We start from the raw sequence: 72,089 nt of genomic DNA, 5'->3' as shown, positions 1-72,089 counted from the left end.
ACTGCTTCAACATTATTGTATGGAATGACAGGAAATCAGGCTTTAATCTGGTTACCTGGAGCAGGAAGACATTGAATCCATACAGAACTGTTGGCCTCCAGCATGAAGAGCCCTAGCTCAATGCAGTTTACTATTATAAACGTGTGTCTTCACATTCCCCCAAGAATATTTTTTTTATTCATCTGGCCAGGAGAACCACATTGAGATTAATAATCTCTTTTACAAGTGTGTCCGAGAGAGCTGGGGTGGGGGGTGGGGTCTTGCTCAGGGACCCCCAATGCATGTTTTTTTTTAATAAACTATCAGTGAAGCAAATGCTCAGCTGCAGCTATTCAGTTGTTCTCAGAGCTCAGTGGATGTTTTAATCACCCTGCAGGCACAGATTCAATTACTCCTCGGTCCCATCCTGCCTTGACTTCATGCACTCTGAAAGCAAAGGCCGACACGTTATGACGGAGGAAAGCATGGGAAGGGCACTTGTTTTGTAATGTACTTGATTACAAACAGAAAAGCCACGGTTACTTAAGCACACTTGCGATTAAGTTGTTTGCCACAGGCAATGCAACCCTTCAGTTTAGTCAATAATGTTCAACCGTATCATGATCAGATCCTCAAACCTGTTCATTTCCCTACTGAAGCCCCTGAAGCTTCGAGCTCATAGACTCCCGTAACGATGCAGACTGCTGGTGTCATCCAGACACTGCCTCATACCTGACAAGGTTATGTAACAAGTGAAAAAAAACAGATATCTCAGGGGAAAGGAAAAAAAGAATGTGTTTAATTTGGTCCATAACTCATGTGACTGTTTCACTAATATCTTTGGTCTTATCATAAGTGAAAAAGTCAGATCTCAGTCTTTGCAAAAAAAGAATAATGCAACAGCTTTTTTTTTTTTGTAGATGTAAGAATAGATATAATGATTAAAAAAAAAAGAAAGTGTTTCCTGTCCTAAATGTCAGCTTTACTAATTATATCACAACTTACAAAAGCAATACTGTTCATTTTCCTCCCATTTGTGTTCAAAGTAGTGAGCGGTGTAACGCCGAGCAGGACACTTTACTGCAACAAGCCGCCGGGACAGAGTGGGGTAAAAAAAGAAGAAAAGATCATTAGCACAGAGGAAAGCAATATGGCTTAGTTGTAATAATAATTTGAAAAAAAAAAGGTGCTGTCTGACTCCTGGACAACCATGCAAAGGTTGCACTGTGACATTGTCTCTTCTTGCAAGAATCATGTAATAAAATTGTCTCAAACTTTTTCCCCCTTGCTTGCTTGAACGTTTGCTGTGGTTTTGGTTTTTCTTTATTGGATGTTGCCGATCTGTCTGACAACTGAAAAAAAACAAAAAACAAACAAATGTGTAATACATATACTGTACAAATGCCAAGAATTATGAATAAAGATTAAGTAAAAAAAAAAAAAAAGGCTTTCATGCACTGTAGCAAATGCAAATATAGCAGAAACCACAGTTCTCCTACTGTCACGTACTGTAATCCAAATACGGTAATATACTGTTAAATGATTTACAGTGGATGTGCTGTAAAATTACCATAGCCTGATTATCCTTTCAGCCAAAAAATGGAATTATTCTGTTAAATAAATTACGTAGATGTTATTTTGTGGTCATATACCCTAATTTATTTAATATACTGTTAAAAGAACAGTAGTTGTATTGTAAAATAACAGTAAAATACTGGCATTCCTGCTGCCAGTATTTTACTGTTATTTCACACTTGTACAGTTGTTACAGTGTGTAGTTCCCAAGAGCAAATTACAGGAACTTGTAAGCTCGAAAACGGTGATGTCATTTTGTCTAGATCAAAGTTCACAAGATCTAAGAAATGGTGTTCCTTTTCAACTCTTTGACGACAACCACTACTGTGTGTTTTTATTGGTGCCACTAACCAACCCCTTACATTTTAAGTCCACAATTATATATACACATACATTTATAGTAAAAGAGTTGTCCTCATTCAAGATGATGTCGGTTTTTGAAGAATTACGCAGGGAAGGAAGTTTGTGTGACGCAGTCCTTAAAGTCCAAGATGCAGTATTTCAAGTGCACAAGGTCATCATGTGCAGCTGTAGTGACTACTTCAGGTAAACTGAAACAGAGAATATAAGGTTTTTCCTTAAAGTTCTACTTTTCAACTGGTATAATGAATAGAATATATTAAACTACTGAGCATTCAATGATAAAACAGTGATAAAAAAGAAGATAAACTTTAACCTTTTCACAAATGTTTTCTTTCTCTATGTCTCTGTCCTCAGAGCTCTTTTCAGTCGGTGGACTAACCCGAATCAGAGAGTTTATGAAGTACGTTACATAACTCCTGAGATTATGGGACTCATCATTCAGTTTGCATACACAGGCTCTTTTCCTTTGACAGTGGACAATATGATGGTCGTCATGCGCACAGCGGATGAGCACAACATAGCGGGCATGGTACAAACCTGCACTCTCTTCATGGAGAAGCAGTTCCGCCCAGACAATTGCATCCGCATCTGGCAGTTCACAAGTTCCTGTCGTTCCCCCGACCTGCATTCTAAAGCCTTCCTCTACATCCTGGTTCACTTTGACGAAGTTTGTCTCAGTGACGAGTTTCTTATGCTCAATGTCTGGGAGCTCAGTAATTTCTTTGGTAGAGATGACCTCTGTGTGAGGACAGAAACCACTGTGTATGAGAGCATGATGAGATGGATCAACCACATGCCAGAAGAACGACGAGTGCACCTACCTGAACTGATGTCCAAGGTACAATAATCTGTGTAACTCATACTCATTCTGAGCACTGGGGTGATGGTGTTTTCCTTGATAACACTGTGATGAAGTGTATAAGTCAAGGTTTAGTTGGCACATGATTATGAATTGAGTTTGTAAAGGCTCTTAAACTATTTCTATTATTTAACATTTCCTTTTTTTTTTTAAAGTCTGGAAGGCTTGATCCCAAATAATGTTTGGCTAAAACATCAAAATAATAGACAAATAGAGCTAACTGACAACAAGTGCCATGGACCATAAGGTAATATTGTGCCCATTTCATTTCTGTTTAGATACGAATTGGTCTGATCAGTGTGGAGTACCTCACAAATAATGTGCTGTCCAATGATCTGGTGAAGACCAACGCTTCGTGCCAGGCCATCGTCGAAGAAGCCTGCATAATCCTGAATCACTGGCCCAATGTAGATGACAGCATTAGCTTGAACAACTATTTTTATCGCCCACGCCTGCCCAGTGCCATTCTGTTGGCCACTGGAGGCTGGAGTAGAGGCGACCCCATCCATGCCATCGAGGCGTACGATGCCAGGATCAACTGTTGGGTCGGCGTGGGACCCAGTGAAGAACAGCCTCGTGCTTACCATGGGACCGCCTTCCTGGATGGCTTTATCTATTTCATTGGTGGCTTTGACAGAGTGGAATATTTCAACAGCGTGCGCAGGTTTGACCCCAGCAGGAACATCTGGGAAGGGAGGGCATCGATGAAGTCCCCCCGCTGCTACGTCAGTGTGACTATACTGGATGGAGTCATCTATGCCCTGGGAGGCTTTAATGGGTACAAACGTCTCCGCACTGCAGAGTGCTACCAGCCCCAGACCGACCGGTGGGACCTTATAGCGCCTATGAATGAACCGAGGAGTGACGCCAGTTGCGCAACCCTCCAGGGGAAGGTGAGTTTTCCCAAAAAGCAGCTGGATATCATGAAGAGTAAGAGTAGAGTGAATGTAAAATCAGGTTGCTGATTAAAAGGGTTGGCGTCAGTTGTTATTAGGGAAATTACATAGTATGGAGGAGCAGAGTATATCTGCATCTGACAGAAGCCGATGGTGAGATTTATAGTGTCCTCTAGTGGCTGAATAACTATCGACGAGGCAATGTAGAAGGAAATCTTAGCAGATATCTTCAGTTGTTGAAATTATAAGTTTGAAATCTTATTCCGACAAGCTTTAAACTTTTTAATGCAGTGTTTCAGTTGGGTTTTTGCTGAAGTTCACTTCTCCGTGGACTGATAAAGGCACATCACTTGATAGGAAACATTGACAACATTCAAGACCTAAAAAGTAAATTGACTTCCTGCCCTTACTTGTATCTTCAGGTTTACATCTGTGGAGGATTCAATGGGTCGATGAGCCTTCAGTCAGCTGAGTACTACGACCCACAGACCGATCAATGGACATGGATTTCTCACATGAGCAGTCCCCGCAGTGGACTTGGAGTCGTTGCTTATAGAGATTGCATCTATGCGGTAAGTATACCAAACTTTTCAAAGTCTTTTCAAATAGTTGAATATTTCTTATCTTCAAAGGAGATTCCTGCCAGAAATTACTGCGCAAGTAAATGACAATCTGATTGATTAGCCAAGTTGTGAACATTCAGAAGATGAACACATGAGGGCATGTGACCTAAAAAAATCACATAATATTCCCTTAAAAAGACACCTTGTTTAGGTAATTTGTAGTTATTTCTTAGTAAATAGTTTTATTTCCTTCCAAAGGTCGGTGGCAACAATGGCTCCCAAGGCGACAATCGTCTCCGCAGTGCTGAGATCTTCGATCCAGAGTCTGACACCTGGACCGACTTGGCGCCCATGATAACCACACGCAGCAACTTCGGCATCGAAGTAGTTGATGACCGCATCGTTGTGGTTGGCGGCTACGACGGCAGTGGCACCTCCACTGAAGTGGAGAGCTATGATGCTACGCTGGATGAGTGGACCCGGGCCAGTGGCATGACGATCACACGCAGTGCGCTGAGCTGCTGTGTGATGTACGGACTCCCCAACATGAGCGACTACACCATGACTCGAGATAACTTGACGATCTTTGAATTAGAAGGGGAGGATGAGGAGGATGAAAGTGGCACAGACCCGGAGGACATGAACGAGGACCAGGCTCAGGAGTAAGAGGCTACTGCAGTTAGAGGAGCAACAGAAGAAGCAGGAGAAATTGGAGGAGAGGGAGGAGCAGGATGGCCAGTCTGCCCTACCCAGTGAGCAGGGCTGGAGGGTGAGACTCTGTGCTCTACCACCTACTGCTCCTCCCCCTGCTGCTCTATTAAAAGGGTTAGGGTAGCAGGAGGAGGACCCAAGCGCAGACTCACGGCCGAGAACCAGGAAACTCGGTGCTCGGAGCGCTCTGGGAAGCCGAAACTCGGGGTAACACAGGATACTACAGACTCGAGGAATACGGGAAACTTTTGACTCGGGGAAACACCGGAAACTATAGACTTCGGGAACATGGGAAACTTTAGACTTGGGGGAACACGGGAAACTATAGACTCAGACAACACGGGAAACTATAGACTTCGGGAACAAGGGCGACTATAGACTCGGGGAACACAGGAAACTATAGACCCCAGCTATTGCTGGCCTAGACAAGTAGCTTCAACATTTAGGGTGGCTTGAGCAACCTTTAGTTATTTGTTTGTGACGGCAGCTCTGGCTTGGGCTGCTTGTGCTTTAGCTCTAGCTTGTTTGACCACCATGCTGGAACTGGAAACTGAAGACCTTTTAGATCTACTTGACTGACTTGACTTAGATGAAGTAGACTGTCTCGTATGCTGTGATGCGTCATCGCGATGGCTTGAAGACATGATGCTGTGGGATGCGGGAGAGGATACTTAGCTTGCGTTGATGAGCTGAGACAGCAATGGGCTATGGCTGCTGACTGACAGCGCAGTGTGTGGGGAATACTGACAGGCTCCTCCTTTCTTCACAGCATATTGTATGGCAGTCTTTTCACTGTACAGGTCTCACCAGCGGATAGGTTAAGCCAGGGGTGGCCAACCCTGGTCCTTGAGAGCCCCTGTCCTGCATGTTTTTGCTCTTTCCCAGTTGCAACACACCTGATTGCAATGAAGGGCTCATTATTGGGCTTATTCCACAACCTTGGTGATGACATCATCATTAGATTCAGGTATGCTGAAGCAGGGAGAGAGCTAAAACATGCAGGACAGGGTTGGGCACCCATGAGTTAACCAGTAAGTTGAGTCAGAGTTTAATAAATCCAGTGGAAGCTAGGACTTGTATGCTTTACTGAACCACAGCGTGAAACTGTAACGAAACATAACAAAATATACATGTCACAGGTATAGCATACTGTACTGCAGGGTTCCACCAATTCTGGGCCTTGTGCAGGACACCGGGCCGGTAGCTTCAACAGTAGCTTCAACATTTAATGCAAGCACCCTGGTGTCCTGCACGTTATAGCTTTCTCCCAGCTGTTTTTTTGCCTAGCTGAGCACATATATAAATGCAAAGGAAGCTGGATAGAGCACGATTGTACTGTATATCAGTGCATACTGGAACAATTTCATTAGAGAAGTAGAACATTATGGTTCCCAGTTGTGCTGCTGGAGTTGTACCAGGAAAGATTAGGGCACCTCAGCTCCCTTGCATTGAATGGGAGGTATAACAGAGAAAAGGGAATCTGGGGTTTTTACTTGTTCCATAAAACTATTGTAATAAGTGACGTGATTTTTGTGAATATTCCTTCAGGTGGCGCCAATGGGATATTTTGAAACAAGTAAATAAATTTAGCAACACATTCATTTTTAAAATATATTTAAAATATATTCTTCCTATAAGGGAAGTGGGTAAAGACATCCATCTTTCTATAGAATTATATGATATGTTGAGTCTACTATAAGTTTGTAATTTATGGATGATATATTTTCCAATTGAGGTGTTCTAATGCCTAAGTAAGTGAAATAGTTTGAGATCTTAGAATGTAGATAAGTGGTGACCAGGGTTTCGACTTTCCCATTCATTAAGTAGCAATTCAATTTATCCATCCATCCATTTTTGTCCCACTTATCCGTTTCTGGGTCACGGGGGTGGCCGTCTGATACGGTCATACAGGTCACATTGCACCGATTAAGAACCTTTCCTGCAGGTGGTGAGCCCACGGGAAGGTGGCCCCCGGCATGGGACATGAACCCTCTACTATGAGATTGTGAGTCTCATGCGCTACCAACTGAGCTAGCCGGGGGTGCTTGCATTAAATTTCTATCAAGAAATTTTGTCAAACAAGTTTATTAAATCTAACAATGCAGGTATAGAGGTATCTAGTTGTTTCAGAAACAAGATTACGTCATCTGCCAAAAGAGCTATTTTGTGTTCTTTGTGGCCTATTTTAATCTCCTATATTTGACATTGAGCTCTTATTGCAATTGAGATTGGCTCTATAGCTAAAGTAAACAAAAGTGGGGACAGAGGTGAACCTTGAGGGCATCCTCTTGTTATACCAAAGGGTTTGGACACTACGTCATTTGTCATTTCAGCGACAGGGTTGAGATGTAGTAGTTTTATCCAGTTAATAAATGTAATCCCAAATCAAAACCGGGTTATAATGTCAAATGTCAAATGTCAAAGTCCATTCGACCCTATAGAAGGCTTTCTCCGCATCAAGTGAGAAGAGAGCCGTATCCTTTTCTCCTTTTTGATTATGTAGAATGTTAAGGACACATCTTACACTGTGAATCCCTTTCTGTTTGTTGTTGCTTAATACGCCATGCCATTGGCAGCAAAGGTTTCTTCCTGTTAGAGGGAGTTTTTCCTTTCCACGGTCGCAAATAAATCTGCTTGCTCGTGTGGATTCGTTGGGTTGGGGTGCTGTAGTTGATGCTAAATAAATAAAGTTGAATTGAAAAGTTGAATTGAATTGAAAACCTCCTATTGAATTTTAGTTGAGGTCAGGGTTGAGTTGATTTAAAAAAGATATGGATTTGTTCTTGTAAAAACTGTATCCAATTTTGTGTCCTTCATCCACTTCATTGAAAATCTCCATTTAAAAGATTGGCGTACTAGCTTTGACTCCACAAAGTCCATGGATACAGCGGCACAATCCAAGATGACTATGCTCTTGAAATGAGATTTTCTAATGTTAGACAGACGTTCTGCTGATACCGGGAAGAAATCTATTCTTGGGTAACTTTTGTGAGTACTACATTAACAATGTGGTTCAAATGCCTCCATATATCCAACAAGTTCAATTTTTCTATGAAGTAGTGTGCCTTCAGGAGGGGGTGTGGCCTTATGTAAGGAAGACTCTCCTGCACAGTTTCATTGCATTACTGCTTCAACATTATTGTATGGAATGACAGGAAATCAGGCTTTAATCTGGTTACCTGGAGCAGGAAGACATTGAATCCATACAGAACTGTTGGCCTCCAGCATGAAGAGCCCTAGCTCAATGCAGTTTACTATTATAAACGTGTGTCTTCACATTCCCCCAAGAATATTTTTTTTATTCATCTGGCCAGGAGAACCACATTGAGATTAATAATCTCTTTTACAAGTGTGTCCGAGAGAGCTGGGGTGGGGGGTGGGGTCTTGCTCAGGGACCCCCAATGCATGTTTTTTTTTAATAAACTATCAGTGAAGCAAATGCTCAGCTGCAGCTATTCAGTTGTTCTCAGAGCTCAGTGGATGTTTTAATCACCCTGCAGGCACAGATTCAATTACTCCTCGGTCCCATCCTGCCTTGACTTCATGCACTCTGAAAGCAAAGGCCGACACGTTATGACGGAGGAAAGCATGGGAAGGGCACTTGTTTTGTAATGTACTTGATTACAAACAGAAAAGCCACGGTTACTTAAGCACACTTGCGATTAAGTTGTTTGCCACAGGCAATGCAACCCTTCAGTTTAGTCAATAATGTTCAACCGTATCATGATCAGATCCTCAAACCTGTTCATTTCCCTACTGAAGCCCCTCAAGCTTCGAGCTCATAGACTCCCGTAACGATGCAGACTGCTGGTGTCATCCAGACACTGCCTCATACCTGACAAGGTTATGTAACAAGTGAAAAAAAACAGATATCTCAGGGGAAAGGAAAAAAAGAATGTGTTTAATTTGGTCCATAACTCATGTGACTGTTTCACTAATATCTTTGGTCTTATCATAAGTGAAAAAGTCAGATCTCAGTCTTTGCAAAAAAAGAATAATGCAACAGCTTTTTTTTTTTTGTAGATGTAAGAATAGATATAATGATTAAAAAAAAAAAAAAGTGTTTCCTGTCCTAAATGTCAGCTTTACTAATTATATCACAACTTACAAAAGCAATACTGTTCATTTTCCTCCCATTTGTGTTCAAAGTAGTGAGCGGTGTAACGCCGAGCAGGACACTTTACTGCAACAAGCCGCCGGGACAGAGTGGGGTAAAAAAAGAAGAAAAGATCATTAGCACAGAGGAAAGCAATATGGCTTAGTTGTAATAATAATTTGAAAAAAAAAAGGTGCTGTCTGACTCCTGGACAACCATGCAAAGGTTGCACTGTGACATTGTCTCTTCTTGCAAGAATCATGTAATAAAATTGTCTCAAACTTTTTCCCCCTTGCTTGCTTGAACGTTTGCTGTGGTTTTGGTTTTTCTTTATTGGATGTTGCCGATCTGTCTGACAACTGAAAAAAAACAAAAAACAAACAAATGTGTAATACATATACTGTACAAATGCCAAGAATTATGAATAAAGATTAAGTAAAAAAAAAAAAAAAGGCTTTCATGCACTGTAGCAAATGCAAATATAGCAGAAACCACAGTTCTCCTACTGTCACGTACTGTAATCCAAATACGGTAATATACTGTTAAATGATTTACAGTGGATGTGCTGTAAAATTACCATAGCCTGATTATCCTTTCAGCCAAAAAATGGAATTATACTGTTAAATAAATTACGTAGATGTTATTTTGTGGTCATATACCCTAATTTATTTAATATACTGTTAAAAGAACAGTAGTTGTATTGTAAAATAACAGTAAAATACTGGCATTCCTGCTGCCAGTATTTTACTGTTATTTCACACTTGTACAGTTGTTACAGTGTGTAGTTCCCAAGAGCAAATTACAGGAACTTGTAAGCTCGAAAACGGTGATGTCATTTTGTCTAGATCAAAGTTCACAAGATCTAAGAAATGGTGTTCCTTTTCAACTCTTTGACGACAACCACTACTGTGTGTTTTTATTGGTGCCACTAACCAACCCCTTACATTTTAAGTCCACAATTATATATACACATACATTTATAGTAAAAGAGTTGTCCTCATTCAAGATGATGTCGGTTTTTGAAGAATTACGCAGGGAAGGAAGTTTGTGTGACGCAGTCCTTAAAGTCCAAGATGCAGTATTTCAAGTGCACAAGGTCATCATGTGCAGCTGTAGTGACTACTTCAGGTAAACTGAAACAGAGAATATAAGGTTTTTCCTTAAAGTTCTACTTTTCAACTGGTATAATGAATAGAATATATTAAACTACTGAGCATTCAATGATAAAACAGTGATAAAAAAGAAGATAAACTTTAACCTTTTCACAAATGTTTTCTTTCTCTATGTCTCTGTCCTCAGAGCTCTTTTCAGTCGGTGGACTAACCCGAATCAGAGAGTTTATGAAGTACGTTACATAACTCCTGAGATTATGGGACTCATCATTCAGTTTGCATACACAGGCTCTTTTCCTTTGACAGTGGACAATATGATGGTCGTCATGCGCACAGCGGATGAGCACAACATAGCGGGCATGGTACAAACCTGCACTCTCTTCATGGAGAAGCAGTTCCGCCCAGACAATTGCATCCGCATCTGGCAGTTCACAAGTTCCTGTCGTTCCCCCGACCTGCATTCTAAAGCCTTCCTCTACATCCTGGTTCACTTTGACGAAGTTTGTCTCAGTGACGAGTTTCTTATGCTCAATGTCTGGGAGCTCAGTAATTTCTTTGGTAGAGATGACCTCTGTGTGAGGACAGAAACCACTGTGTATGAGAGCATGATGAGATGGATCAACCACATGCCAGAAGAACGACGAGTGCACCTACCTGAACTGATGTCCAAGGTACAATAATCTGTGTAACTCATACTCATTCTGAGCACTGGGGTGATGGTGTTTTCCTTGATAACACTGTGATGAAGTGTATAAGTCAAGTTTTTGTTGGCACATGATTATGAATTGAGTTTGTAAAGGCTCTTAAACTATTTCTATTATTTAACTTTTCTTTTTTTTTTTTTAAAGTCTGGAAGGCTTGATCCCAAATAATGTTTGGCTAAAACATCAAAATAATAGACAAATAGAGCTAACTGACAACAAGTGCCATGGACCATAAGGTAATATTGTGCCCATTTCATTTCTGTTTAGATACGAATTGGTCTGATCAGTGTGGAGTACCTCACAAATAATGTGCTGTCCAATGATCTGGTGAAGACCAACGCTTCGTGCCAGGCCATCGTCGAAGAAGCCTGCATAATCCTGAATCACTGGCCCAATGTAGATGACAGCATTAGCTTGAACAACTATTTTTATCGCCCACGCCTGCCCAGTGCCATTCTGTTGGCCACTGGAGGCTGGAGTAGAGGCGACCCCATCCATGCCATCGAGGCGTACGATGCCAGGATCAACTGTTGGGTCGGCGTGGGACCCAGTGAAGAACAGCCTCGTGCTTACCATGGGACCGCCTTCCTGGATGGCTTTATCTATTTCATTGGTGGCTTTGACAGAGTGGAATATTTCAACAGCGTGCGCAGGTTTGACCCCAGCAGGAACATCTGGGAAGGGAGGGCATCGATGAAGTCCCCCCGCTGCTACGTCAGTGTGACTATACTGGATGGAGTCATCTATGCCCTGGGAGGCTTTAATGGGTACAAACGTCTCGGCACTGCAGAGTGCTACCAGCCCCAGACCGACCGGTGGGACCTTATAGCGCCTATGAATGAACCGAGGAGTGACGCCAGTTGCGCAACCCTCCAGGGGAAGGTGAGTTTTCCCAAAAAGCAGCTGGATATCATGAAGAGTAAGAGTAGAGTGAATGTAAAATCAGGTTGCTGTTGATTAAAAGGGTTGGCGTCAGTTGTTATTAGGGAAATTACATAGTATGGAGGAGCAGAGTATATCTGCATCTGACAGAAGCCGATGGTGAGATTTATAGTGTCCTCTAGTGGCTGAATAACTATTGACGAGGCAATGTAGAAGGAAATCTTAGCAGATATCTTCAGTTGTTGAAATTATAAGTTTGAAATCTTATTCCGACAAGCTTTAAACTTTTTATTGCAGTGTTTCAGTTGGGTTTTTGCTGAAGTTCACTTCTCCGTGGACTGATAAAGGCACATCACTTGATAGGAAACATTGACAACATTCAAGACCTAAAAAGTAAATTGACTTCCTGCCCTTACTTGTATCTTCAGGTTTACATCTGTGGAGGATTCAATGGGTCGATGAGCCTTCAGTCAGCTGAGTACTACGACCCACAGACCGATCAATGGACATGGATTTCTCACATGAGCAGTCCCCGCAGTGGACTTGGAGTCGTTGCTTATAGAGATTGCATCTATGCGGTAAGTATACCAAACTTTTCAAAGTCTTTTCAAATAGTTGAATATTTCTTATCTTCAAAGGAGATTCCTGCCAGAAATTACTGCGCAAGTAAATGACAATCTGATTGATTAGCCAAGTTGTGAACATTCAGAAGATGAACACATGAGGGCATGTGACCTAATAAAATCACATAATATTCCCTTAAAAAGACACCTTGTTTAGGTAATTTGTAGTTATTTCTTAGTAAATAGTTTTATTTCCTTCCAAAGGTCGGTGGCAACAATGGCTCCCAAGGCGACAATCGTCTCCGCAGTGCTGAGATCTTCGATCCAGAGTCTGACACCTGGACCGACTTGGCGCCCATGATAACCACACGCAGCAACTTCGGCATCGAAGTAGTTGATGACCGCATCGTTGTGGTTGGCGGCTACGACGGCAGTGGCACCTCCACTGAAGTGGAGAGCTATGATGCTACGCTGGATGAGTGGACCCGGGCCAGTGGCATGACGATCACACGCAGTGCGCTGAGCTGCTGTGTGATGTACGGACTCCCCAACATGAGCGACTACACCATGACTCGAGATAACTTGACGATCTTTGAATTAGAAGGGGAGGATGAGGAGGATGAAAGTGGCACAGACCCGGAGGACATGAACGAGGACCAGGCTCAGGAGTAAGAGGCTACTGCAGTTAGAGGAGCAACAGAAGAAGCAGGAGAAATTGGAGGAGAGGGAGGAGCAGGATGGCCAGTCTGCCCTACCCAGTGAGCAGGGCTGGAGGGTGAGACTCTGTGCTCTACCACCTACTGCTCCTCCCCCTGCTGCTCTATTAAAAGGGTTAGGGTAGCAGGAGGAGGACCCAAGCGCAGACTCATGGCCGAGAACCAGGAAACTCGGTGCTCGGAGCGCTCTGGGAAGCCGAAACTCGGGGTAACACAGGATACTACAGACTCGAGGAATACGGGAAACTTTTGACTCGGGGAAACACCGGAAACTATAGACTTCGGGAACATGGGAAACTTTAGACTTGGGGGAACACGGGAAACTATAGACTCAGACAACACGGGAAACTATAGACTTCGGGAACAAGGGCGACTATAGACTCGGGGAACACAGGAAACTATAGACCCCAGCTATTGCTGGCCTAGACAAGTAGCTTCAACATTTAGGGTGGCTTGAGCAACCTTTAGTTATTTGTTTGTGACGGCAGCTCTGGCTTGGGCTGCTTGTGCTTCAGCTCTAGCTTGTTTGACCACCATGCTGGAACTGGAAACTGAAGACCTTTTAGATCTACTTGACTGACTTGACTTAGATGAAGTAGACTGTCTCGTATGCTGTGATGCGTCATCGCGATGGCTTGAAGACATGATGCTGTGGGATGCGGGAGAGGATACTTAGCTTGCGTTGATGAGCTGAGACAGCAATGGGCTATGGCTGCTGACTGACTGCGCAGTGTGTGGGGAATCCTGACAGGCTCCTCCTTTCTTCACAGCATATTGTATGGCAGTCTTTTCACTGTACAGGTCTCACCAGCGGATAGGTTAACCCAGGGGTGGCCAACCCTGGTCCTTGAGAGCCCCTGTCCTGCATGTTTTTGCTCTTTCCCAGTTGCAACACACCTGATTGCAATGAAGGGCTCATTATTGGGCTTATTCCACAACCTTGGTGATGACATCATCATTAGATTCAGGTATGCTGAAGCAGGGAGAGAGCTAAAACATGCAGGACAGGGTTGGGCACCCCTGAGTTAACCAGTAAGTTGAGTCAGAGTTTAATAAATCCAGTGGAAGCTAGGACTTGTATGCTTTACTGAACCACAGCGTGAAACTGTAACGAAACATAACAAAATATACATGTCACAGGTATAGCATACTGTACTGCAGGGTTCCACCAATTCTGGGCCTTGTGCAGGACACCGGGCCGGTAGCTTCAACAGTAGCTTCAACATTTAATGCAAGCACCCTGGTGTCCTGCACGTTATAGCTTTCTCCCAGCTGTTTTTTTGCCTAGCTGAGCACATATATAAATGCAAAGGAAGCTGGATAGAGCACGATTGTACTGTATATCAGTGCATACTGGAACAATTTCATTAGAGAAGTAGAACATTATGGTTCCCAGTTGTGCTGCTGGAGTTGTACCAGGAAAGATTAGGGCACCTCAGCTCCCTTGCATTGAATGGGAGGTATAACAGAGAAAAGGGAATCTGGGGTTTTTACTTGTTCCATAAAACTATTGTAATAAGTGACGTGATTTTTGTGAATATTCCTTCAGGTGGCGCCAATGGGATATTTTGAAACAAGTAAATAAATTTAGCAACACATTCATTTTTAAAATATATTTAAAATATATTCTTCCTATAAGGGAAGTGGGTAAAGACATCCATCTTTCTATAGAATTATATGATATGTTGAGTCTACTATAAGTTTGTAATTTATGGATGATATATTTTCCAATTGAGGTGTTCTAATGCCTAAGTAAGTGAAATAGTTTGAGATCTTAGAATGTAGATAAGTGGTGACCAGGGTTTCGACTTTCCCATTCATTAAGTAGCAATTCAATTTATCCATCCATCCATTTTTGTCCCACTTATCCGTTTCTGGGTCACGGGGGTGGCCGTCTGATACGGTCATACAGGTCACATTGCACCGATTAAGAACCTTTCCTGCAGGTGGTGAGCCCACGGGAAGGTGGCCCCCGGCGTGGGACATGAACCCTCTACTATGAGATTGTGAGTCTCATGCGCTACCAACTGAGCTAGCCGGGGGTGCTTGCATTAAATTTCTATCAAGACATTTTGTCAAACAAGTTTATTAAATCTAACAATGCAGGTATAGAGGTATCTAGTTGTTTCAGAAACAAGATTACGTCATCTGCCAAAAGAGCTATTTTGTGTTCTTTGTGGCCTATTTTAATCTCCTATATTTGACATTGAGCTCTTATTGCAATTGAGATTGGCTCTATAGCTAAAGTAAACAAAAGTGGGGACAGAGGTGAACCTTGAGGGCATCCTCTTGTTATACCAAAGGGTTTGGACACTACGTCATTTGTCATTTCAGCGACAGGGTTGAGATGTAGTAGTTTTATCCAGTTAATAAATGTAATCCCAAATCAAAACCGGGTTATAATGTCAAATGTCAAATGTCAAAGTCCATTCGACCCTATAGAAGGCTTTCTCCGCATCAAGTGAGAAGAGAGCCGTATCCTTTTCTCCTTTTTGATTATGTAGAATGTTAAGGACACATCTTACACTGTGAATCCCTTTCTGTTTGTTGTTGCTTAATACGCCATGCCATTGGCAGCAAAGGTTTCTTCCTGTTAGAGGGAGTTTTTCCTTTCCACGGTCGCAAATAAATCTGCTTGCTCGTGTGGATTCGTTGGGTTGGGGTGCTGTAGTTGATGCTAAATAAATAAAGTTGAATTGAAAAGTTGAATTGAATTGAAAACCTCCTATTGAATTTTAGTTGAGGTCAGGGTTGAGTTGATTTAAAAAAGATATGGATTTGTTCTTGTAAAAACTGTATCCAATTTTGTGTCCTTCATCCACTTCATTGAAAATCTCCATTTAAAAGATTGGCGTACTAGCTTTGACTCCACAAAGTCCATGGATACAGCGGCACAATCCAAGATGACTATGCTCTTGAAATGAGATTTTCTAATGTTAGACAGACGTTCTGCTGATACCGGGAAGAAATCTATTCTTGGGTAACTTTTGTGAGTACTACATTAACAATGTGGTTCAAATGCCTCCATATATCCAACAAGTTCAATTTTTCTATGAAGTAGTGTGCCTTCAGGAGGGGGTGTGGCCTTATGTAAGGAAGACTCTCCTGCACAGTTTCATTGCATTACTGCTTCAACATTATTGTATGGAATGACAGGAAATCAGGCTTTAATCTGGTTACCTGGAGCAGGAAGACATTGAATCCATACAGAACTGTTGGCCTCCAGCATGAAGAGCCCTAGCTCAATGCAGTTTACTATTATAAACGTGTGTCTTCACATTCCCCCAAGAATATTTTTTTTATTCATCTGGCCAGGAGAACCACATTGAGATTAATAATCTCTTTTACAAGTGTGTCCGAGAGAGCTGGGGTGGGGGGTGGGGTCTTGCTCAGGGACCCCCAATGCATGTTTTTTTTTAATAAACTATCAGTGAAGCAAATGCTCAGCTGCAGCTATTCAGTTGTTCTCAGAGCTCAGTGGATGTTTTAATCACCCTGCAGGCACAGATTCAATTACTCCTCGGTCCCATCCTGCCTTGACTTCATGCACTCTGAAAGCAAAGGCCGACACGTTATGACGGAGGAAAGCATGGGAAGGGCACTTGTTTTGTAATGTACTTGATTACAAACAGAAAAGCCACGGTTACTTAAGCACACTTGCGATTAAGTTGTTTGCCACAGGCAATGCAACCCTTCAGTTTAGTCAATAATGTTCAACCGTATCATGATCAGATCCTCAAACCTGTTCATTTCCCTACTGAAGCCCCTCAAGCTTCGAGCTCATAGACTCCCGTAACGATGCAGACTGCTGGTGTCATCCAGACACTGCCTCATACCTGACAAGGTTATGTAACAAGTGAAAAAAAACAGATATCTCAGGGGAAAGGAAAAAAAGAATGTGTTTAATTTGGTCCATAACTCATGTGACTGTTTCACTAATATCTTTGGTCTTATCATAAGTGAAAAAGTCAGATCTCAGTCTTTGCAAAAAAAGAATAATGCAACAGCTTTTTTTTTTTTGTAGATGTAAGAATAGATATAATGATTAAAAAAAAAAAAAAGTGTTTCCTGTCCTAAATGTCAGCTTTACTAATTATATCACAACTTACAAAAGCAATACTGTTCATTTTCCTCCCATTTGTGTTCAAAGTAGTGAGCGGTGTAACGCCGAGCAGGACACTTTACTGCAACAAGCCGCCGGGACAGAGTGGGGTAAAAAAAGAAGAAAAGATCATTAGCACAGAGGAAAGCAATATGGCTTAGTTGTAATAATAATTTGAAAAAAAAAAGGTGCTGTCTGACTCCTGGACAACCATGCAAAGGTTGCACTGTGACATTGTCTCTTCTTGCAAGAATCATGTAATAAAATTGTCTCAAACTTTTTCCCCCTTGCTTGCTTGAACGTTTGCTGTGGTTTTGGTTTTTCTTTATTGGATGTTGCCGATCTGTCTGACAACTGAAAAAAAACAAAAAACAAACAAATGTGTAATACATATACTGTACAAATGCCAAGAATTATGAATAAAGATTAAGTAAAAAAAAAAAAAAAGGCTTTCATGCACTGTAGCAAATGCAAATATAGCAGAAACCACAGTTCTCCTACTGTCACGTACTGTAATCCAAATACGGTAATATACTGTTAAATGATTTACAGTGGATGTGCTGTAAAATTACCATAGCCTGATTATCCTTTCAGCCAAAAAATGGAATTATTCTGTTAAATAAATTACGTAGATGTTATTTTGTGGTCATATACCCTAATTTATTTAATATACTGTTAAAAGAACAGTAGTTGTATTGTAAAATAACAGTAAAATACTGGCATTCCTGCTGCCAGTATTTTACTGTTATTTCACACTTGTACAGTTGTTACAGTGTGTAGTTCCCAAGAGCAAATTACAGGAACTTGTAAGCTCGAAAACGGTGATGTCATTTTGTCTAGATCAAAGTTCACAAGATCTAAGAAATGGTGTTCCTTTTCAACTCTTTGACGACAACCACTACTGTGTGTTTTTATTGGTGCCACTAACCAACCCCTTACATTTTAAGTCCACAATTATATATACACATACATTTATAGTAAAAGAGTTGTCCTCATTCAAGATGATGTCGGTTTTTGAAGAATTACGCAGGGAAGGAAGTTTGTGTGACGCAGTCCTTAAAGTCCAAGATGCAGTATTTCAAGTGCACAAGGTCATCATGTGCAGCTGTAGTGACTACTTCAGGTAAACTGAAACAGAGAATATAAGGTTTTTCCTTAAAGTTCTACTTTTCAACTGGTATAATGAATAGAATATATTAAACTACTGAGCATTCAATGATAAAACAGTGATAAAAAAGAAGATAAACTTTAACCTTTTCACAAATGTTTTCTTTCTCTATGTCTCTGTCCTCAGAGCTCTTTTCAGTCGGTGGACTAACCCGAATCAGAGAGTTTATGAAGTACGTTACATAACTCCTGAGATTATGGGACTCATCATTCAGTTTGCATACACAGGCTCTTTTCCTTTGACAGTGGACAATATGATGGTCGTCATGCGCACAGCGGATGAGCACAACATAGCGGGCATGGTACAAACCTGCACTCTCTTCATGGAGAAGCAGTTCCGCCCAGACAATTGCATCCGCATCTGGCAGTTCACAAGTTCCTGTCGTTCCCCCGACCTGCATTCTAAAGCCTTCCTCTACATCCTGGTTCACTTTGACGAAGTTTGTCTCAGTGACGAGTTTCTTATGCTCAATGTCTGGGAGCTCAGTAATTTCTTTGGTAGAGATGACCTCTGTGTGAGGACAGAAACCACTGTGTATGAGAGCATGATGAGATGGATCAACCACATGCCAGAAGAACGACGAGTGCACCTACCTGAACTGATGTCCAAGGTACAATAATCTGTGTAACTCATACTCATTCTGAGCACTGGGGTGATGGTGTTTTCCTTGATAACACTGTGATGAAGTGTATAAGTCAAGTTTTTGTTGGCACATGATTATGAATTGAGTTTGTAAAGGCTCTTAAACTATTTCTATTATTTAACTTTTCTTTTTTTTTTTTTAAAGTCTGGAAGGCTTGATCCCAAATAATGTTTGGCTAAAACATCAAAATAATAGACAAATAGAGCTAACTGACAACAAGTGCCATGGACCATAAGGTAATATTGTGCCCATTTCATTTCTGTTTAGATACGAATTGGTCTGATCAGTGTGGAGTACCTCACAAATAATGTGCTGTCCAATGATCTGGTGAAGACCAACGCTTCGTGCCAGGCCATCGTCGAAGAAGCCTGCATAATCCTGAATCACTGGCCCAATGTAGATGACAGCATTAGCTTGAACAACTATTTTTATCGCCCACGCCTGCCCAGTGCCATTCTGTTGGCCACTGGAGGCTGGAGTAGAGGCGACCCCATCCATGCCATCGAGGCGTACGATGCCAGGATCAACTGTTGGGTCGGCGTGGGACCCAGTGAAGAACAGCCTCGTGCTTACCATGGGACCGCCTTCCTGGATGGCTTTATCTATTTCATTGGTGGCTTTGACAGAGTGGAATATTTCAACAGCGTGCGCAGGTTTGACCCCAGCAGGAACATCTGGGAAGGGAGGGCATCGATGAAGTCCCCCCGCTGCTACGTCAGTGTGACTATACTGGATGGAGTCATCTATGCCCTGGGAGGCTTTAATGGGTACAAACGTCTCGGCACTGCAGAGTGCTACCAGCCCCAGACCGACCGGTGGGACCTTATAGCGCCTATGAATGAACCGAGGAGTGACGCCAGTTGCGCAACCCTCCAGGGGAAGGTGAGTTTTCCCAAAAAGCAGCTGGATATCATGAAGAGTAAGAGTAGAGTGAATGTAAAATCAGGTTGCTGTTGATTAAAAGGGTTGGCGTCAGTTGTTATTAGGGAAATTACATAGTATGGAGGAGCAGAGTATATCTGCATCTGACAGAAGCCGATGGTGAGATTTATAGTGTCCTCTAGTGGCTGAATAACTATTGACGAGGCAATGTAGAAGGAAATCTTAGCAGATATCTTCAGTTGTTGAAATTATAAGTTTGAAATCTTATTCCGACAAGCTTTAAACTTTTTATTGCAGTGTTTCAGTTGGGTTTTTGCTGAAGTTCACTTCTCCGTGGACTGATAAAGGCACATCACTTGATAGGAAACATTGACAACATTCAAGACCTAAAAAGTAAATTGACTTCCTGCCCTTACTTGTATCTTCAGGTTTACATCTGTGGAGGATTCAATGGGTCGATGAGCCTTCAGTCAGCTGAGTACTACGACCCACAGACCGATCAATGGACATGGATTTCTCACATGAGCAGTCCCCGCAGTGGACTTGGAGTCGTTGCTTATAGAGATTGCATCTATGCGGTAAGTATACCAAACTTTTCAAAGTCTTTTCAAATAGTTGAATATTTCTTATCTTCAAAGGAGATTCCTGCCAGAAATTACTGCGCAAGTAAATGACAATCTGATTGATTAGCCAAGTTGTGAACATTCAGAAGATGAACACATGAGGGCATGTGACCTAATAAAATCACATAATATTCCCTTAAAAAGACACCTTGTTTAGGTAATTTGTAGTTATTTCTTAGTAAATAGTTTTATTTCCTTCCAAAGGTCGGTGGCAACAATGGCTCCCAAGGCGACAATCGTCTCCGCAGTGCTGAGATCTTCGATCCAGAGTCTGACACCTGGACCGACTTGGCGCCCATGATAACCACACGCAGCAACTTCGGCATCGAAGTAGTTGATGACCGCATCGTTGTGGTTGGCGGCTACGACGGCAGTGGCACCTCCACTGAAGTGGAGAGCTATGATGCTACGCTGGATGAGTGGACCCGGGCCAGTGGCATGACGATCACACGCAGTGCGCTGAGCTGCTGTGTGATGTACGGACTCCCCAACATGAGCGACTACACCATGACTCGAGATAACTTGACGATCTTTGAATTAGAAGGGGAGGATGAGGAGGATGAAAGTGGCACAGACCCGGAGGACATGAACGAGGACCAGGCTCAGGAGTAAGAGGCTACTGCAGTTAGAGGAGCAACAGAAGAAGCAGGAGAAATTGGAGGAGAGGGAGGAGCAGGATGGCCAGTCTGCCCTACCCAGTGAGCAGGGCTGGAGGGTGAGACTCTGTGCTCTACCACCTACTGCTCCTCCCCCTGCTGCTCTATTAAAAGGGTTAGGGTAGCAGGAGGAGGACCCAAGCGCAGACTCACGGCCGAGAACCAGGAAACTCGGTGCTCGGAGCGCTCTGGGAAGCCGAAACTCGGGGTAACACAGGATACTACAGACTCGAGGAATACGGGAAACTTTTGACTCGGGGAAACACCGGAAACTATAGACTTCGGGAACATGGGAAACTTTAGACTTGGGGGAACACGGGAAACTATAGACTCAGACAACACGGGAAACTATAGACTTCGGGAACAAGGGCGACTATAGACTCGGGGAACACAGGAAACTATAGACCCCAGCTATTGCTGGCCTAGACAAGTAGCTTCAACATTTAGGGTGGCTTGAGCAACCTTTAGTTATTTGTTTGTGACGGCAGCTCTGGCTTGGGCTGCTTGTGCTTTAGCTCTAGCTTGTTTGACCACCATGCTGGAACTGGAAACTGAAGACCTTTTAGATCTACTTGACTGACTTGACTTAGATGAAGTAGACTGTCTCGTATGCTGTGATGCGTCATCGCGATGGCTTGAAGACATGATGCTGTGGGATGCGGGAGAGGATACTTAGCTTGCGTTGATGAGCTGAGACAGCAATGGGCTATGGCTGCTGACTGACAGCGCAGTGTGTGGGGAATACTGACAGGCTCCTCCTTTCTTCACAGCATATTGTATGGCAGTCTTTTCACTGTACAGGTCTCACCAGCGGATAGGTTAAGCCAGGGGTGGCCAACCCTGGTCCTTGAGAGCCCCTGTCCTGCATGTTTTTGCTCTTTCCCAGTTGCAACACACCTGATTGCAATGAAGGGCTCATTATTGGGCTTATTCCACAACCTTGGTGATGACATCATCATTAGATTCAGGTATGCTGAAGCAGGGAGAGAGCTAAAACATGCAGGACAGGGTTGGGCACCCATGAGTTAACCAGTAAGTTGAGTCAGAGTTTAATAAATCCAGTGGAAGCTAGGACTTGTATGCTTTACTGAACCACAGCGTGAAACTGTAACGAAACATAACAAAATATACATGTCACAGGTATAGCATACTGTACTGCAGGGTTCCACCAATTCTGGGCCTTGTGCAGGACACCGGGCCGGTAGCTTCAACAGTAGCTTCAACATTTAATGCAAGCACCCTGGTGTCCTGCACGTTATAGCTTTCTCCCAGCTGTTTTTTTGCCTAGCTGAGCACATATATAAATGCAAAGGAAGCTGGATAGAGCACGATTGTACTGTATATCAGTGCATACTGGAACAATTTCATTAGAGAAGTAGAACATTATGGTTCCCAGTTGTGCTGCTGGAGTTGTACCAGGAAAGATTAGGGCACCTCAGCTCCCTTGCATTGAATGGGAGGTATAACAGAGAAAAGGGAATCTGGGGTTTTTACTTGTTCCATAAAACTATTGTAATAAGTGACGTGATTTTTGTGAATATTCCTTCAGGTGGCGCCAATGGGATATTTTGAAACAAGTAAATAAATTTAGCAACACATTCATTTTTAAAATATATTTAAAATATATTCTTCCTATAAGGGAAGTGGGTAAAGACATCCATCTTTCTATAGAATTATATGATATGTTGAGTCTACTATAAGTTTGTAATTTATGGATGATATATTTTCCAATTGAGGTGTTCTAATGCCTAAGTAAGTGAAATAGTTTGAGATCTTAGAATGTAGATAAGTGGTGACCAGGGTTTCGACTTTCCCATTCATTAAGTAGCAATTCAATTTATCCATCCATCCATTTTTGTCCCACTTATCCGTTTCTGGGTCACGGGGGTGGCCGTCTGATACGGTCATACAGGTCACATTGCACCGATTAAGAACCTTTCCTGCAGGTGGTGAGCCCACGGGAAGGTGGCCCCCGGCATGGGACATGAACCCTCTACTATGAGATTGTGAGTCTCATGCGCTACCAACTGAGCTAGCCGGGGGTGCTTGCATTAAATTTCTATCAAGAAATTTTGTCAAACAAGTTTATTAAATCTAACAATGCAGGTATAGAGGTATCTAGTTGTTTCAGAAACAAGATTACGTCATCTGCCAAAAGAGCTATTTTGTGTTCTTTGTGGCCTATTTTAATCTCCTATATTTGACATTGAGCTCTTATTGCAATTGAGATTGGCTCTATAGCTAAAGTAAACAAAAGTGGGGACAGAGGTGAACCTTGAGGGCATCCTCTTGTTATACCAAAGGGTTTGGACACTACGTTATTTGTCATTTCAGCGACAGGGTTGAGATGTAGTAGTTTTATCCAGTTAATAAATGTAATCCCAAATCAAAACCGGGCTATAATGTCAAATGTCAAATGTCAAAGTCCATTCGACCCTATAGAAGGCTTTCTCCGCATCAAGTGAGAAGAGAGCCGTATCTTTTTCTCCTTTTTGATTATGTAGAATGTTAAGGACACATCTTACACTGTGAATCCCTTTCTGTTTGTTGTTGCTTAATACGCCATGCCATTGGCAGCAAAGGTTTCTTCCTGTTAGAGGGAGTTTTTCCTTTCCACGGTCGCAAATAAATCTGCTTGCTCATGTGGATTCGTTGGGTTGGGGTGCTGTAGTTGATGCTAAATAAATAAAGTTGAATTGAAAAGTTGAATTGAATTGAAAACCTCCTATTGAATTTTAGTTGAGGTCAGGGTTGAGTTGATTTAAAAAAGATATAGATTTGTTCTTGTAAAAACTGTATTCAATTTTGAGTCCTTCATCCACTTCATTGAAAATCTCCATTTAAAAGATTGGCGTACTAGCTTTGACTCCACAAAGTCCATGGATACAGCGGCACAATCCAAGATGACTATGCTCTTGTAATGAGATTTTCTAATGTTAGACAGACGTTCTGCTGATACCGGGAAGAAATCTATTCTTGGGTAACTTTTGTGAGTACTACATTAACAATGTGGTTCAAATGCCTCCATATATCCAACAAGTTCAATTCTTCTATGAAGTGGTGTGCCTTCAGGAGGGGGTGTGGCCTTCAGGAGAGGGTGTGGCCTACGGGAGGGGGTGTGGCCTACAGGAGAGGGTGTGGCCTTCAGGAGGGGGTGTAGCCTTCAGGTGAGGGTGTAGCCTTCAGGTGAGGGTGTAGCCTTCGGGAGAGGATGTGGCCTTCTGGAGGGGATGTGGCCTACAGGAGAGGGTGTGGCCTTCAGCAGAGGGTGTAGCCTTCAGGAGAGGTTGTGGCCCTCGGGAGGGGGCGTGGCCTTCAGGATGGGGTGTGGGCTTCGCAGTAGACAGCGCAGGAGTGAGTGGCTTGTGCAGCCTCTCTGCCATACCAGGTAATAGCACTGTTGAGTCATTTGGGCTATGAAAAGCACAAAATGCTGACACTTTCAAACCTATAGGAACTGTAAGCTACCGGAAATTGAAAAAATAATTTCTAATTATATTAAATTCAAAACAAATAATAAAAATGAATATTTCATTTATTTCAATTCAGCCTTGGGTAGGCACTGCCTACCCTGAGTGCACGTCACTGTTCACCAGCTCACCTGGCGATCCAGTGGAAAACCAGGAAACCAGAAGAAGAGCTCTAAACAAAGTTATAAAGAAAGGCTCCAGGCTTTCCGGCGACTGGAGACTGATAAATAGTTCAGTAGTTATACTATACACTGCCTAATAACATACATGTTATAACATACACAGAGTAAATAGTAAGAGTAGGATATATGTTTGTTTTCTTTTCCTAATAAGTAATGAACTATATTTAGAGATTAATGTTAAGATGTTAGATGATTAAACTTTGAGTCTCTAAGAGACTCACCTGACAGACTCTGAACATGAAAAACTAAAAGAATTCAAGTTAAATCAATATTCATCCTTTAATAAGGGTGCCAATGGAGAAAAGGCTATTTTAATTTCTAATAAATTGAAATTTGAATGTACATTTTAAAAAAAAAATTCCGAGGGAAGACTTATTATAGTACGGCGACATTTAGAGGTAGACCAGGTTACTTTCCTCAATGTATATACCCCACCAGGATCTGAATGGAAATTCTACAAATCTGTTTCTGAATTACTGATTATAGAAGCACAAGGTTTATTAATATGTGATGGGGATTTTAATGTTAGACTTCACCGACATTTAGATACATCAAAGTAATACTTCACAGGGAACTCAAGAATCATCAAAAAATATGAAAGCCTTGATAGGAAGGATGTGACAAGTATTAAGTGATGGTTAGTTGAGTCTTTCATAACATAACCCTTATGATCTTAGATAAACAATCATCCTAAACAGTTTGGCTACTTGTCTTTAACAGGGACACTTTTAAATAAAGAAAGGTATGTCTATTATACAGTAGATACCAGTTTTGGACTGAAGTCTGAAATCTTTAAAGAGGCCTTTGTGCCAAAATCATGCAGAATCACTTTGTGCGTTACTTACACCACCTGGTGGTTGAAAATACAAAAAAACACGACGTGTGTGTAATACTACAAACGTCCACCAGGAGTCAGAAAATGTTCTTTAACATGCCGTGAACTTAATCCACAGCGATCCTGCAGGTGTCTCCATAAGAGCAGGTTTCCTGAGCTGGGTCTCCTGATGAGAATATTTTTTAGTCATTTACACACACCCGTGTAACTTTAATGATTAAATTAAATAAGTGTACATTTTAAACTTAGTCAGTGCGCATGAGTAAAAGCCCTCCGATTTGTCACTCGAGAATGTTTTCTTCCCAAAACGAAATAAACTTGACTCATTCTCTACACACTTCAGATCAAATGTCTGTGTTGTCCTGTTAGAGATGAAGGACGATAGGAGTGCTGTCACACTGATTGTAATTTCCTCTGTCCAGGTGCAGATGGACCAGCGGGCAGATTGTTGTCATGGTTACGCTAATGATGGAGCCTCTCTCCCTGTTTGGTCCTGTCTTTGTTTCCTTTGTTTTTTGCATAAGAGAGAATAAGAGAGGGAGAGGCAGTGCATCAGACTGGACGGACATTCTTCAAACACAATCCCACACTGTTGTTTGCACTCTTTATTATAGAAAGTAAGCTCAATTTGTAGATTTTAATTTCCACGGAATACCTTTGATTTGTTCTGCATAACTGCACAAACAAAAGTGATCAAATTTTATTTTTTTTAAAGTTTTACTTTTTTAAGTCACTTTTCACAGACAAAAAACTGTAGACAAGAAAGAGAGCTTTTCAGTGGTTATGTAAAAAAAAAAATATGTGGGTGTGACTAGTTTTCAGTGCCAGTGCTAGTTGACTTATTTTTTTTATCAGTAACTGTTATTTGAAAAAAAAACAAAAAAACAAAAAACTGTTTTTACATCCTTTGGTGCAAAGGATTTCAAAAAGCATTTTGTAATTTTTATTTTACAACCATTTGCATGCTATTAAACAAGTTGTCAGAGGATGATTTAAAAAAAAAAAAAAAGAAAGACAGTAATCAGTGTCCAGAAAGCAAGACAGGAATCATATGAAAAAGCTTAATAATTATGTTCTCTTGGAGGACAAATAACTAGAGTTGATATAATTAAATAAAGTGAATGTGAGCTTTAGTTATTGAAAATGGTTTGTTGGCAGTGACTTGGCAAGAGTAAAGGCTAATTCGAATAAGGGCGATCCTATGTGTCCGGAAAGGATAAAATAGATATTTTCCATTTGAAACTGAGAATCATTATTTAGTATTTATTGCAAATGCTTTAATTATTCATTTGGGTTATACACTCTGAAGTAAAAAAGAAAATCAGTCGAAGATCAATTCATTCATCCTGCAGAGCGCTACTAGGCAAAAACACAGAGACAGACAGTCACACATATTCACATTCACAGCAACAGGCGTTTTCAAATCAGCAGTTAGTCTGAAATTCATGTTTTGTATTGTGGGAAACACTTGGCGAAAACACTTGCATGCACAGGGACAACATGCAAGCTCCACAGAGAGCCAGGGATTTTCTCACTGTGAGGTGAGAGCACTAACTGCTACGACTATAGTTAGTTTACATGCGCTGTGAATTGAGCCTTCATTCTCTTCAGTCAATCGACAATCGACAATCGATTGAATCGCCATGGTAACTACAACCTGATGCCCATTTTGTACGGCCTAATTAAATCATATTGCACAGTGGAGGCCAGAGTTGAGATGATTGTCCCCCACCCCCAGCAGAGCTCTCTCTTCCCTTTGTCTATTTGTACTCTTACATAAATTTATTGACCTGATTTCCATGACAAAATGTCAGACAGTGAGATTACATCATCATCTAAAACCAAGACAAGCTAATGGAATAAATTATTCATTCAGAGATCATGAGTCTTCTCTTTGCTTTCTGGCATTTATTCCTCTTTCAATTCAACTTTAAGGATGTGCATCCTGTGCATGTCAAACAAACACCTGCTGCCTTTTTATTCCTGTTGAATAAAGATACTACTAAACAACATTTGCTCAGTCAGTGCTTTCAGTTGCAAGCGTTTTATTTGTGTGAGAAGCCTAACCACCATAAAAAAGACAAACGGCTTCAAACTGTTTTTAAATTTTTTTTTATAATTGCAAACCACAGAGTGCACAGACGACACTGACAGGATGCACACTGCACTTTTCCACCAGCTGCCTTTTTTTTTTTTTTTCTCCCAGCAGTGAATATCCAGAGAGAGGAGCAGCATCCTTCACGCGTTCGCAGACAGGCTGTCCCATCACTCCGATATTTAATTGGGACTTATCGTGCTGTTCTTTTCTGGTATTTCATTTTCCACTGGTCCATCATTAAACGTGCGATAGAGCCGTCAGTTTACAGCAGTACCAAAATGGTGTTTCAAATCAAGATACAAGAGACACAACAGTTTTCATTGCACGTTTTAGAGCAAAATGTGAATTAAAAGAATATTTTGTGTTTTCAGGAGATATTAAGAGCCCTCTTTTTCTGCATGCCAACACTTGTGTTACTATAGCATAAACAATAAAGATAATTCAGCAAAAAACAGTAAAAAAATCTCCCAGGCAACCAAATACCACACAAATGATTCACGAAACATTAAAAAAAAATAAAAAAAATAATCTATCTATCTATCTATCTATCTATCTATCTATCTATCTATCTATCTATCTATCTATCTATCTATATATATACTGTATATATAAAATAAACATACAGGCATGTAGTGTGGGAGTATACACACATACAAAACACACAGACACATAAGCAAACACCCAGAGAAATTAAATTGAATACAGTTTTACAGGGAAAGCAATAAACCAATTCCCGAAACAGTTAAGAGGCAATAAAATAGGTCAGTAAAAGACGGTAAAACAGTAACCAACATAAGTAAACAACTAGAAAAAGAGAAAGTATAGCTCTAACTATTTACAAAACGCATGAAACTAAATTAATGTATATATATAGAATGAGTAAAACCACTAAGCAAAATATACCAAAAATGTTTATTAGAAATGAAGATTAAACTTTTTGTAAAAGTTAAGGTTTTGAAATAGAGTTAATGTAAAATACAGCATGAATAGGAAAAACATTTCTCACAGATAGGATAATGCAAACAGACAAACATTAAAAAAACTATTACATCAAAAATAGTTTGCACTCCTCAATCCTAACTATAAAGTTCATCGAGGGAATTTGGTCGAAATGTTTAAGCATAAATACGTGGGATGTTCAATATATGGGTTATTTTCACCTGATCTTTTTTCTAATTTCAAAATGAAAAAGAATTCCAGTTGGGGTTTTGTTTGAACAGCAGACGTCGAGATAATAGCAGGAAATGTATTTTCATTTTGTAAACAACCAGTTCCTCATTTGGCTGACCCTCATAATTTTTCCAACTTGGGAAAATCCCATATACACTTTTTACAGCCAGGCCATGTACTAATAATGGAAACCATATTTGGTTTTATTGGATGGTTGGTCGGGGGAACTGTTAACCCAGCTTCAGTCACAGACATCATAGGGCAGCACTGGCTCCAGATGTCACAGCGGTGGCTGGTCACAGAGATCTGCTAAATGTTTCGACAGACTGTGAAGCTATCTGTCCACTCTTTCCTCATAATTGTGTTTTGGGTGAGTTCAATCTTCGTCCTAAATCCCAAAGTCCCCTTTCAGTGGCAAAAGTTTACCAGCACAATTGCTCATAACATTTGGGGTCTTTGTGACATTTATTTAGTTGACAGTGATTTGACAACACACAATTTTTATAAAGATTTTTTGATACTAGTAATATTGTTTAATTGTCAGTTCACCTCAAATTATCCTTTATCACATTGATGCATTATGTCATCAGCTACTATTTTGCCATTCATATATGACTTTTGCTGTTTTCATTGATAAGATGAGATCTCATTGTGAGTTGAACAAGTCCTAAGTGGCACAAAACAAGTTTAATGAGGTACAAAAGGATGTGACATGTCATCGAATGATGCAAAGTGATGCAAAATGAAAGTGAAGCACAAAAAAAAAAAAATCAACATACTCAAGTCACAAAATCACCACAACAAGATGAAAACTATTTGTCAAATAGAACACTAAGGAGAAAACACAAGCTGAAGGGTCTCATAAAACAACCAGAAATTAAAATCTTTTTCAGTGAGAGGAAAAATTACTGCAGAGACAAAGAAAGAAAGTTAGAATGTATGTATGTATGAATGAGATTGTTGTTTTCAGCCATCCACTCTGCAAACTTGTAATCAACCCATCTCAAACAATGTGTGGGTGAAGGAGGTCTGGGGTCCTTCAAATGCCAACTCAACACAATTATATACTCGTTGGCTTTTAATACTAGTTGAGTGCTGACACTGTAATATTGTGGCATTGTTTTTACCCCGCTTATACCAACATCTTGTTATTTTATTATTATTATTATTATTATTATTATTATTATTATTATTATTATTATTATTATTTTTAACTGTGAAGCACTTTGGTCAACTTTGGTTGTTGTTTTTAAATGCGTTATGCAAATAAAGTTGGATTGGATTGGACATAAATCTGTGTTTTTTTAAAAAAAAATCGATTGGTTGTTTGCAATTTCTTTCAAATGGGTCTTTTCCTGGGCCGGATTGGTGCTTAATGCGGGCCGGCTTTGGCCCACGGGCCTTACGTTTGACACCCCATGCCATAAAGGAAGAAGAATTTTTGAGAAGAATTTTATTGTAAGGAAAGCCCCTTGAGATGCAACATCTCTTTTACAAGGGGGACCCAACACAAAGACAATTCTAAATGAACGCTTGAGGCACACAACTACTACTAAAGCAGTTTTGTGCTTCAAGCAAGCACAAATAGTTTATTTCAGTATTTATTTTGAAACGCAGACGGAACCTGCGCTGGTGACGTTCGCATGACGTCACCGCGTCTTCAACGTCAATGGACGTAGCGGATCTCTCCAGAGTCCAGTATCAGTATGACCAAAGCCAATGGTGAGCCGGTGACCCCCTGGACGTGTCTGTGGTCCCCCGGGCCGACCTGCTCACCGTGACCGGGGATGGGAAGCCTCCCGACGCCTGAGCCCGGGACCCAGTGAGACCGCCACTTCCACCGGTGCAGCCTGAACACACACGGAGGCGGCCGCCCTCCACTTACTGATCCACTAGAAGAAGATGGCGGAGTTCTCGCCCGTCCTGCCGATGCGGGATGGAGGAGGACGGTTCGCCCAGCCCATCTTCCCCCGGTCCAGGTCCGGTTCCGAGTCCGAGAGCGAACTGTCCCAGAGCCTGGCCCGGACCAAGATCCGGTCGTACGGCAGCACGGCCAGCGTCACGGCCTCCCTGGGGGAGAAATTCATCGAGCATCGGGTTACAGACAGCGACACACTGCAGGGCATCGCTCTGAAATACGGTGTAACGGTAAGATCACGGCCCTCCTCCGCTGCAGCTGACAAACAATCAATAATGGAGCTAAAGATCAGTGTTGATGATCTTCTGACTGGATCAACGAGCCAAACCAAAGCACGAGGCCAGTGTCACTACCGTGCTCACTGACGTCTCCAGACTCGGTTCACTGAAGTTGTTGTTTGACTCCCTACAGAACAAGAAAAACTAAAAGCGTTTGGTAAATTACCACTTGTGCTACATGCATTTGTGGGATGAGCAGCAGAGCTAAGCATGTGAGTTGTGTCCATGAAAGATTTGCTGTTGTTTATCTTACTTTTACTGCCTCTTGGATGTGTAACTAATGAGTAAACAAGGAGTCTGCAACATGCCCCACTGGTGCCTCCTCTTCCTCCTCTTCCTCCTTAAGCTGGTCCCAAGCTTGATCACAAACCGATGGTGGACAGCATCTTATTCTTCTCCGATATGCTTATATGTAGGTCACTCTGGTACCAAGCGCACACCCAAGTGGACCCCACCGGCGTGAGGATGGGTTAACATCTGGATCTGTTGGTACCACAAGTTCAAAACTATATAGAGTCAAACCACGTGTCAGACTTTAACAGTTTTAATAAGCAAACAGATAATTTCCCAAATTCTGCGTTGTGTTTAGCTACACCGTTTTTCCATTTCATCAGTTGAAAGAAAATACATGTGACCTACTAATTCCAGCAATGTTGTTGCACACAACATTTACAGATAAACCGAATCCAGATAACAACAGTTCATCCAGCAAACCTGATTAACCGAGGTTTGGTTATCAGTGAAGCAAAGGGCACCGGCTCTTCAGCTCCTCCCACATGGAGGGTGAAAGACAACAACACATTTGTTAAAGAATTTGCACCACAAAAGCAAAACTTTTCCACAGCAGCTCGTGAACTTCTTTTAATTAATGTGTACTGATGAAAACGGTCAACCCTGCACTCGATATTTGCCTGGAAATACTTCAGATTATCTCAAGATAAGATACCAGTATTTTTCTTTAAATACCCCCGAAATTTGTTTTTTAACTGCTGCTGGCAGACTTCGATCTAGTAGACAAGCTTCTGATTTGTTTCCAAAGATGCTGTTTCAGCAGCACGTCTCCTGTCAGGAAAAACACGCACAAAGCTTCGAACAGAGTATGGAAGTATTTCTGCTATGAAAAGTAACATATATTTATAATTGACCACCAGAGGCACATTGCAGTGCCAAAATGAGGCGTTACGGAAGAAATTTGCAATGTAAAAATACCTTTCCAAGGCAAAGTGTGCTCTCTGTTTTAACATATTGATTTGGGGTCAGTTTATTTATTTATTTATTCATGAAGACGCTTTTAGCATCGACAGATGCATTTCTGCCTAAAATCTACTTCCTCACTACTTTGTGTTGTTAACCGGCTGGATGAGTGATTATATGACCCAGGAATCCGAGATGTGATGCTCTGTCAGCACCGAGGTGGCGACTCATCTTGTGTGACGACCTTTTCCTCTGTCGCCCCCCCCCCGATATCCCAGATGGAGCAAATCAAGAGAGCCAACAAGCTGTTCAGCAATGACTGCATCTTCCTAAAGAACAGCCTCAGCATCCCCGTGCTGTCGGAGAAGCGCTTCATTTTTAACGGACTCTCTCTGGAGTCTCCCGACGGGGACGGCGAGCCGGCGTGGCAGGAGGCGGAGGCGCCCTGCATTATGACGAAGGACATCGAGGGACCCACGCCGCCCCCTTCCCCGCCCCCCAAGGACCCCGCACCTCCGCCTCAGCCAGAGGAGCTATCAGCCAAAGACTTCTTGCACAGACTGGACTTGCAGATTAAACAGTCGAAACAAGCCGCTCGCAGGCTGAAAGAAGAGGAAGTAAGGTGAGGTTGCAATGCGCCCCGGTCCACCACAGGGCTGCTTCTCTTCCTGTGTGCTGGTGTGTGGAACGTCTCAAAGCAGCCTCCGAATGCTGCTTAACATTTCCATTGTTGAAAGTCGACATCAAATTAATCTGAGTAGACGACTTCCTCTGAAGCAGTGGTGCCAAACTCATTTTAATCCAGGGGACATTTACAGCCTCATGTGACCTTGAGTGGGCAGGGCCAGTAAAATGTAGCTTAAAAACCTTTTTCAGGCACCTCCTGTCCCCTCCTTTTAGTTTGATTCTAAATCCACTTTCACTAAAACATCACTAATGCATCAGCTCAGGTCTCACTGTGGTGTTCTGTATCCTGCAATTATTAAGGCACTGCAATGTCCAGTAAAATACGAAAGAAACGGCTAATTTGATTGAAAAATCCCAGTCGTCATCAATACTTCCACCTTACAAGGGCAACCTGTGGGTCTTTTCTGTTTCACACCCCTGCTTTAGAGTCGCGGTCTGACCGGCATTTAGTCAGACTCTCATGGTGTACGTCGAAGGCAACTTTTACCTTCTAGAATCATATTTGATAAACCACAACTTCTCGGTTGCACCGCCAAGTTTCCTGAATGCAAAAAAAAAAAACAACACAATTTTTAAAGCTAGCAGAAAGAACTTCATTTCACGGTGGACTTCGACACATTTACAATCGATTGTTTACTCCATGTTACTGGATATATTTCTTGTCCGTGAAAGAAAAGTTTCCTCAGAAATAAACCAACAATAACTTGGCCTGAAAGACACAAACCCCTTAAAACTCCTTGCACTGATGGCTGAGGAGCTTTTTTGTGAAAAACCAAGTGCAAATACTAAAAAGCTGACAGTTGATGACACCTTAAACAGTCCTCTATAAAAAGACCTTGTTATCCACTGAAGGAGCTTCCTTTATCAGGAAGCTCTTCATTGTTTTCAGGCAGTATTGTTTTAAAACCTGGACACGACATGTCAACATTGCATCACAGAAAGTTACAGTTGCTTGTAACGTTCATCACAGTTTTTTGTGATAGTATCCGTACATGTGCTTTCTTTGTATCTACAGTTTAGTGGCCTGGAAGGGACTAAAATGGGCTGAACAGACTGAAAATATTACAAACGTTCTTTCTTTCAGGATGTAATTTGTCGTTTCGTAATTCACAGCGGATGTTATTGTTCCCCTCAACATGACTTTATTTAATTATGTAGCACCTTTTAAGAATAGTGCTTCACAAAGTACTTTACAGTAAAAACACAAACATCATGTTGCTAAATTAAAAAGTCTCTGGAGATGTTTGGGAAAAGTTAGTGTTTCTCTACAATGCATGTAGAAAATTGAGTTTTGTGCGATTGTCCGCAGGAACGGAGCATGAAAATGTTCAGGAAACAAACAAACAAAAAAATAGAGCATCGAAGATGAGAATCCGTTTTTTTTCTTCCTAATCTGCCGCACTCGTCAGATGCGACGTTATGCAACAGGCAGGTATTTAGTGGGAGATTTGGCCGGCGGGTTCAGGCCTGTCCGTGTCTTTCCTGACGCTGCAAGTTGAGACGGAACACTGTCACGTCTGCTCGGTGGTGAAGGCGTAGTAGAGGCCTGGCGTACGGCCCATTCATAGTGGCCTTGTTGGTACTATTAGTTGGTGAGGACTGAGTCACACTGCATCTGACACATACAGCACAGACACTCTGCTTTTCCACGTCAGGCCCTGCAGAAGGGCTTTACTCATAATTTAAAAAAAAAATAAAGAATTTTGGGGGGGAGAATGAGTATTGTTGCACCACAGTTCCTCCTGCAGCCTCCATGTTAGTTTCTTTCCTGTGTGAGATTCAGGCAAACGTTACCAAATTCTTTGAGTCGTGAAGCCGGTTTTAACTGTGTGTTACTCATTTGGCATCATTTTTAAAATCCAGCATTAAACCTTTTTGGATAAAATAGCGAGTGGAGTTTAAGAGGAACTACATTTCCAGCTTTTATTCAATAAGTACTACGAATGTATGATTTAAGGTGAACTTGTAATATGAAATATTGCTTTTATGTAGTGCGATTATGATGATATATAGATCCATTTAAGATAACAGTGTTAATGTGTTTGCGCTTTGGGATTTGGGATTTGTACTTGCAGATAACGGCGTTCTTTGCTTTGCCTCAGCTGTGACTGTACTGGGTCTTCTTCTTTTTTTAAATAGTTTTTTCACGTGTCCGTCAGCAGTTCCCACCAGCAGAGTTTGTTGTCTTTGTTACTCTTGGTCTTTTTCCTTCATTTCTGTGTTTCTGCCCTGAGGCCTCCTGGTATGAGACAATCAAGTCGTGCAGTGCAGGATTGAACTGTGATGAATTTCCTTGCTATGTGCAGTCAGTCTTTCGCGATTTTGCTTATTGTGCATAAAGATATTGCAAATGCAATACATTTGCAATATGTCACGCAGCCCTAAAGAGAACTGCTTCCGTCCTACATTTAGAGTGAAGCTACAATAGAGACCTGCGACTTTTCAATATGGAAAGTAATGTTAGTGGACAAAATGTATTTGCAGTGAGAAGCACACAAATGTTGAAAATGATAATAATCGGACATCTGAAGTGTAGTGGTGAAACACTCTCACTGTGGGCGTGTTCACATTCCCCTGTTTGATCCGGACAAGAGCTCTCTTCGGGGAAAAACCGTTTCGTTTGGGCGACGTGAACACCCCCAGGAACCCTGAACTGGATCTAACATGCGATCTCCGGTCCCCTTGAAATGCTAGGTCTCGGTTCGTTTACAAATGATCTTTCTAGTGGGCAAGACGAGAGGACGTATCGTAGTGTGCAATGCATTCTGGGTATTAAACAAACAACGCTAACCGCACGAGTAAAACCTTTCCAATCTCCTCCTTCCATGCTTTTCCCCCCCCACCCAGCATCCCATGGCGTCACGTCCTCTCATTGCCGTTTTTTTGCCGACGTGCCAGTAACGTTAGACCTGTGTGTTGTTCCACAAAGCCTTAAGCAGACAAAAGTTCTTAATTTGTTTACCCAGCGAGTCGAGGCAGAGCTGAGCTTTGTGCTGGAGTCCTGTTCTCGGGGGCCGGTCCGTGGAGCCGCAGTGCGTTTAGACAAACAGACGCTTTGCTCGGTCGTATTCACTCCGTCTCGGAGCAAACACACAGAGCAAAGTGCCTGTTTGACTTTCTGCTGAGGATGAAAGCAAACCGCCAATCTCTGCAGTTGTGTGATCGGGCGCCGGTTCCCAACCTTTTCTTTCCCTTTGGAGTCTCCTGTATGGCCTGGTAGAGACAGTGGACTCGCTCTCCGACCTTTAATTTGCTAAGTTATTACAGTGAAGCCAAACATTGGTGGAAACACTTCATTCCCAACAACACAGAGACTCAACAGCCTTCAATGAGCTTCTCCAGATGCTTCAAAGTGTCGTCGTCATTATTGCTTTGATTTGCGTAACTGAAAATATTTGCTATCATAAAATTACAATTAAAATTGTAGCTTGCAGTAAATTTGATGATTACATGAATATATATATATATATATATATATATATATATATATATATATTGTTTTTGATTTTCTATTAATCTTTATTGATAATTATCTGTTTTAAAACTGCATCCTCCCTCTGGCTGGTTCTGCATGGACAGTTGTGTCACAAAATATCACCCAAAAAATGATCCTCCTTTATTTAAACACGTCGATCCTCCTTTGTTTAAAGTTATGACTTTGCATGTTGATTTCCTGTGTTTCATCTATTCATTTTATTGGAACACTCAGCAGCTTCACAGTCACAGCCGCTTTAAATAAAAGTGTTTTTGTTCTTCAATATTGACGGAGGGTAGAGCGCATGATATAACAAATTGATGTCAAAGTTATGATAAGTCCCAGGATAGTGATATTTTCCTGCTGGTAGACTCTTTTCTGAGCGGAGGAGCCCTGGGCTGTGACCGAGAACAATGTCGGCTCATCCATTATTCACACACTCACCTTGACACCATGGTGACCAGCAAAGCAGTGGGAGGTGGACAACATAGCAGTTAAAGAGACTAAACAGCTAATACTCAGCTCTTTGGAGAGCGCCTTCGCAGTTGATGGACGTGGATAATCAAATGTATATTAAAGCAGATTTATGTACGGCCTCCGAGCACTGTCTGCAGGCTCCAGTGCGGAGCCGGTCTGTACTGGCCTTTAGGAGCTTTTAGAATTAGTTTTTAGTTGTTAAAATGAAAAAAAAGAACAGATATTGTTCCATCTGACTATTAGCCTTCACTGCTGGGCATTAATGTTTGATATCCGGCCCCACAGCTCTGTGAACTAAGAATAGATGAATACAAATGAAGAAACGACTCATTTGTTTGCAACAGGCAGAGAAAAATCATCAAAAGACAAAACGGTAATATATTGAAAGTGGCCGAAACTGTTGAAATGGCTCAAGCACTTTAAATGACGATAATAAGTAGATCACAATGATAAATGTAACCACAGTTTTGGTCAACATAACAAAACTCTTTATCCAAGCTTGTGTGTTATTATCATCATCTTAAAAGTTAAATATGTTTTTTCACTTAAGGGGGGGAAAATGTCTAATTTAGTCCAGAAGGTTGCGGACCTCTGGATTTAATCTCTCTCTGTGTTGTATATTCTCTCCGCTGCACGTCACTCTGGATAAAAGCACCTGCACAATGAGCTGAATCCTCCCAAACATCGAATATCCTGTTTAAGAGGTTGTTTATCTTTCTCTCATTCTGCAGGAGCAATGAGGAGGACTACACGGCGCCCGCCACATCATATCAGGAGATATAAAGGACGAGTCTGTTTACCTGGAGCTCCGAAGCGTCGGGGGCACACAAGCACTACCACAACCTTATGGCTTTCTTTGTTTTCTTCTCCTTCTTGTGTTTACCACGTTGAACAAGTGTCATGTTTGCCTTTTTATTTATTGAAATTCAAATATGATGTGCATTCTTCTGGTTTTGCTTGGCGACGCACCACCCGCTGTCGGGAGGACATGGTGTTTTCAGAACGCAGTGCCCGGCCAGCCGCCATCTTCTGCTGCTTGTACAGAGCCCACCTGCTGCAGTACGCTCGCACCTCACACGGCCTAGCGCTAAGCATTCCCAGAGGGATTAGCTCCTTAGACTCGCTAACCGCTTCCGATGTTCTAAATCTCCTCCTAGAATAGGATCATTGGAAACTGTATTCAGGCCTTCCTCATCGGTGTTTACCCCGTACGAGCTCAACCCAAACAGGACTCGAGCCTTCGAACACGTCCCATTTGCCTCACGTAAGCTTTTTTTTTTTTGTCTTTTCTTTGTGAACTAAAGGGACTGCTCTATTTTTTTGGACGTGTGAATGCATTATTTATGTGTGTGGCCAGCTGTTTTACTGTGCTTTTAAGATATATCGGTTTTATTTGGGGAGAATAAAGTATGTATTTAAGCCAGACATGTTGAGTGTTTCATTTTGTGGATGCTTGTTCTCCACCCCTCCGTTGTGACAGTTAAGTACACAGGTAAAGAAAAGGCAATGTTTTAATTGCTTTTACAACTTTAGGAAAAAATCACAAATATTTACATTTAAAAATACTTCATCTTTTGTCTCTACATAGGATGGAAATGAACTCATAGAGACAATGCACAGACTTCATGATTCAGACATCGCCCCCTAGCGGGCTCCAGATGGATTACAGCAGAGCGGTACAGGAGAAAATAGAGCACTGACATGATATCCAACAAATGTATATATTTTTTTGGTAAAGTAAAAAGCAAGAATACATTAAAGTTTTACACATACACCGAAGTGGGGAAAAGCAAGTATAATAGGCTAAGACAGGTTACAGATAGTGAGCATAATTTGATATATGTGTGCTGCAAAAATGATTTGGAAACAGTTATGAAAAAGCTACAGCATCGTATCCTCAAAAACATTCATTTTCCAAAGATGTAAAAATGTGTGATGAGTTACATAAAATGATCTGATGTCCTTCTTAGTGACAGTCTAGTGGTTATCTTGGCGTGCAAATAAGATCATTTAGTTATCTGTTAGGAATAAATTAAAGTGGGCATTTTGATTTTGTTGATAGTATATGTAAATCATTTCTCTTGATAGATTTTGGGAATGTCTGGAAAGATAAATAAGCTTCCATCAGCAGGTAGGTTTGAATACATAGTATATATTTTACCATGCCATGGGGGGGGGGGGGGGGGGACTAAACATATTCTGGGTTTTATGGGAGGTCTTGGAGTCAGAGTCGTGTGTTTTAGGCCAGAAGTTGGTTGGGAGAGGTGACGGTGTTACAGGCTGCTGTAGATCCTCTTGATGGTGTCGCCTTCATCTTTGGCGATGATACCCTTCTCAATATACGAATCAACCTGCTGGTCCATGAAATCCTTCAGCTTGGACAGGTCATAATCTGCAAAAAGAGGCATAGTGATCAATTTTTAATCTGACGGTCACAACTCCTGGGATCTCTTCTCGGATCTGTAAGTAAAACCATTGCTGGTATCGAGAATACTTGATACTTTATTTAAAACAAAAAAATAAAAAAAGCCTAATCTGTGAAGTTAACTCTAAATTCAGTGTGGTAGGATTTGATGGTCGGCAGCAACGATCAGACATTAAACACTATCTTCTTCTTAAGATGGGGCACCCAAACAAGCTTCAAGGAGGATTAAGGTCAGGGCATGTTTGTCTGAACCTCAGAAGGAGGTCAAACCATCAGAGAGATCAGCTAAAAAAAACACAACTTACTATGAAAAAAAAATCTTTTTTAAAAATTCCTTCCACCTGCTCCTAGGTCGACTGCCTAGGTCGACATCACCAAGCAAAAAAAAAAAAAAAGGAGCTTTTGTGCTAAATTTAGAGAAGAACACAACCTAAATCTGTATCATCCATCATGGAAACAGATGAGTTTCAGAGAGCAGGTGAACAGCTGCAGCGCCGCTTCAATCTGCTCCAGCTGACTACCAAAAAGAAAAGTGGCATCAGAAGGACAAAAGGGCAGCCAAAAAGTCACGCGGCAAACTTCTACACCTTCCTGATGACATTTCTAGCAGCGGCGGTTCGGGGACGCGGTCGCTTTTGCAGATGACGAACAAGACGTGTGAGAGGGATTAGCGGGATGTGATTAAAGGCGGCACCACTTCTCTCAGTCTTGGCGCCGAGGAGCCGAGAGCCAAAACCAAGGATGTCGCCTGTAACTCCATCTGCTCCCCTGGCTAATCTCTGGAGCGTGTAGGCGTACAGGACATAGACACACACACGCACACGTTTACGGACTCTGCCGCCACAGATGCTCACGCACGCAGCCTGCTGAGGCTGTTCTAATGGGAGCTTTCGCGTAGAGTAAACACAATAAATGGCCCCGTCTCCCTCTCTGTTTCTATGACGCTGCTCTTTGTTTGAAAGGGTTTTTGTTCCCCGGCTCTCTCCGAGAGGAGCGGAAGGAATATGAAGTAAAAATACATTCAGAGAGTGGCTTAATAACATCCAAGGTGAGCTCGAACAGCATGCACCGACTGTGGGTCATATCAGTGGAGTCCGAGGATGAGGAAACTGGGTGATCCTGAGGCCATGTTCCGACTCTGTGAGAGAGTTCGGCCTCTGCTTTTCTTACACCATTATCACTCATGTCTCCTCTGCCCGGCCACTGACAGGCAGGCGGGGAGGCCCCAGTTGTCCCGGACAACCGCCCCACACACTTGAATGCTAATGAAGTGTCCTATATAGAGCAAGGTCAGAGATGAGCGTCCAACAAAACTTCCCCCGCTGCTCTGGTTTCTTTCCTTCTCAGCAGTTTGCGCTCAGCATCAGTCCTTTTACTCCTCTCCTTTCCCAGAGCTTCGGCTGCCTGACGTGAACCCTAATTAAATCAAGCCGCTGAACATTAACACTTTGATTATGAATCTCACTGATCTGGAGCGCTTGTTGTTGTTTGGGCCGATACCGAGATGACGATCACCAGTGGACGGATGGCCTCAATAGTGAGAACTCATTAGCATTTATTTCCCTTCTGCTTAATTAAGCAAAACCAGGCACTGATTTGACAGTGTGGCGAGTTCGACGGCAGCGAAATGAATACGCTGCTGTGTGTGAAACGACCACGGTTTTCACAGCTCTGCAGACGGGGGCAGTTTCTGGGTCGGTTCTTTGTGACTGCTGAAAGTTGCTGCTCGGAGAAGGCAGTAAATATAAATGAAGACTCGCGTGCTCTATAAATCTTGAAAGATGAACAGGCATCAATGTTAAAGATGTGATAGTGAGCACTAAGCAAGGAGGTTTTTTTTTTTGTTTTTATTTTTATGTAATAGTGATTGATGGGCTAGTTAAAGGGCAAGTGCTAAATCAATGACTATGTCCCTTTTTCAGATGCAAACATACATGTGACATAAATGATGAGGAACAAGTACGAGGGAGTACGTGAATAGACCTTTGTCTTTGTACAAGACAGCTGTGTCAAGTGCAATTAGGACGGGCTCATTAAGGATTATCCATATTCATGGAGTCTGGAGCGAAGCGTCTTATCCTGGTATCCCACTCTGTTTTAAATTGCAAATTGAGGCCAACTAAAGAGGCTTCCAGCGTTCTCTTCTTCACCGAGCCAACTCTGACCCGTTACAATGAGGTGTGGAAGTTTTAAAAAGCCCGGCTCTCGAAACTCAACAAAGATTGGAGAGGGTAGTTTGCAGAGATGAGTTGTATAAGATGTGAACACGTCGACATGGTCCTCTGCATTCACGCGGGCTTCAAGTGTCTCTTATCTGCTTTTTAATGAGGAAGCTCATCTCACCATTATTGCCTTCGTCTTTGTTGTGTTTCTTCAGCCACTCGATGTTCTTCCTGATGGCCTCCAGATACGTCTCCGACTTGCCGGGATGATCTGAAGCGGGAAAAAAAAGAGAAAACGATGATGAGGACACGCGAGAATTTCCATGACTGATTGTAATTCCAAAATTTACATTTCAGACATCCACATTCACTTTTTTATTTTTCCAGGACATGAGTGCTCAGAGGAGCAGAGAAAGACACTGCCATCCTTCTATCTTTCCATCCACTGTCTCCACCATCCAGTAGGATCAATTTATTATTTAGACCATAAAAAATTCCTAAAGCAATAAGTATGCTATATTTATGAACCTCACAGCAGCAGTGGAAACACGTTTTCAGGCGGCATCGCATATACTGTAGAAAAGACATGGATGCATTTCATTAAGTTTTTGTGTATTTGGAAAACATGACACATCCTCTTTTTCATTCAAATTTTGTATCAGATGAGCAACTAATGACACATATTGCTTCTGGACCTGGTTTAGATAACATATATTTAATAGATGAAAATCCTAGAAGCTGCACGAATCAGATTTTCTCAGGTCTGCGATGGAAGCTTGTGAATGTTGCTTCTGATTTTAAAAGATTTCTAAGAGTGAGTGCCATCTTTCAGGACAGTTATAACGTGCTTCTTTTCTTTTCTGTTCATTTCCCGCAGAAACAAATGTCCTCATTTCTGATATCTCTTGTTTTCTCTTTGTGTACATGTTGGTGTGGGGATTAAACTGATGAGCAAGTACAGTGATGTGGACGGGGGACACAGCAAAATGGCAGACAAGCCTTCCGCTGAGTGTTATTGGACTGGCCTAGTTCAGGGACCTAATTATGATTGACCCGGTCTCCGCTCTGTTGTTTTTATCTTGTCTCGCTTGCTGAGTCAAAACAACAATGTCAGAAGTTCTACCATGAAGAGAAAAGCTTGTCTGTGCTCAATTTAACTGATGTGGTGGGAATTCAATGTTTTTGAACGACACGTTTATTTGACACATTTGACAAAAACACAAAACCTTAAAATAAAGATACAAAAATATGAAGAACAAAAACATTAAAAAGGCTTTTTTTTTTTTTTTCCCATGAAAACTATCAAGGGGGCAATGTGGTGAAATCATATCAAACTACGCGTCAGTTATATCAAAGTAGTGTATATCTGCGTTATGTCAGTGCGGGTCATCAGATTGTCTTGTGGACTGACTGGTCTCAGTAGGCGGCTGCTCCTCTTTGGTTGAGTCCTTCAGGGTCTCGTACTCCTTCTGCATCTTGGCTGCCTCAGCCTTGGTGTTGTCATCCTCGTCCAAGTTTTTCCCTGCAGCAAACCATTGGCACACAGAGCTTTTAAAAAACGCTGCTCGGCCGCTGGTCAAGTTATTTATCCTACAATTCAGTTTTTCCTCCTGGGAAAGGCCACCAAACATACTACATAGAGGTTGTTTTTTTCTGTAAAATCTTTGTTGATTTGGTGTTTCTCATGTGTAGCCAAGTGGTATGGAGAAAACAAATACACTTTTATACATTTTAACATTCTAATATGACAATAGGAGTAAATTCTGTTTTCACAAATTGCTGATATACTTTGCATTCTGGTGATCTTAGTGAGAAGACGTTGGTAGATTTTGCATGTTCCAGCAGAGACAGACTTGCTGTTCCCATCTATTTCGAGTAATCATGCTGAGCAAAGCCTTCTGGCTGCTGTCTTATATTTAAACCCCATATTGAGAAATCTGCGTGAAATCTTCAAAATACTCAACTGATTTATTGAGTAGCTCACCCAACAATCTGAGGTTAAATCTAATATAGTTGATCATGTCGCGTAAACTCAGACAATTTTATTTATCTTTAATTTGTGTATGGGTATAGGTTGTGGGGTTTTGTTACCGTTGGGTACGGTGAAGTCGGGAGGCCCCAGAGACTTGCCCAGCTTGTTCTTGGTCTGCATGGCTATCATGGCATCCAGGTTCTCTGCAGGCGAATGAAGAGGGACAAACATTTACTTCAGATTACGTCTGCATTGTGCTTCCTGGTCACTGTGCAGACGATGAATAAAAAGCCTCTGAGTTGTCTGAAAGTCTCACTCAGTGCCCGTGTGACTCAAAGGCTGATGATGGCGAGAAAAGGGCTTCATGTAGTTCATGGAAACATGGTTCACCATTATGAAAGTAAGTATTTGAGTGTTTTTTTGAAATTGTTGACATAAACGCTGCAGTTTAATGCTGAAAATGTGATGGAGGTGAGATTAGCATGTTTTCACTGTAGGATTAGAATATAGGGAACAACACAAACACATCAGAATGCTCAATGGAGCAAATAGTCCTAGCTGGATTAACAACAGGAACGTTATCCTCTAAAATAAAGGAAACAGATGTTCTGTTCATCGCCCGAGATCAGCTTGTTTGTGTCAAAGTGAAATCGCTAATGCCAAGTTTATTAGATGGTTTCTAACATACTAGTAATTTTTTATTGCATCAATAGGATGATTTAAGTATTTTACGGCTGCATATCAAATATTGTTACTGTGAAAGTTGAAAAGATGAATAAATATCTCAGCCTCCACTCAGAGGCCGCTCACTATTTTGCATGCTTACTCAATGTCAAACCGACTGTTCTGTACAAGAATATCTATTTTTGTAGAAATGCATCTTCTGGTTTCTGCAATAAGCACAAAACACAACTCTGTGCAAAACCAATGTAAAGATAACAAACAAGAAAATGTGAGTGCGGATTAGTCGTGAGGAGTTGATTCTCCTCCAAATTGGATCCAGACATCGAGCATCTTTTCATTGTCGCCTGAAGGACTCCAAAATAATAGGACTAGCGGGAAGGCCCGACTTCATCACCGTAACTGAGCACCAAGGAGCTTTGCAATTTCCTGCGTGGTCTGTGCTCACTCCAGCCTCATTTTATTTCCCATTATCTAACCATCTCAATCTCCCTTGAACTTTCTAGTTATTCAAGCCACCTCCTCCCACCTGGGCAGAGTGGAAGTCCATTATTTCATCCTGTGCCTACACACAGAAACACACACACATGCGCATGCACATGCACGCACACGTTTCTTCCGCCTCCACTCAATCTCTCTCTATCTTGAGGCCTGCATCACGCACTGGCCGATAAAAACTGACTGACAGCTGTGTGTATTCAGTTGTGTACCTGGGTGACTCACTGGAGCGCCGTGGCCTGATGGGGTGGGGGTGGGGGGGTAAAGTGGCCTGAAGGGGATGACATTAACATGTTGCTAAGCAATGGAGGGATTCCATCCCATTATCTCACCACAACCGTTTTTACTTAAAGCCGGAGGGGTTGCCTTGGAAACCCACATCTTGTGTAATGGTACACGCATGTTTTTCTGTGGCGCTTTAACGTCAGCCTCGGTCATTTGTTCCACTTCAGGGGAAAGCGATGACCAGCTGCTGTTTGGCGACATCGCAAGGAAATTTGATCAATGCCGTCATAGCCAACATACGTACGTCAGCCATAATTATGATTAAACAAAATCACTTTATTGTGATTCTATATCAGGATATTTGCAATGTAAACAGATGTAAGAATTGAAGATGTGGCAACCAGAATGACAAAAACCTGCTGCTCAAATGTCCTCTTGTTCTTTCATTTTAAATTTTAGGAATATTCCTTGAGAGAGGGTATCATTTCAGTGTTTCCTGTCTGGGCCTGAATGTCATTTAAAAACAAAAGGGAAACAAGTTTGGTCTGAGATTCCCCGAGGTTCAAACAGAGAGATGACAGCTGTCCCTTACAGGTGGTTGACCTTTCCAAAGCCCACTGATGTGATGTTCAGCCATTAAAGAAAAAAAAGCTGGTTAAACAGGGCGGCCCTGACACTAATCTGTCTGTGCAGGCGTCACACACCACTGCATCAGCTGATAAGGGAATATTAGTGGACTTGATGTAAATAGAACAGACTATAGAAAGACATACGTGCTGGTTAATGTGACTAATATGCTGTTACATAAATGTTCTAGAAATGTTCTACATTTCTACAAATACAGATATATTAGATGTGATGATTGTATTGAAAATCACATAAGATAGGCCCCATATTGCAGGTCTGAATGGAATAGCCATTTTGGACCTGATGAAACAATCATGACATGGCACCAGAAAGTGAATTCTTGATTTTAAAAGATATTTGACGAGACTAGTTTTATGAGACTTTTTCCATCTGCTTTCAAACGGCATCTAAATTGCCTGGTACCATTGAAAAGTTGGAAAAAATATAATGAACCGTCCTTGAGGTAAAATTACTTTCTCAAGCTACTACACACTAAACACCCACAGTGGTATACCATCATTTCCCTACATCACGGACACATTCAGTGACACTGTTCAAGGACAGCAACACCTCTTCCAATCTAATTCTATGCTTTACATTCAGGCACGGTAATGAAAGGTATCATCATTTCTTACCCAGATAGGACACTCCCTCCTCTGGGGTGATGGTGCCGTACTTCACCATCATCTTCACAAAATCAATCAGGGTCTTCATGATGGTGATCAGTGTATCTCGCTCCTGAGTGTCTTTCTCTGCAAGAGCAAAGCAGAGGACGAACTCACAAACAACATTCAGCAAAGGTAACTGCTTACCGTGGTGTTAGTGAGCCACATGCTGCTCGACTGTGGGGGTCTGGATAATTGGATTATAAATAATTACTTGTGTGTGTGTGTGTGTGTGTGTGTGTGTGTGTGTGTGTGTGTGTGTGTGTGTGTGTGTGTGTGTGTGTGTGTGTGTGTGTGTGTGTGTGTGTGTGTGTGTGTGTGTGTGTGTGTGTACTTGCATGTGTGTATAAGGGAAAAAACAAGTAAAGATAGATAAAGGAAGCAGTGACTCATCATGATGACATTCAGGCTTGAAGATGCTGAGAAATAGATTTGTTGTGTCTCTCTGATGTGAAATGTCGCAGTGACCTCTGTGTTTGTGCTTCGTACCTGAATCGAGGCTCCTGAGCAGGCGGTAGAAGTTTGGGAAGTACTGCAGGTCCTGGAGTCCGTCTTCTGGGCTCACCTCGTTGCCCTCCTCGGTATCTTTATCCCAGCCGTCGTCCGCTGCGTCACCTCTTTCTTCTGCATCCCTCTCAGCCTCGTCCTCGATCTCGTCCCCGTCTTCACCCTCCTCCTCCTCTTCGTCATTGTAACGGCGCCTCGGTGGCTCCCAAGTGTCCTGGAAATGATTATTTTTTTATTTTTTTTGTTACATTTGACATGTTTTTTGTTACAATTAAGACCATGACCACGACTCGTTTGAGGGTTTTACCGAGGTTGTATCTGAACCCTGGTCATCTTGCTCCCCCCTGGTTTCTTGGTCGTTGCTCTCGACTTCCTCAACTTCGTTGATCTTGGCGTTCTTGGTGATGAGATCCTGGAGGGCCTCAGCCACCTGATACTCCAGAGTATCCGCCTGATTATCGGTGATCTACACAAAGAGAAACAGGAATCGCAAACGTTCTGTTAGACGTGACTGTACAGTACAACGTGTACGGATTGTAACTCTCGCTCTACCGCACAATGAGCTCCGTCAAAACTCCTTGCCGCAAGAAACAATCGAGGCTCCTCAAAACTACTTATTAAGTGTCAAAAATAGTAATTCCCAGGCAAGACTATGGAGCGCAGCACAATTCACACGTCTCCTCATCTCCCCGAGAGGAGACAGGCAGTGCAGAGGGAGAAAGAGAGAGAACACTCCTGCTGAGAAAATGTCATACGGCCCGCTGCGTAGGACAGAGGAGCGTTTCAGAGTACAAAACTCACAACTCACCAGCCCCAGTTTGAGCAGCTTGGACACGATCCTGTCGAACACTCCTCTGTCGTCCTCCTCATAGATCTTGTTTGCAATCTTCTGGACGATGTCCTCAGCTGTCAGTGGCGTACCATCAACTTGCCGGAAGCTTTCTGGGTCATCTGATCAAAGACGATAAATACGTAAATCATCAGGGATTGACTGGAAATACTTATGAGCCGTGTGTAGATATATTGTTATGTGTAGTATTGCTTTCATTCTAAGAAATTTGACTGGATATCTCAAAAGTACTCTTCAGCATGCTCATCTGCATTTGTAACACCCACACAACAGAGTTAAGGTACTTCCTTGACTCTTAATTCAACAGACACCTGCTCCAGTGTTTCCGTCTTCTGTTTGCACCATAAGATAATCAATGTGAACTTAGAAGTCAGTCTCTCTCCCATGCCTTAAATGGCTAAAGACGTGTGAGTTACAAATGCCCTTTCTTTCCTCATACTCAGCACATCTATATCCGTAATACTGACTAAAAAGTGCAACTGTTACAGCTTGATCCTTACATAACATCCCCCGCTGCATGCCGGGGTCCAAACACAGTAAAAATAAGGAGCGCCAGAACACGTTCTGACAGACGGAATCACTCGCGATGTTCTTTCCCTTCAGATCGCGAGACTATTTTTGCATCACTCGAGAAGGAAATAAGAAATGAATACCTAAGACCGTCTGTGCCAAATTTAGACCAAGCGTAATCTGAAGAGCTACTTTGTCATTGCCGAACTGGCTGGCCGAATCGATGAAGTGGAGCACTCAGCGTTTTGCGTCTGAGTCACCTCACCTTAGAGAGATGATCAGATTACGTGTGCAATACAGTGAAATCTTTCAGGAAATCAGCCGTGACTAAACACACATATCTGAAGAGATATATGAATTTGAAATACATTGCAAGAAAGCATTTGGGTGAAATAGGGGGGGGCTTTGGGCTTCATAGTATGACACACCACTGCGGCTCGTGTGCTTCAGAAGTCTCTTGTGTAGTACTGTATCTATGCACGAGTGTTGCAGCTTCTGAGAGTGAGCGGATAATCTTTTCTCTCGCGTTCACGTGTTGATGTCTTTGATTCTCCGTCTCTGCTGATCCCCTCCATGTACACACGTGTTTTCTCGGCCTACTCTTTCTTGAGATGTCTGCCTAATGGCCTGCCGGCCGGCCGGCCAGCCGGCCGACAGCAGCACACAGCATGAGGCCTGCCCGTGTCGATGCGAGGAGGCAGAGGTCTCACGAGCAGAAGGATTCAGACCCGAAACCCAGCCTGTTGGTACGGTCTGCATTGTTGCAGGGCATACCCTGGTACTTGCCGTAGTCCATCCCGTTCTTGGTGGAGTCGTAGTCCTCAGCCAGCCGTCGGCTCTTGGTGGAGTCTGATTCATCAGGGATGTACTGATCCTCCTTCTTGACAGAGGCTTCTGTGGTCTCCTTCGATTTCTGGCCATCGGCCAGTGACTTCAGCATGGTGAAGTCATCGCGATCCTGCTCCGACTCCACGTCCTTGGCCGCTGGGGATTGCTTGCTCTCTGACAAAATCATCGAAAACAACAAATGCAAAGTCATCGGATGGTCTTTTATCAGCTGTGGTTTCTCAGTACAGATGTAGCTCGTTTTCCTGGAAAAGCTGGAGCATGGACACACTCAGCAGGCGGAAATAAAGTCGTTAATTGATTGGCAATAAGGTTTCCTCTTACCCGCTGACTGGACTGCAGCCTTCACGCTGTCCGCCTCAGCAATCTGTTTGGAAATGACGAACATTTAACAAAATAATTTCCACTCAGGATATTAACTCTGATTAGTGATGTTTGCTGGGCTAATGTCTTGGCTGTTTGACAAGTGACCATAAAGCCTGTTAAAAACGGAAATTGGATGATAAGATTAATTCTGTGACAAGCAGAATGAAGAGTTTACCTGCTCTTGTAATGGTCGCTCTTCGGTCAACTGTCTGTTGTGCACATTTTTATCTGTAACAGAGAAAAACACATGCAATTATAAAGCATTTTTAATAACAGATTTTGAACAAATGTAACTCCAGATTAGTTTTTTTTCTGATTTGTTTTGGAGATTATTCTATTATGCATTGGTTTGATGTTTTTCATTTATCAATAACGTTCTCAATACAAAGAATTTGCAGCGCACGGAGCTTTTGAGCAATTCCATATGATGTGCTTCAATTTGGAAACACACTGAATTGACTGTTTAATATGTAATTCTACGAGATATATGTTTTCCAGACTAACGTGATGTGATGTTCTCCTGCTCTCCCAACTCCCCACCGCAGAGGCAGAGCTTAATCGGATTATCAAACAAAAGATTAAACTGCAGCGAAAATAGACCACAAGCGGCCTTAAAGCCAGTCACAGCTGAGCTGGGGCTGAACTTCCACAGCATTGCTTTCCACTAGGTTTTTCTTAATCAACAGGTTCATCGTTGGATTTTTTTAGCTCTCAACTTCCAAAACACCACGCAAAATATGAGCATACTCTATTACAAACTGTTCTTAATTACATTTTGAAGTAGTGTGCCATGTGCGCTCAAGTTTGGTTTTTTTTTTTCGACCCCATGCTGAATTAGTCGTGCAGCCTCCAACCAGCGTTTATTCTATTATTTCTACAGAGGGGAATCCTTGTAAATGCTTTGGACTGTCATCAGTCACTCGTACTCACCGTCGCTGGAGGCTGTCGGTGTGGGGAAGGCAGAAATCTGGCTCACTACAATCAAAAGCGCAAAAAGGCCAACGCATTTTGACGCCATGCTGAAAACAGACTGTGGTCAAGAGGTTTTCCCGGAGCGAAATGTCCCCCGGGTGTCGTCCTGCTGCTGTCCGCGGTCCTCCGGAGGAGAAGTGCTGAATGTGTGGACAGCTCCGCTCCGGCCGCTGGTGCCGCTCCTGACCGGCCGCGCTGTCGGAGGTTCCGAGGTGGGGCTGCGCGCGACCTGCGCGTTTCTCCGGAGCTGTTGACGGAGCCGCGGTGCTGAAACCAGGTCACCTCCCCGGAATTAGAACCAGATAAGCGGGGACGCACTTCAAGCCCCGTGTGAGCTGCAGCATCACCTGCCAGAGCAGTAATAGAAGCTCACTACAACAAGACCTGCCCCCTCTGTCTGCACAGAGGAGGAGGAGGAGGAGGAGGAGGAGGAGGAGGAGGAGAACACTGTAAAAAATGTCCATGTGTTTCAACTCCTTTTCAATCGCCCAGGGCCCCCTAGTCTCATCTGAGCCATGCCATGAACAATGCTGGAGGGTTACTTGCGAATGCCGCTTTTAGTATCAGATCTATGGAATGTAGTTGTGTTATTTACGCCGTAGTTCTCTTGTTTTAACCTTTCATATTTAAAGCACCGTGCTGGCATAGGCCTTCTGAACTTGCTTCAGGAAAAGTAACAAAATACAACACGAGGCAGTGTACTCTATAAACCAGTAGTATGTATACAGTATTTTGACATTATGATCACAGCTTCCTCTCAACTGCCGCAAAGTTCTCACAATCTTCACTTTCTAGTTATTCAGGAGGCAAATGCACAAACGACGTCCTTGTAATCTATCTCTAGGCCAGCTTTGATACAAATGCTAATAAATGCATTTATTTATTTATTTATTTATCTATTTATTTATTTATTTATTTATTTATTTATCGATTTGAGATTGGAAAAGATCCTCCCAGTCAGCATGTAAGCTACTATGGATGAACAGATTTGTAAAAGAAAAAAAAAGAAAAAAAAAAAAAGGTACTGTTTTGGAGAGTCATGCCACCTTTGTCTCTCAACATGTTAACATTGGGATTTTTTTTTAATTTAAAAAAAAATTATAATCTAAAATTGATATGCTGTTAGGGGCCCTCGTGGTCATATGTTTCATATGCGTCGGGCCGTCACTGCAACCCCTCGAAATTCACAAATTATCTTCCAAAAACAAAAAACCCAGTGAGAGCAATGGCATCATTGTGATTACTGAAATTATCGTGGTTGAGAAAGTAAGTTGAAAAAGTTGAGATTCCCCCCCCCCCCCCCCCAAAATTGTAACTATGATAAATTTCAAGAGTCACATTCCCTGCACACTTTGTGAACTCAAGGTAATCTATTTAAGTGAAACATTTTGTTTTGCCAAACAAAACGTTGCATTAGTATTTATTTATTTATTTTTTATGTTGTTTTGCAGTGTTTCAGCAGAGAGAAAAAACGCCCATTCCGTGCGTCATTCACAACCTGCGTCATGGTTGTAGATCTTCCACTGGCCGGTCAATAGCAACCGATATTAAAATGTCAATTAAACACATAAACAAAGGGAAGATAAATTTGGCTGACTTTATGACCACAATGCTTTCATACGGTATCACTAATTAGATGTGGACTTTCCTCTCATATGGGTCATTGTGCAGATGTTATTATAGGTTCATTTCCCACTGTCCCTTCAGTCAGACTCCTAATAAGACGGAAAGGTTTCATTTAAAAGTTTACTTTCTTTGATAGATGTATTTTATTTGATTAAAATGTTTTCAAATGAAAAAAAAACAAAAAACTGTTGAACTTTTTGTCATCACAAGATAGCGCACGGCACACTGTCATTGGATATTTCATAGGAAGAAAGTGACTGAGCACTCTTTAATTCATAGCAGGACTCAATGAGCACGTCAGATTGAAGGCATATGATTGAGATGATGTGGGATGTCACCGTTAATCCTCCAGTTTATGAAAGCTTTACATGAGATTAAAGTGCAGCCTGGTCAGTGACTTTTTCATAGGAATCACATCCCTCTCTCACTCTGACAAACATACACTTAAATGAACCTGTTTTCATAAATTCAAGTTTTAAATTTGTCAGTGCAAAGTAAAATTGTCTTGCCTGGCATGTTGCGTGTGCGCTCACTAAATAAATAAGATGCAAAGCAGAATGGATAGATTTATCACGACAACACAGATGTGTGATGCGATGAGGCAGCATTGACCTTTTTCAGACATGTTTTGTCATCAGAGTAGAAAATATATAGTATTTTGATCTTTCATCTAATTCTGGGACATTGTGTTCAGGAAGAGATTAAACAAATAAAACGTTATGTTTGCAGCAGCTGTGTTATGCATGAGTGTACAAGACAACAGTATTAAAAAGAAGATCATATACCAGCATAAATGATTAATGTGGCCTTGAAATGATCATTGAGATAGTCTTACAGCATTTCCCATGAGTCAAACAGTAGCATTACACCACAAGCCTCACACTTGTGGTATTGCTCTGCACCGATGAGAAACTGTCGGGTATAAAAACCTTTGTTTTCAATATGAAAGTATATTAAGTCATTTACTTATCACCATCAATAGGAGTTTATTGATGAGAAAAGAGACCTGTGCCATTTCCAACAACCGCCAATCTCTTTAATGCAGCTCTTTAAAATAGGATGGACGCTATTCATCCTGCCACTTTGCTGTTCTCTGTTCAGTGCATGATGGGATGTTTGCCACTTTCTGTGGGGTGGCTCCACTTCCTGTACTCTGCCTGCCTCAGCAGAACAGAAGCGCTGCCAGCAGTATCTGATCCTCCATCTAGTCAAACCACCGAGGGACACCTTGTCGGGATTTGGCAAAGAGCATCGGTAAGAATGATCTGAGGATGTAAGTGGTTTCCTTCTCCTGTTAAGATTTATTTTACTGCCTTTTTTCCAACGTATTTGATATTTCTAATGCATAATGTTATTATGTGGAAATTATTAAGTTGCACTGACATCTTGTGTGTTCAAATTGTAATTACGTGCATTAATCGCAGTGCACATCCTTTTATTTTCTTGACCATCTGGATGCAATTTGATGTCACAAATTGCTTTTGGACTGTCCGAAGAAACCAGAGAAAACCCTTGTACCTGCAGGGAAAACATGCATACTCCACAGAGAGAGAGAGAGAGAGAGAGAGAGAGAGAGAGAGAGAGAGAGAGAGGCTTGACAGGAGAAAGGCCAAACAAATACTCCTCGCTCCAATGAGAGGAAAAAGTCACTCTACTGACCAGGAACACATTTGAAAAGAGTTTCTGCTCTTGAACCTTTTCTTACAGTTCACTAACATGATCTCCTTCATTTGTCTCTGCTTGTTGGTGGAGCTTCATATTGTTATCTATAAAATGACAGTTGTCACTGACCAAAGATCATTCAGACAATATGAAGAGACAAAGGACCATACATGTTTTTTTTAATCTAGCAGGGGTTTTTTTTCCTGTATGGTTCTATCTTGTATCATTTACACTTCTTCATATGTTGGACTATTACAGTTTGAATCACCATTATCAGAACTGTCCGGTCATGCGGAGCAAAGACCGCCAAGAAGCTCCTAACATAAAAAAAATACAAGAATGAATATCAAGCGGGATTAAAGACAATTCTGCCATGTATCCCTGATGTCGAATATACTGTGACTATTTCTGGAGCAGATTAGAGTCTATAGTGCCATCTAGTGTTGAAAAGACCACAGCACAGCCTTTCCTATAATTATTACATTTTCAGTTTTTTCCAATAACGTTAAAAGACGTTCCAAGTTAGTTAGTCAGTTTAAAAACACATAATTGTTAACCCAAATCTAACACATTTAGCAATTTATAGTTTTAAACATTCTCTAAATACGAAACATGCCAGATTTCTGTCAAACTTTCTCTATTTTGACATTTACTCTAAAATAGAATTTGTTATTCGTTAAGAAGTAGAGTATTTAAATATGACTTATTGGTTTAAAGTATGCTTGAAAATCTTCATACTGTTTCTTGTATGTACGTTGTATGTGCAGGTATTCCAAGTAATCTTTAATTTATTATGCAAACGTTCCATTATCTGTCATAATATTACATATTTCAGTATGAAAAATGCAGTATTGATTTTTGGATTTGCTGGATTGGATATGGAAAAAATAGGTTGATAAAAATGTGTAAAAACTATTCCAGAGAAAACAAAAACAAAATGTTTGTCATTAAATGGAAACAAGGTAAAAACATCATCAGAAAGCTGCGTCACTTCCACATATCCTCAGTTCATCTATTTCTAAATGGGATCATCTGCACTACGTGATATCCTGAGTAATAGTAGTTAGTGTCATTCAGAAGTAGTAGCAAGTAGTAGTAAAAAAATAAAAAGATCTTTCAGAACTTTATGAAAGTAATTATATAAAACATGCAATTCTAGACAAAACAACATTCAGAGGTTACAACAAGGAATACAAGCAAATAAAAACAGAACAAATAAAGAAAAGAAAACTGAAAAAAAGAGTAAAAAGAGTAAAAAGAACGACAAAATGTTAATTTTAGGTTAGTGGATATAATAGAGGTTCCTGTGGAAGAATAAGTGTTTGGTTTTTAAGTTCAAAAGAGTCAAGTTTTTTGTTTTTTTAATTTCCCTCCCAAAAAAGACTGTAGGCGTTGATTATGATAAATGTGGGTTTTTTTTTTTGTTTTTTTTTTTTTTGGTGAGTGGGGGTTTTTTGTGTATGGGCTGTCAGATCTGGCAACCCTGGACTTTGCTTATAGCTGCAGGCTGAAGTAGCTGAACAGCTCAACCAAGTGTGGAAACAGTGATGACAGAGGAAACTACAGGCCTCAGGTGGATCCTGGTAAGTTACACCACAGACACTAACTTTAACTAACAAGGTCAAATTTTAACCTGTTTGTACTTCAATCTGGATAAAGCTCGGACTGCTAACTGCTACTACTACTACTACTACTACACACACACACACACACACACACACACACACACACACACACACACACACACACACACACACACACACACACACACACACACACACCACACACACACACCCTGCCTTGTCCCTTATAAGTTTTAAGAAGGAAGTTTGCCAAATTAATTTTTTTAATGTGAATTTAGAAGAATTTTTTTTTCCCATTTAGTGACTCTTCCTCAGAACTGAATGTTCTATGTACAATTGATTTGATAAATATATCAAGGACAAAATAAACATATAAAACCACGAGTGTTATACAGTGTCTTAGGCAATGTACATGTAATGACTCGCACTTTTCTTTTCAAAAACGTCCAAATGTGAACAACTAAAGGTAATAATTATTGTAATAATACATTTTATTTGTATAGCGTGTTTCAAAATACTCAAAGACACTTTACATAGTCGCATTATGAAATCAGCACAAATTAAAATAGAGGAACATCATAAAAACACATTCTAAAAATAGATTTGTATTACGCATTGAAAGCAGTTATGAACATGTGGGTCTCGATGAGAGATGTGAAAGGGTGTTGTGCTCCGACATCGACACCAACAGTTGAATTGTCATCTTTCAGTGTGAAAGGCAGGAAGTTCAGCATGGATCTAAACCGACAACCTAACATGAGAGTTTAAATTCAGAGTGAAATGCTTCAGGCGTGAGAGTTGGCAGCCCTTAACAGCAGGAATAGAGTATGGATGAATGAAGTTAAAAATGTCTGACTGAAAGGGATGTTCCAGTATTTAACTTCAGTGCTTTCCTACATCACACGTCCTCTGAAAATGTGACGTTTCTGCTGCATTCGTCACTGACTGTGGAGAAATCTTCTGATTCTACACAGTGTCCTGAACCGTCACCTTTTCTGTCTGTAACAGAGGCGTCCTCAAAACCTCAGAAAAACACAATTTTATTCCTTTTGGGCCACGTCATTCTCTTTAAAGCTCTGACCAGTGACGTTGGGCGAGCTCTATATCTCACACACCTGACAAATGTAGTTGTCTGTTGTTGACGTGGCATTTATTTGTCTTTGTGTGCTGTTTGTAAATACCCTCTGTCTTTTTATTTGGGAAGGTCTAAACAAAGGCTTTCCCAGGGGAACAAAACTGCTTTGGAAGATAGTTTGAGACTTAGGAGGGGAAAAACAGTTTAGGACTTCAAACGCTGTCCGTTTGAGGAGGCGATCTGTTTATATTTCTCCCTCTGGGATAAATAAAGTACATCTACAGCCCTTTTCAAGCATTACACAGGAGAAACACTTCAGGAAAAACCTGTTGCTTATTTTGGATAAACATGTGGTTGTGATGACGTGAATCATTTTAATATTCAGATCACTATCTGGAGCCTCCTGACCAGTGTAAATAAAGTCCATTTTAAGTGCTTCCTTTGTTTGTTTGAACTGTAAATTAGACAAAAAGAAAAAAAAAAGACAGTCCTACCAGTGAAGCTCTATATGAGCAACTATTTTCTGAATTGTTGTGTTTGTTTTTATTTTAACCTACAGTTGGTTTCAGAGTGTAAATCTCACTTGATGTCATGAAATATGTGAGGAGTTTCTCAAGTCACCACTAGAGGGCCACACTTTCCTGGTGTTCCACATCAACTCCCAGTGGCGGGACAAGAAAATGTACAAAGAATGAAGTGAAGCAAACTAATAATGAAACAAGTGGGTGAAATTCCACTACACATGCAGTCAGTCCTACAGCCAAGCTCTGGTTTATATAGTTACCTTTTCCAGTTTCACTTCCTCTGCCACAGTCGCCGCTAAATGAACCAAAGTCCTTCAAGGTCATTTTGAAAGGTTGCATTTTGTGCGGCGGGGGATTTGGACCCGTGACTTCTTCAGCAGTGTTATCAACAGTTGAACCCTGCTGACATTAAGCTGTGATGCTACGAAATTCTCTCCGTCATCTGATCCTTTCAGGGGCCGTTTCTGAAGTTCAGTAGGCCACAGGGCAGTTTAGTCAACTTGTACTCTCTGTCTTCTGTCTGACCTGTGTGTGTGTGTGTGTGTGTGTGTGTGTGTGTGTGTGTGTGTGTGTGAGTGTGTGTGTGTGTGGTCTTCTTCATAGCTTCACTCCTTTGAGCCATTTTGAAGTTAACGCCACAATGTAGGAGATAATCAACCTGAGTTCTGATCATGTCAGAAGAGTTAATTCAACTGATTGAAGATATAATAGGTTGTTTGGTACGTTTTGCTCTTTTTGTCTTCCGGAGGAGTTTTTGACAAGTCTGAGAAAATAACCTCTAATGACGCTTTGAGGGTTATTTTTGTACGCGCTCGGAGACCGCGTTATATACTTGGGGTGTGGGATTTGAAATGTTTTGCAGGATTGTACCATGCGGTCTGGCTTTTTAGAAGATTGTTTTTCTTAGCTTGACCGACACTGTCGTGACTGATTGTCTCGGGCCGTGCACTTTCAGTTGTGACCATTAATTCTGAAATAGCGTAACACAAATACAGAAAAAAAATCCCATTAAGTATGAAATGACAACCAGGAGGCTACAAAAAAAACAAAAAAAAACAGGAAGATGAAAGTCATTAAATATCCATCTGTCTCTCTCTTTTTTCTGTAAAATTGCTAAAGAGTGAAGTTCACATTGAGGCTATAGTCTTTGCTGACATATTTAATAACAGAAATGACTCCCAGACCAAAACTATACCCACAAACAACTGATCACTCCTCCTTAATTCACTCATTTTCAAACATTAGAAAAACACAAGCCTCTAATCTCCTCCAGTGAAGTCCACAAAAAAGCGGAAGACATATGTGTGGACGTGTGTGGTCGCCTCTTTCCTTTAGCAGCCCTCTAATTAGAAGTTATGATCATTATGAATGATGTGTTTGACACTTTTTATCTCCCCCTCTTCTCTCTCTCATATCTCCACTGATATTAAGGAGCTTTGGATCAGTCAGGGATTTTGCCCAACGGCAGGAAACAACCTCAACAGACAGACGCTAATGGAAATGAATACATTTTTACGACACTTTTCAAACGCTGCTACGCTGGAACTGCATCGCTATGTTTGCTCCTGCCAGACAGTAAGTATGCAAGTGCAACTGGGTGCTCAGTGGGTGGGTGGTCTGTCTGTTATGGGCCTCTACATGGAGACGGAGACATAAAACTGAACTTCTTCTGCATTGACTGCCAAAATTATTCAGCTGGAGCCGCCCCAAGCCACCGGTAATATGTTTTCCTGGGCCTGGGAGTCGAGCAGAGGGCATCTAATGAACCAGAAATGACAAATCGCAGATTTCCCAGCTCATTTCAAAGTATGCGTCGGTAAGTGCATACCTGCTGTGGATTTAGGTCTAACTGACAGGAAAGTAGTAGCTTAATGCACAGTTCAACTTTTATTTTCCATATCCTGTCCATTCATGCACGTTTCTGCCGTGGCGGCGATGTCGTGCAGCATTTCTTTGCGGGACAAGCGACAGAATGGGGAAGGCGGGACGAGAGCTCGCTCAACATGTGTGTGGAAACGGGGAAATGGTATAGTTTGGTTATTATATAAAACTATTATTAACTAAGTATTCTGAAAGCATTCGTGCCTCTTGAATACATCAAAGATGCATTTGTATTATTTTTTTGGATTACATCCTACACTCGTTCCGTTTTACTGCCGGCAGATCAGTCGTTATTAAAACAAGAGACTCCATTTCCAAAATCAAATATTTATTTTGTGTGGACACTAATTGCATTTTTATGTCAAAACTTTGCATACTTTCAGACCCAGCTCTCACTAATATTTTGCTCCAATTGTGCTCTTTAAAAATATATTTTTATTGAATAACTGGCACCACTATTATTGCTGTTGAACACATGTGAACATTCTGATACAAACCAGGATTATCCACCAATTATATATATATAAAGGACTATAAAGAGTTTCTTTTTTACATCTTACAACAGTTCCATTGTTTCTGCCATCGGCCCCGCTAAAAGATAATTTGATCATTCAGAGAAAGAACAACAACTCTAAAGAGATTTCTTTCATGACAAAAGTTCTTCTGTTTTTAAAAAAGGGGGGGGGTCATTTGATTAGTCAAGAAAAGGCTACTTGATTAGATTCCAGAATCTAAAATCTTGATCAACTCTCTTTGAGGCATCACTTCACTTTAAATAAAAACGGCACATGATGAACATGAAACTCTCGGATGAAAGTAACAAACATGAACGGAACGTCTTGGAAGTGTGTGGAGTCCCGCAGAGATAGTGAACGATAAAACTCCTGACCTCGGGATGGAAGGGTTTCCTAATGCTGTTTCTGGACACTGCATGCTAAATGATTTATTGCTCCGCCTGAAAGGAACAGTGGAGTCTGAAATTCTGAAGCCATTGTGGAGACATATCAGCAGACCCTCTCGGGAAGCGACAGCAATATTCCATCAACCCAAAGCAACAGAAAGAGATGTCGCTCTTGTGCAGAACTATTCTTCTGGTGTTGTTTTAACATGCAGTGAGTCACGTGTTGAGACGTGAGACGGTGGGGACTGTTTTGGGACCACATACTTTATCTTGGACGTGGACTTGTGCTGATATAGCAGCTCTTCAGTCAAATACGGCCGTTGTTTTGTTTTTGGTGTGTAATTAAACATTTTCGTTGCGCCCTCAAAGATAAGCAGCCAAAGACTTGAAGACACTTTGAAGCGTGACGCACTCAGTAATCGGGGAGCATCTAAGTCAAATCATTGCTTTTCCTCATATGTTTGATAGAACATGAGTCATGAGAGAAAATCATCACGATGACTTCAAATAAGGAGAAAGAAACTGATTTAAAAAAAAAAAAAAAAAAAAAAAAGGTTTTGGAAGAAACTGCAAAACGGTGATTTAAAGAAACCTTTAATAAAAGACAAGTGTTACACCCTTGTAGAGAAGATTGACACAGATACATAACACACACTTCACGTCATAGTTGGTCTTATGTACAAACACCACACAACATTATTCAAGCAAATCACACACACACACACACACACACACACACACACACACACACACACACACACACACACACACACACACACACACACACACACACACACACACACACACACACACACACACTCACACAGAAACAGATCAATTACTACCACTGATTATCTTCCATATCCAGATATACCTACTGTATGTTTTTTTGGCCATTGGTACAGTACACGTTTGCACACAAAGAGGATGACTCGGAATGCTATAATGCATACGATGCAGAGCAGGCGGTCCAGATGTGCAGCAGTGATCCACTGAGTGGAAAGACAGTCTTAAAAAAGAAAAAAAAAAGAGAAATTCCCTCATTGAACCACAGCAGCAGGATGTTACAACAACCTCTGTGGAAATGGATGCGGAAGAAACAGGAAGACGCGAGCAATAAGAAGGCGGAGGATGCGGCGGTCAGGGGCGAGCGAGTGAAGAGGAAATAGAAGAAGGCAGGAGAGACCAGCGAGGGGTGGAACCAGAGGAGAAATAACCGGAGGTGAAAGAGGTGTAGAGCGGGAGGTTAAAGCGTGCCTTCGTCAAGCAGTTTGTTGATGCCGTTGCAGATCTTCCTCAGAGAGAGTCTGTACTCGTCTCCGTCACCGTACAGCTCGGCCAGGAACTCCCCGTGGGCAAAATGGTTGAAAACGTGATCGATGCGTGCGTGAGAGCGTGCGGTCAGGTGCTGCTCGACCAGGGTGTGAAGCAGGTCCCTGCACTCCAGCAGGAGCTCGGATAAAATATTCCTGTCAAAGGTGTACTCCACCTCGTAGAACGACACCGCCGTCATGGCCGCCTGGTTCATCTTCTTCTTGAAGCGTTCCACTGTGTCCAGCTCGTCCGGGCTGAACTGGTGGTTGCGGTACAAGATGCCGATCTTCAGCGCGATCTTGATGACGTCCTTGATGATCTTGTGGGCCTCTTTTTTGCTCTTGGTGAACTCCCGACTCGCCTTGTAGAGCTCGTCCAGGATCTCGCTGCTGGTGTCGTCCGTCAGCATGTTGGCCACCACCATGGTCGCCATCTTGCTGAGGATCTTCTTCTGGGCCTGCAGGGCCAGGGAGCGGGAGTTGAAGCTCTCCGGTCCTACAAGAAGAAATAAAGACAAACGTTGACTTTATGTGTCAGATGCTCAGAAAATTTATTTTGTGGAACATTTTTAAATGAAATATGTGTGAATTGTTGAAATTCTATACAGAATTCCATGTGCATGTACTGTATATTCAACTCACTGTGTTAAATCTCACATTTATGCTTTATTGCATGCTATTGATTTCATTTAACTGCCTTTTTTTGTTTCATATATGATATTAATACTTCAGTGTTGTTGTTTTTATTTTAAATTGCAATGTTTGTTAGGTGCACATGAGTTGAGAGAAGATAAGAACGACCAGGTTGGACTAATTCTGAATCGTTTACGGTTCTATTTTCCTTTTGATTGTTTAGAATTCCCATTGATTAGTGAGCAGATAAAATAATTAAATGCATTTAATGTTTGATGTGAGCTTTATGTGATGGATTTATTGGATGATATATTTCTAATTAAAAAAACAACTATTAAAAGTGATGAGGGACTAAACTGATAAAATAAAGTACAATTTTCCATTGTATTAGCTGTACAGTATATTTTTGTTTTGATAAACTGCAGAGGAGAAACAAAACAAAACTTGCCCAGTTTTGAAATTTTCAGTAATTGTTTAAGTTTTTAAAGCTTTTATTTTATACAGCACGGAATAGACATGCATTCACTTGCATAGACATTAAAAAGAGTGGAAGTAAAATTGTATATTCCGCCGCCCTTCAAAATCTGCTCTCAGGTTTTGTTGCAACAACCATAAATACAAGTTTGTGCAGCAACCACCAACCACTTTTCCCACTTTTTCAAACATGTATGCCTCAGTGTCGTGTCCCTCGCACATCGAATACTCCCCAGCAAATTCTTTTTTATATCGACATGAACAAGCACAATTTAAAACAATTGGGTTTCTCCGTATTCAGAGTGACTGCATGCATCTGAATAGAGTGTTACTTGAGAAACAAAACAAATGGAATGTAATTTCAAGGCTCAAAAGCTAGTTTATAGATGGAGCTCGCAGTGCCTCAAAGAGACTCTGAACGTTCTGAACTAACAGCTGAATCTCATCCAGACCAGCAGGCTTTGCACACTGCTGACCTTCCGTATTGAAAATATGGGCGCTTGTGTCCTTCAGTGTTCACTGACATTACTTTGTTGTTGCGTAAAAAGTTTCACCGCGACCGCAGTTTTGCTGTTTAATTCCTCGTTTTTCTTTTTGATGTAAAAGCACATTGAAGTGTCTGGCACACTAAAAGTACTATACCAATATACTAGTCTTCCTTATTCTTCTGGAAAACACACTGACTTTTTCCTCTTTTCTTTTTTTTCTTTTCCATTTGTTACACAATGTAGTGTTGTGTAACCGAGAATTTGTAGCACTTTACTGTGATCTCAGTTGATATGGCAGAGCTTTGATGCAAACTCTTCTTGGATGATTCAGTTTTCTTGGCACCAACAAATGCCAAATCTCATCAGTTTTAACTTTCATATCTAACTGCCCCGGCTGTTTTCCACCTTAAGCTGCTGCTTGCTTTTCCGAGTGCGCTTATAGATTCCTTTTTTTTTTGTTTGTTTGTTTTTAACAGCACACATTTTGAGGACGGGATTGCTCGGGAGTGGACGCACCGACGGGCAGCAGCCACATTCTACGGCAGGGCGTCGGCCTTCCTGGTGCTGGCAGTGGCTTAGTGAGCTGACTGCTGGAGGAACGACTATCTGCTGTGGATAACATCAAGCAGCTGTATGCAGATAAGAACCCTCTTTGCTCTCTCTCGCTCTCTCTCTCTCTGTCTCTCTCTCTCTCTCTCTCTCCCCACACGTCCAAATTGATTGCAGTCTTTTGTCGCGTACCGCTGTTGTCGCAATTTGTCACGAAGGAGAACATCAAAGGCTCCCTGTGTCCCCGTACAGTGATGCCAGCAGTCTTAACGTGTGCTGAATGTGGGAAGTGGGAGTATGGAAAGTGGTTTTATTTAGGTGCCACCCAGCTTCAAATTACACACCAGATAACTCCTATTATGATTAAAGCCTTGGAAAGATGCTTCACTTCTTTTTTTTTTCTTTTTCTTTTTTTTCCCCTTCGGTTGCCTGGGCACTTTGTCAACCTCTTCCTCCACATGTACAATGTGAGGAGAGAGTGAGACAGAGTGGACGGGGGTGTCATTGCCCAGTGGGCTTAGCACAGAGAAGCAGATGAGCCCAAATTCAAAGAGAAACACCTGCTTTGTTGTCATTATAATTTAATTAAATCAACACAGCGATTTGGTGTATGGACCCCGTTGTCATGTCGTCCGTGTGCACACAAACAAAAGAGGCACAACAATCGGGAGAAACCCGATTCGTGGCATTTCATGTGAATGTACAGCTGTGACATTTCATGTGTTGGTCTGAAGCTAAATGACATTTGGTGCTTGTATAATTAGCCCGCCCGTGATATTTAACAGCTTACAAGGCAAACGTCTTTGTCCGTCTTTTCCACAGAACACACGATCTGCTGTTCCTTCCTAATACACTTCATGTAAGCCACTTGTACGAACACAAAATGTGTCAAACTGAAATAGGTATTGAACTATTAAACATATTGGTATTTATTCAGTTTCCACTGGGCAAACTGAACGGCAGCGTGTGAAAAATGAAAAAAGTAATTTTGAAAGGGAGCATTTGTTTCATCTGGACTCCGGGCAAATTCGAACCACCACAAGTCAGTTTTTTTCTACTCTATTAGCAGTTAGTTATTGATATCACAGAGACTCATTGAATGCTGTTCCAGTTAAAAAGAAATAATAAAAATGAAATCCTCCTGATCATTCCATAAACTGTGCTTTTCCCGAATTTAGCCAAGAATACTAAGTTATTGTTGTGTATTTTTTTGGGGGGGGTGTATGTGAATTAATTCAAAATCCACATAGGTAACGTTAAAAACTATTGGAAGTAATTGTAAATAAACGTCAGTTCTTCAGCCTATTTTTACTGCTTCAGCAGTCTCTAAGCACTTCACTCGACTCGATCAGTCACATTCACCTGTCACACACATTCACAGTCTCGCTCACAAATAGTGGTGGCTGCCAGATTAAGTGCTCACCCACCATGGGGAGCACCGTGTCCAAGGAAACCTCCACTCATTGACAGCTGCGCTGGAGACTGGAAGATTACCCTTTTGGGTTATATGCAGTCATGGAGGGACATCCCAATGTGTTATATGTTTGGTATAAAATCCCTTGTGAGTTGCTGATTTTTAGAGCAGCCTTCATGTATAATGTGGCTCTGCTTTATTCCACGGAGGAATATTTGTTTTCATATTCATGTTTTAGTTGCTAAATGCTCTCTGGAGTCACCTCATCCTCTATATCACCGTATTGATGGGGGTGTTTTGCGCGGAACCCAGCTGACTTTAGACCAGAATATCTCACGATGACGTGTTGAGACTAAAGACGAGACCACTGTTGAAGTTATTGGAAAAAAAACAAGTTGTAATGATCATTGAAGCTCAGTCAGGGAGCTGCAAAGTTAGTTGGACTTTGAAAAACCATGTCGTGATTTTGTTCACTGTCAGAAAGTTTAGTTTCTTGCAGTCTTGATCTGTAGGAAAAGAATAACAGAGTACATATACAACAATTACTTTGCAGATAAAAACTGTTCTGCGATCTTTCTTTTGTCGAGGGACACATCCATGCAAAGAAACCTCAGCGTGGTATTGTTCGCACTACAGACATTTCCTGAATGTGTCGGCATTTAACCTGTTTTATTTCATCCTGACATAGTCATTGCATACATGTGAGGTACCACAGCTTTTAGACCGGTATTACCTGATTACTTCTTTCACTTTTTATCATTTTACTTTGTCGATTTTAGTGCAATTGAATTGCTGTTCTGATTAAGTTTAGTAGTTCTTTTAAATGGGCTGCAGGATAGTTGCACGTCTCTCCGGGGATAGATAATGTTCTTTTCTATTTCTTTCTATCTCCCGGCTTTGTTTTCACATTGCATTTATGAGGACACAGCGTTGCGTATTCGCTCATTAACAAGATTTGCAAATCACAAGTTAAAGAGTCAGACTATTATTCAGCCAAGGCTGCTGTTTTGCATTGGTGAAGGATGTTTATTCCACTCCCACCATAATGATCTGTGCCGAAAGTTAATATTGAAAACTAAGATTCAGAGCTGCAAATATATCAGCTGAAGGAAACTGAGTGAGTGCGTCATCCCCGAGGGCTGATGTTCGGTTTTTAGGAATAACTGCTCGGCTTGAGGTCGTGAATAGATAACATACACATAAGAGTCACAACAGCACGGCCCCCATGATGTTTGAATACAGGATATATAACTGCTTCTCATTCGGCAGATCTGTGCCTCTCATCAACAGGCTCTCTTTGTCACTGTCATTTCCTGTTTCTCTGAAACAGCTCTTTGTCCCAGCAAGCCTCTGATATTCAGAAACCCAACTGGATAGATTTCTGAAACCCTGGCGCTCCGATAAAGGTGACAGCTTGCCCCATAAAGCTGGCTTTGTCAGGCCAATGGTTGTCCAGGCAGTTTGGGTTTGCATCCTGCAGATATGTGTGACCATTCACTTGTCGAACTAATTACTCGTCTGTGCAATGAAACAACAACATCCTTAATTATTACAGCAAAGATTGATTGGACTCCCAGTTAAACGCAGTGCTGTATGCAAGGAAATGATTGGACATTTTCTGTTTTTAGCAGAGCTATAAGCAGACTAATTATTCTGCTGCTACCCCTCAACACACAGCCTGGAGCCTGGTTTGAAAGTACCAGCAGGTGGCCATCGACTCACTCGCCTTGACCCCTCGTCTCAAGTCTGTTTGCACATCCCAGAGTGGCGAAGAACGTAAGCAAAAATGAAAGCGTGTGCAGGGAGAACGCCGCAAAGGACGGACATGAGGCTTCTCGGGGTGTGAGTCAAGAGTGCTGGTACAAGAGGTGGGTGATTCAGAGGTCTGGCTGTAGATTTTAGCACATAGAGCGAGTGAGGGTAGATGATTAGGAGTGCACATGAAGACACTGAGAAGGCTGAGCTCTCTCTCTCTCTTTCTCTCTCTCTATTACTCCCTCTCGTGCACACACACACACACACACACACACACACACACACACACACACACACACACACACACACACACACACACACACACACACACACACACACACACACACACACACACACACACACACACACACACACACACACACACACACACACACACACACACAGAGCCTGTCACCGAGAGGCTCCGATGAGTGACATGCATGAACCAGAGTGTCAGAATGAGTTAGAGAAGAGTCCAAGCTGTCAGTGAAGCGACTGCCAGAAAACTGTCTTTCCGGTTACTTATCTTCTTCCTGCTTTTCACATTTTCTCTCTTACTTGCTTGTTTTTTTTTCCGTAGTATCATTTGTCCTCAGGTTTGCACCAAATAAAATGGGTGTTCTGTGTAGCTTGTGGGAAAGAGTTTGTGAAAACACACCAGGCAAAGAGCAGGACGAGTCGCCGTAGCCACTGGCCCGTCAAAATGGTTACATAAGAGTGTTTTTGGGAGTTACTGAAGTTTACTTTCAACATGGGGATTAGTAAGGTGCTTGCAGCTCTCTCATCGTGGCTGTTGACTGGACAGTCCCTCTTTGTCCCGCCTGATGTTTTTAGAAGGCTGAGTCAACATTTTCTGCTGCGTTGCATCAGAACATACATACAGCGAGGAACATGGAGAGCAGCCAAACCTGCCCTGCAAAAAAAACCCAAAAAACACAGACACACACAAAAAAAATGGTGCACTACATAAAATATTAATGTGGATTGATTCTCGCCGTGTTTATACTTGGAAGTGAAGTTACCCAGGTCTGGTTTAGGAACTCTCCTACAACTTTTCAAACATCGCAAGGCATCACAAGAGTGGCAGAAATGTCCACATTGTGCACACCAGCCTGTCACATTTGCTTTGTTTCGAGCCCTTGGGTGAAATCAGTTGACTGAACTGAATACGAGTTGGCTTGAAGGTTTTCTGGGTTCTTGCTTTTCAAATGGACTTTGGCCCCTCCTGTGTGGTGGACGTCAGGGTTCGGAGGGCAGCATTCACACCTCCACTGACGCCGCGATCGCACCAGGGTTCTCGGTTTTAATCACACCGAGTCTGACAAGTGCGAACGCATCCTCAGTTCCATTTCAGTCCGGGGCACATCAAAAAAGTGACCTTTAACAGAAAGTGACTGCACAGCTGTAAAAAAACTGAGCCAGATCAAGTTTATGGTGGAGAACTATTATTTTTGTAATGCGACTGATATTAAACAGGTCAATATGTTCGTTTGGGGCTGATTCTGAGAGGTCAGATAACTGCTGACTGAAACATCTCTGTGGGTAGATGTGAGCTTCTCATTTAATTTTGTCAGCTGATTAAACATTATTTTCGAATGTTGAGTTTTTCTTAAACTTAAGCACACAGTCATTTTACATTTTGACATCTAAATCTGGAATTTATTTTTAGTAATGGATTTAACTACTTCTGGTGTTCCCACATGTGCGTGAGTTGTCCTACTTTCCGTTTTGACCCTGAAGCAATTCTCCAGAAGAGAAGAGGCTGGAATAAAGCAGGGAGCTGAGCTGTGTCTCTGGTGTCAAGTTCTAACAACCTCGCTGTACATCTGCATGCATATTACGGGGCGTTACACATTGGCTGCGTAGCAAGCAGATGAATGAGCCAGTGATAGAGAAACATGAATGAAAGTGCCTAATGCCAAACTGCTTATTCAAATGTGACTCAAGTGCACAGCTTGAACCAATTGTATGAGCCTTATTGCACAATGTTAGAGTTAGACTGCTCACTGCGTTCACTGAGATAGTGATCAGTAAAGCTTCTGCGTACTCTTTTACTTAAACAAAACTCACTTCATAATCCCGAAAGACCACGAGGAAATGAAAACCTTTTCTTGGATGTTAAGTGAGTTGATTCTTGCTCTTTGGGAGGGTTTGTATTAGTGTAAATAGTGATGAGGTTTAACACCGATCCACACATTTTCTGAAGTGTAGTGAGCAGTTTGGTTCTGAGATGCGGTCCTGAGGCCTGTGTTGGTCCCGTTCCAGAGTCACCAGAGGAATGAGCCATTAGCAGGGCCAGCAGCGAACACTGACGAGGGCCGACTGGCCTTTAGTGAGTCAACGCTCGAGGCACTTATCAACCGGAACAGCACAGAACACACATGTCTGACTGTGTCAGTGTATGAATATGTGCACATAATTCGGTATTAGTGTTCAAGCCATGACAGACGGGAAAACAAAAAGGGGACAACTTTTTAAAAAGCTGAATAGTTATCATAAAAATTTTGAAAGTGTAAAAAAATCACAATGGTAATGAAACACTGCATAAACTGACGTCTATTTTCTATATTGCTTTATCTATGGCTGGAGCTGATGCCCCCTAACTTTGGGTATGGAGTGGTATTAGTACTAACATTATAAAATGCCTCCCCTGAAATATGACCATGGTCAAACCAGCAAAGAAATACCAATATTTGGCATATTATTCACCTCTAACCTCCATGTACATACCCACTGAAGTTCACAGCTGATGCTAAACAAAAGTAACTATAAAAAACAAAATACAACAAATAAAAATACTTAACTATCAATTATATAACAATTGGTTCTGACAAAATTGTTCAGGATACAGACACACCAGATATGACAATATTTGTAGGATTTGACTCTAGAGTTAAAGATAATCATGCTGACTTGAAGAACTACAAAAGTACCTGTCATTTGCATATGGTAGTATGATTTTGTTGTATTTTATGGGTGCAAACCGTCAAGTTGTATTTACATGGTGGTTAGACTTGTTCAATTGATCAAAAATGACCACATTCCCACTCAGAAGGAGCATGTCCTTATTTCTGAGGGGGCAAGATAGTACCACCCCCTACTTTGGGCAAACAGTGTCCATCCTGGACAGATCATCAGTCAATCAGAAACACACACAAAAACACACGCTCACATTCACACCTACCGGTATGGTTTGGGTCACCATTTAACCTGTTTTTGGACTGAGGTAAGAAACCCATGCATCCACAGAGAGAAGATGGAAAATCACACAAAAAAAGGCCCAGATTCATGTGGTCTGTGAGGATTTTCCTGATATAAAACGTAATGACAAATATAAGCCATAATAAACAGAAATGACTCCTGATAACGATCATTTCTTACAGTCATTTACTTTTGCAGCTACTGTGTTGTTCCTCTTATTCAAAGTTTAGAGTTTCTGCTCGAGCTCTTCTAACCCTCTGAGCTGTCAGAACGGCCTCATTTAAAAAGCAATGGAAAAAGCTTATTTTAGTTCCTCAATAAAAAGCGATTCCACTGTTTTTCTCATTTGATTTTGGCATCTTCTGACTAAAATCGAATGATTTGGATTTGAACGTGTTCCTAAAAGGCTATCAGGTTTCCATAAACAGATGTACGACATGTCCACAAAACACAAGCACACATGGACACAGGCACTCGGGGAAAGATCATACTTGATAAGTGCTTTCCTGTTTGGGGTTGCTACTGACAACATGCTCATGTTTGGTGTGAACAAATACCAGGTCGCACTCCAGTTACGAGTGCAGGTGAACTTTATTTTTAATGGAAAGATGCTGACGTACCACACGTCAATTACTTTAAACTCAGGACATTTGCTGTTACGTGCTAAGTTATTAGTGCATGAAGCAATGACACCCAAGACCACTCAAAATAATGAAAAGGAAAAAAAGGAAAGCATCCATTCACTCTCCACTGCCCTGCCGCTGGCACTCCCTCCTCCAAACATTTTTAGTTCAAACAGCTAAAAAGTGAAAGGCTGCTGACAGACAACTCAGTTTAGAGATGCAGAACGGTAGGAGAGTTCTTCGGTGGGGAACAGAAAACTCTGCAAAGCCTCCATGTAGTTCATTTATGGCCATTACCAAAATTCCCTGATGTACATTTACTTTCCATCTGCAACCGATTTTCCATTCACAGGCAGCAATATTGTATATGCATGCCTTTCTGAAATGAGGGGTTGCCAGCCCATTCTTTGCACCCCTGTAAATGCAACCACAGCAATATCTTCCACAAATTTTCCTTTCCAGAGATTTTCTTTTATAAGGAAAACAGCAGTGCGTTGCTTAGTCCGTTTTTGCCTCGACTGTGCAGTAACGCTGGACTTCTGCAGGAGCGGCGCTCGCTCAAATTTCACATACAAGAGACAGACTTGTGTGCTTGTGCTATGGCAAAGAGCCCAGGAAAAGCCCTCACTAATAAAGTCTGTCATCCATCAGCGATGCCATTTCAGGAAATACAAACACAGCTATGTATCAATAACAGGAAAATGTCAGATAAAATGCACTTCACACCAAGGGATTAACCGAAGGTGACAGCTTGACTTCCACTAGTTTTGTCTTGGCCTTTTCGCTTGCTTTTTTGGTGTCCAATAAGAAGCTGCAGAAGGCTTGCTCTGGCTGCATTTACAAGGCTGGAGGAAAACAATGGAGTGGGTCATTCAGCAGTAGTAAAGGGGGTTTTAATAGCCTGCCGGGTTCGAGTTAAGCAAGCCTGAGAGGCCAGTGGGCTGAAGTGGGGAGCACAGGAGGAGCACTGTGCCAGCTGGTGCCTCAACTAGTGAAGCCGGAGGAGAGACATATTTCTTTTCCAGTGTCAGTTTGATCTGCTCTGTTAGTCAACTCACTCCTGGTTTTTTTCCACTGTTGCATATGCACACAGACTTATAGTAAATACTGTGTGTAAAAGATGGTGAAACATCCAAGCAGGGGAGTGTTTTTCTGTCATTTTATGGGTCTTTCTATCGCTCCTTCTGGACCTGCACAGGCCCTGTACAGGCGTTTTTCTGACTCCCACAACGCGAATCGGATGACTCAAACATACCGCCCCTGCACACTCTCTGTCTGTTGTAATGCAGGCTTCTGTTTAGATGAACGCGACTGGCAGTAAAAATGCTGGAGAATGATGAGATTTCTACCGAGAGAAACGGTGTGAGAGCCGGTACAGTGTTGTGCAGTGATCTGCATTATTCATGACGTGTAAAAAACTGACACCGAGCCAGTTTCCAAAGGGTAGCCTGGCACTGAATGAGGTCATTCACCATGCCATCAACAGCTGCCCAGTATGTAGAGGGGCATCCACACCTTTAGGGTTAATAAATAACTCACTTTTAATACCTTAACGACTTCCGTTTGCGTTAACTAAGTTTACAGAGTTTAAAGTTCAATCGCTGTTGTACATGGAGCTCGCTTTGCACCTCTGACCGTAATGCAAAAGTGCAGGTCACAGTAACACTGCAGTGGCGATGGCAGCAAAATCAGATTTATATACCACACAGTTGCTGAGAGTCATACTCAGAACTTATGTAAAGAATATGACAAGATGAATGGACGTTGGATTTTTCTTTGTGCTGTTAATGTTTTGTGCAGCTGCTTCTGTCTGGTTCGGCCTGCACTAACCCTAACCCGTGTTTATTTCTCCTGTGTAGAAAACATAGATATCCACACTGCATTGTCATAAAATTAACATATATAACATAAATATAAATGACATAAACACACATCAGGGGGATTTTCTTTTGTACTAATGTCTGTCAATGTTTGTTATTTTGTCTCAGATGTTGCTTTTAACTGCACACCCGGCGCTTCTAACAAAGTATATGCATCCAGTGAAACAGCTCTGAATAAGAGGTCAAATTATCTTGTGAGCCTCTTATGGCCTTTTTTGCTGGAGAACAGGTTTACACTTGACAAAGGGTTACTATACATGTTCATTGCAGATATATTCCATACATGTTACATACTTTGTTCATCATATCAGCACAGAATGTTAA

The 72,089-nt window shown here is 41.7% G+C and overlaps 3 protein-coding genes across 7 annotated transcripts in view; 1 reads left to right on the top strand and 2 right to left on the bottom strand.

The window, feature by feature from the left end:
• The first annotated feature begins 30,303 nt into the window (after positions 1-30,303).
• Positions 30,304-38,301, top strand: lysmd2 (LysM, putative peptidoglycan-binding, domain containing 2). The gene is made up of 3 exons (XM_080458548.1): positions 30,304-30,996; positions 32,517-32,860; positions 37,609-38,301. Exons 1-3 carry the CDS (start codon positions 30,751-30,753, stop codon positions 37,658-37,660), a joined length of 642 nt encoding a protein of 213 aa, XP_080314674.1. The 5' UTR covers positions 30,304-30,750; the 3' UTR covers positions 37,661-38,301.
• Positions 38,302-38,371: 70 nt separating this feature from the next.
• On the bottom strand, positions 38,372-50,584 carry scg3 (secretogranin III). 4 transcript variants are annotated; one of them, XM_080492564.1, is made up of 12 exons: positions 50,142-50,584; positions 49,387-49,439; positions 49,170-49,212; positions 48,774-49,001; positions 47,448-47,590; positions 46,947-47,105; positions 46,622-46,853; positions 46,103-46,219; positions 43,556-43,639; positions 42,876-42,986; positions 41,646-41,735; positions 38,372-39,269 (listed from the first exon to the last, which is right to left on the bottom strand). In XM_080492564.1, the coding sequence occupies exons 1-12, from the start codon at positions 50,227-50,229 to the stop codon at positions 39,151-39,153; spliced, it is 1,467 nt and encodes a 488-aa protein (XP_080348690.1). In that variant the 5' UTR covers positions 50,230-50,584; the 3' UTR covers positions 38,372-39,150. The 4 variants fall into 4 exon arrangements, with proteins under 4 accessions (XP_080348690.1, XP_080348691.1, XP_080348692.1 ...); XM_080492565.1 differs by having other exon boundaries at positions 48,786-49,001; XM_080492566.1 differs by lacking the exon at positions 42,876-42,986.
• Positions 50,585-60,012: 9,428 nt separating this feature from the next.
• tnfaip8l3 (tumor necrosis factor, alpha-induced protein 8-like 3) overlaps positions 60,013-72,089 on the bottom strand; it is a 25,594-nt gene continuing 13,517 nt past the window's right edge. Inside the window, exon 3 of one of the 2 annotated variants that reach the window (XM_080493423.1) lies at positions 60,013-61,244. In XM_080493423.1, coding sequence (XP_080349549.1) covers positions 60,682-61,244 — 563 coding nt within the window. In that variant the 3' untranslated portion in view covers positions 60,013-60,681. The remainder of the gene's footprint in view (positions 61,245-72,089) is intronic. The other variant, XM_080493424.1, reaches the window with a different exon arrangement.

This window comes from Lipophrys pholis (genome assembly GCF_963383615.2).
Source record: "Lipophrys pholis genome assembly, chromosome: 2".
Classification (NCBI taxonomy): domain Eukaryota; kingdom Metazoa; phylum Chordata; class Actinopteri; order Blenniiformes; family Blenniidae; genus Lipophrys; species Lipophrys pholis.
The sequence above is the reverse complement of the archived record's forward strand: the minus strand, read 5'-3'. Positions and strand labels throughout refer to the sequence as shown.

Coding starts and splice junctions, on each gene's coding strand:
- lysmd2 (XM_080458548.1), top strand. CDS start 30,751: ATGGCGGAGTTCTCGCCCGTCCTGCCGATGCGGGATGGAGGAGGACGG. Junction 30,997..32,516: donor CTCTGAAATACGGTGTAACG/GTAAGATCACGG, acceptor CCGATATCCCAG/ATGGAGCAAATCAAGAGAGC. Junction 32,861..37,608: donor CTGAAAGAAGAGGAAGTAAG/GTGAGGTTGCAA, acceptor CTCATTCTGCAG/GAGCAATGAGGAGGACTACA.
- scg3 (XM_080492564.1), bottom strand. CDS start 50,229: ATGGCGTCAAAATGCGTTGGCCTTTTTGCGCTTTTGATTGTAGTGAGC. Junction 46,854..46,946: donor AGGGTTCAGATACAACCTCG/GTAAAACCCTCA, acceptor AATCATTTCCAG/GACACTTGGGAGCCACCGAG. Junction 41,736..42,875: donor GCAGCCGCCTACTGAGACCA/GTCAGTCCACAA, acceptor TTCCCGCTTCAG/ATCATCCCGGCAAGTCGGAG.